The 72089-nt window shown below is 43.2% G+C and overlaps 1 protein-coding gene across 1 annotated transcript; it reads right to left on the bottom strand.

The window, feature by feature from the left end:
- Positions 1-16772: 16772 nt before the first annotated feature.
- adamts18 (ADAM metallopeptidase with thrombospondin type 1 motif, 18) lies at positions 16773-59255 on the bottom strand (the record flags this gene model as incomplete). The annotated part of the gene is made up of 23 exons (XM_083665481.1): positions 16773-16891; positions 17115-17322; positions 18124-18363; positions 19702-19896; positions 21139-21343; positions 25586-25712; positions 26102-26222; positions 30649-30893; positions 32157-32280; positions 32655-32785; positions 34662-34834; positions 40217-40365; positions 40936-41031; positions 42198-42351; positions 42611-42748; positions 43679-43784; positions 44643-44802; positions 45058-45141; positions 45461-45660; positions 46307-46592; positions 57764-58083; positions 58969-59047; positions 59154-59255. 23 exons carry the CDS (start codon positions 59253-59255, stop codon positions 16773-16775), a joined length of 3762 nt encoding a protein of 1253 aa, XP_083521607.1.
- Positions 59256-72089: the final 12834 nt, after the last annotated feature.

Below are 72089 nucleotides of genomic sequence, written 5' to 3'. Positions count from 1 at the left end.
AGGGATAGTGTCTAGCTGGTCTCAGCTGCAGCAGTGTGTCCCAGTGGTAGAAGTGGACTAGAAAGGTCAGAGAAACTGAGAGAGTGGGGAACAGTCAGACTCTAAAGGTCTGTAGGCATGTTCAGGATGTCGCTCAAAAATATGTGTGAGTGTTTGTGTGGGCATGGGTGTGTGGGTGTGCAGAGTATTTTTGTATCTACAACAATAATCATATGTAGGGGAAGACCTAACACTGTTGAAAACTATATGGTGGCTTTCTGGAATCATGAATTTCATGCTGTCATACATGTTGAGACTTGGGGATCAATTTGCCCATGTCTCTGTGGGAGAGATAGCTGTGATCACTGATAGAAGCCTGTTTGATACCATTCCTCATTCAATGTCATGCATTAAAATGAGCCTGTCCTCTGATTTCTACCTCCAACAGCATCCACTGGTGCATCTAACTGCCACTATCTCTCAATACCTATCTGCTCCATGAGGAATCCCAATAAGTCAATACAGCCTCATCTCTCTTTGTCTAACTACACATACCCACACTGCTCATTCTAACACAACCAAGGGACATCACCCAGCCTTTTCTCTCTCTCTCTCTCTCTCTCTCTCTCTCTCTCTCTTTAGGCAGCAAGGTCCTCCTCAGTGGGTGGTGCTCCTTCTGTGACAAACAGCGGTGTGACAGCCTGTGTCACATGGTGGACAAGTGGCTGATGGGAACTCGGCGGTGGGCGATAAACCCTGTCAATCTCTCATGCCTCTCTCTACACACACACACACACACACACACACACACAGGCAGCCTGGCCATTAACATTTCACAAAATGCACCGAGCACATTGATTATGAGCACCCCACAGCTGGTTAGTCAGATAATCCCACAGGCCTCCTGGCCATGCCAGCCTCCCATTCTCCACACGCCTCTTATTAATGCTTTATTTTTAACATTCCCCATGTAGCCAGTGGGGGACACTATAAGGATGAGAGGTGGGAGGTCTCTGGCGAAGTCAGGGGAGGTAAAAGGTTATTTGGTGCGACAGGGAATACACCCACCCATATGGTGGCTCTAGTGGCTTTGACTATCCTGCCTCTACCCCCCTGATGTGCTTCACCTCCCTGCTGACTCGTACTCAAGGCCCCCTTTTAATATTTACAGAGGGATACACAGAGTGAGGACAGGAGAGGAGAATAGAGAAGCGGTTTGAGAGAGAGAGAGAGAAAAAGAAAAATGTTTTCTTCCATCATGCCTCTACCACTGATAGTTGGTATTTAAGGAGGTGAGTCTTTCTGAGATTGCTTTTTTGCAGCATGGTGTGGCGTGGCTGTGAGAGTGCTTACCGACAGAGCCAGCCTATCTGGGGTGGGTGGTTGAGGGGGTGTGGGGGGCCGCCATGATGCAACAAGAGGCTCACCAATTAGGAGGCTCCCCTACGGCCACCCGGTGTCCTGGCCGCCATCGCCGCGTCTAATGCTTCTTCATTCCTCTCCTTCAGATGCCACTTCCTGTCGTCGGCCCAATACCCCCTTCATGCAGATTTAACCCATGCTGTGCAGAACCATGACAACATTAGTTTCCTGATGGTCTCTCTCCACAATAAATAAAGCCCCCCCCCCTCTCTATCTCTCTGTTACTATCCCCCAGCTGTGCAAATTGATGCCTGTCCTGTCAAATTATTTGAAAAAGAAAACACGGTCTCTTTCACCAAATAAAGCTGTAGGGAGAGGAGTAAAGCATATCTCTGTTTTTTCATGTGTTTTAATGTGGAACAATACGACTTATCTGTCAGCTTTCTTGTTACGCCTCTGTTTTCCTTTGACAAAATGAGTAAACACATCAAAAGGAGACACTCCGCTCATCATGTCATTATTCTGTTTGTCACAAACTCGACAGAATGAGCTTATTTTTACTACTAATTCTGGTCCTGTGTAGCCTAGCCTACTCCTCTCTCCACAGAATTGGGCCCCCTCAAAGAGTAATATTGTTTTCATTTTGAAGTATCTGTTTGGATTTACACCAAGTAATACTCTCAAATTGAATATCTGTCCTTCTGAAACAAAGGAAAATACTGAAGAAGTTATCAACAACATTATTAAAGAAAGGAACTTATGAAGACAATGCTGGATATCACAGATTTTCACACTTGTTTACAACTGATGATAGATTATGACAAGTGGATACCAAAATTAGGGCAAGAGTGTTTCATACAGGGGCAGATTACTGCATTAGCAGTGTCAGTTTGAGGTGAGTATTGATAAGTCTTTGTCCGTCATTAAACATTAAAGGGACACTTTACTGTCTTTTAACCTCATATTCATTATCTCTAGCACCATACCAGTCTACATTTGTGAAAACTGTGATGTTCTACGTTCTATAGTAAAAAGCTAAGAGAAAACGTCTAGAGGACATTACCCTTATGATGTCATTGGGGATTAAGATTTTTAGAAACTACAAGTTAACAGCCAGGCAGAGGGTGTTCATGGCTGTCATTTTGGAAAAACACTTTAAAAATAAGAATTACTACCAATGACATAATAGGGGGTAATTTCCTTCCAGAATCATAGTTTTCACATTCAGTATGTAGACACTGGTATGGTGCTGGAGATAATTAATATGAGGTTTCAAAATGGTGGTGTCCCTTTAATATTGGACTGGGTGAATGCCTCACTGGTCTGTATTAAGGTGAGTGGGCTGGATATAGTGAGGCTGGATGTATGCACTGGGTTGGTCAAGACAGGCCCCAATCGATCAGTTGCAGAACGAGGGTTTCTAGCATAACTAAAAAATATATAATTTTCTTGTACGACCACAAAGCATGTTTCAAACAATGTTTTTGTTTTACATTGTAAGTATTGTTTTGTTGAGAAAAACATGAATCTTGCTTTGTAAAGGCTAATTCATAGAGAGTATCTGTCATGCGAGAGATATTTTTTAAAATAGCATATTGAAATGGATGAGAGTAAACACATGGACCACCTGCCCCAGTTGAATCATGTGTTTCCATTATCATGGTATGTGCTATGTGCAATTGATTGAGTCAGGGCCAGAAAGTCAAGACGTCATAGACATCCTATTGTGCTACCTAAAACGAGTGGGTCAATTGCAACCAAAATTCTAAATGGGATGACCATAAACTGGCCTCTTGTTAATTCAGATACAGTTGTGAAAGAGATTATCCTAATTGCAACCAAGATTCTCCCTGAGACTAGAGCGCTAGACTTGTCAATTAGTATACACCTGGGGCTCATCTTCTTATTAGATAATCCAATTGCTCCCAAACATTTGCTGTTGTGACATGCCCCCTCCAGAGGACACAGTTGAAAAAATCCTTTGTCCTTTTTCACAACTATTTAATTGGATACAAATTACAATTCAAGATAATTATGATAATGATTTACTTTCTCAGTCATTGAAAATAAAAATAAATATTTCAGATTTTTGCTCTGCAATTTCAATTCACTTAATATTAACAAAATTGAAAATTAACCTGCGATTCTCTTTTGGCCGTAACTTTAACCTACTTTATTGCAGTGAATTGTCGTAATTTATGGCCTAGCCTATGTTATATCATGTAGCTATCAATTTGTGAATTAAATGAGGTATCATGACTGAGTTAATCATAACCTATTTATTTTTGTCGAGTCTTATAATTTCATGAGAGACACCTGATTGTGACACAGTACATTTTTCAAGTCGATTTCATTCCACATCTGAGAAAAAAGACACCATATTATTAATACCATTCCTACCTCCAAACATTTTACAATAATGTGTAGCCATTTGATTGAGGTTGACCAACGATGGGTCTATGTTAGACTATTATTCATTCATTCATCTTATTTAATCTAGAAATGATTTCAGAAGTGAGAAACAATTACAACCTATTCTTTAATTATCGGAGATGTTAATGATCACCATTCATAAATAGAAGATCAAACAGCACTGTCATTGTATCAGCCACATGCACATGTAAATAGTAAGATAGTGGTAAACAGTTCTGTTCCCTCACACAAGCACATTACTGTCTCCACCAAATCTGTCTACAACAGCTATGACAATGCCAGCAAAATGTATATAACCAAGACTTTTTTTCTGCTGAGTTTCAGCTAATTTATTGGCTAACATTTGGATGACACAAAGCTAGCTAGATATCCTGTACTAGCATTTTTTTGCTGTTTAGACACATATCATCAAATAATCAGATCTGTATCGTATATGTGAGAAAATATAAGTCATATTTGACCTGCCGTGCGAACGTAGCCTTTGTGGTTTCTGATAGTTGATCATTTAGATGTCTGTGGGGTAGAGAACCTCAGACATGATGTCTAGTTCATTCAACTTTAGACGGGTGCACTCTTTGTGGTTTCTGATAGGTTGGTAATTCAGATGGGCGGGGGTAGAGAGCCTCAGACATGATGTTTTCCACCATCTGCTATGAAAGCAAATTTACATGGGATCTCTAGCACACTAGTTGTTCCCCAGCAAAATTGGTGCAGCTTTTTTCTTACAAGTTAATTCAATTTTACACGCAGCTAATGGTCATCACCTGTTGTTCTACCTGCGATCTCCTGCCTCCCTGGATTAACTAACCAGATGTAAGCACTCAGCTAATTGGCAAGTCAGCTTGTTTGGTAGCAATTGACCCAGTGCACAAGGGAGGTTGTGTATCGTTGTCCTTTCCCCAGAATGACATGTTGTACGCAAAGTCTCCACTGTTGATGTTAACTGGTGTTCTGGCTAAACCACACAGGGTTTGTGAGCACATATAGAAATGTGTATTGTTTTCATATTCCCAGCAATCATACAGTACCAGTCCTGGTGAAAACACCCATACACTTTACCCTGCTGCCTTTTTATTCTGATCTTCCTTCCTTCCCTCCCTCCTTTCTTTCGTTCCTTTCTTTCTCTCCTCGTCTCTCCTCCTCCCACTATCTCTCTCTGGAGCCCCCAGTGACAGCTGTAAAGGCTTGTATCAAGGTGTTGACCTCCACTGCCCCCCCTCTTCTCCATTTGCTGCTGAAGTCCATCACCTCTCTCTCTCTCTCTCTCTAGCCCTCTTTCAGACACGGCCCCTATCTGCAGCTGATCCTCGGCAGCTGATAACAATGTCTTTTATCTACGGGTTACCAGCACAAAGGGACCCCGGCATTGATCAAATGCCAGCCAGCTGATGAGTCCTCAACAGACAGCATTTTTACGCCCTGCGACACAGCCTGGGGGAGGAGGGAGGGAGGGGGAGGGGGAGGGGTGTTAAACGTGTGTGGAAAACACAACGCATGATCTTAAAGGGGTGTAACACACGACTCCCTAAACCACAGGTGTCAAACTCATTCCACGGAGGGCCGAGTGCCAGCAGGCTTTTGGTTTTTCCTTTCAATTAAGACCTTGTCAACCAGGTGAGGGGAGTTCCATACTAATTAGTGACCTTAATTCATCAATCAAGTAGATGGGAAGAGCAAAAACCTGTAGACACTCGGCCCTCCATGGAATGAGTTTGACACCTGTGCCCTAAACTATACCTGCAAGAACTGTGCTACAGCAAGGGCATACACTCACCGGCCACTTTATTAGGTACACCTGTTCAACTGCTCGTTAACGCAAATATCTAATCAGCCAATCACATGGCAGCAACTCAATGCATTTAGGCATGTAGACATGGTCAAGACGACCTGCTGAAGTTCAAACCGAGCATCAGAATGGGGAAGAATGGTGACTTTGAACATGGCATGGTTGTTGGTGCCAGGCGGGCTGGTCTGAGTATTTCAGAAACTGCTGATCTACTGGGATTTTCACGCACAACCATCTCTAGGGTTTACAGAGAATGGTCCAAAAAAGAGAAAATATCCAGTGAGTGGCAGTTCTCTGGGCGAAAATGCCTTGTTGATGCCAGAGGTCAGAGGAGAATGGCCAGACTGGTTCAAGATGATAGAAGGGCAACAGTAACTCAAATAATCACTTGTTACAACCAAGGTATGCAGAAGACCATCTCTGACACGTCGAACCTTGAAGCAGATGGGCTACAGCAGCAGAAGATCACACCGGGTGCCACTCCTGTCAGCTAAGAACAGGAAACTGAGGCTACAATTCGCACGGGCTCACCAAAATTGGACAATAGAAGATTGGAAAAATGTTGCCTGGTCTGATGAGTCTCGATTTCTGCTGCGACATTCAGATGGTAGGGTCAGAATTTGTAAACAACATGAAAGCATGGATCCATCCTGCCTTGTATCAACGGTTCAGGCTGGTGGTGGTGGTGTAATGGTGTTGGGGATATTTTCTTGGCCCACTTTGGGCCCCTTAGTACCAATTGAGCATTGGTTAAACACCACAGCCTACCTGAGTATTGTTGCTGACCATGTCCATCCCTTTATGACCACAGTGTACCCATCTTCTGATGGCTACTTCCAGCAGGATAACGCGCCATGTCACAAGGTTCAAATCATCTCAAACTGGTTTCTTGAACATGACAATGAGTTCACTGTACTCCAATGGCCTCCACAGTCACCAGATCTCAATCCAATAGAGCACCTTTGGGATGTGGTGGAACGGGAGATTCGCATCATGGATGTGCAGCCGACAAATCTGCAGCAACTGCGTGATGCTGTCATGTCAATATGGACCAAAATCTCTGAGGAATGTTTCCAGCACCTTGTTGAATCTATGCCACAAACAATGAAGGCAGTTCTGAAGGCAAAAGGGGGTCCAACCCGGTACTAGCAAGTTGTACCTAATAAAGTGGCCGGTGAGTGTATAACAACATATTATAATAGCTAATGTAGGACAACAATTTATTACCTATACCTGCAAAAACTGCACTAAAGCTAAAACATACAAGTTGAATTGAGTCCACCAAGGATAATAATAAAAAAGTAAATTAAAAAAAAGCACAGTCGATGGGACAACATCATCTCAGTCACTGAAATTGGTCTATAACCAAGTGGCCAAAAATAATTCCTTAATGGAAAATAATCTCTCTCATATCCATTCACTGTTTGCAACAATGAATTCAAGTGATAAAGCAAAGAAAGTGGCTGGAAATGTGTTTATTTGGTTTTACTACAAAGCATTAAGTTTGGTGCAAATCCAGCACATGCAATGCGGTTTCTGTGCCATCTCTTGTGTGAAGAATAGTGGTAGCTGCATCAAGTTATGGGTATGTTTGTCACCGGCAGGGACTGAGGAGTTTGTCAGGATTAAGAGAAAATTGTGAAATTTGCTGAGTTGGTAGTGACATCCTAATCCACATAGTGTGTAATTGATTTCTATGGAAATCAGAGACCCTACATTTTTGCATTTTAACTAATTTTAACAGTGTCATAGCAAAGGGTCTGAATGCTTATGTACATAAGGTATTTCTCTATTTAAATTATAATACATTTACTGAAATTTCAAAAAATGTATTTTCGCTTTGTCATTCTGAGGTATTGTGTGTGGATTGATGGCAAATTATTTTAATTTAATCCATTTTAAATTGAGTCTATAACACAACAAAATGTGGAAAAAGTGAAGGGGTCTGAATACTTTCCGAAGGCACTGTATCAGACAAATCATACATTATCATTCTGTAGAACTTGAAGTCAGATTCAAAACCGCTGCTTCTACCAACCACAGAGATACAGTATATCATCGTCTGTACCATTGTAGTCTCTGTCTGGGCTTCTATTGTTGTCTGATATAAGCTGACATGTTGAAGAAGCTGTGGGTTAATACCATCCATTCCGATATGGTCCCATCAATTGAGCTATTAGGACCAGGACTAGTCTACGTCAGGCTTTGATGTACTGCCATGGTTACGTCTGCAGAACCACATGGGACTTGTTTTTCCCCACCTTTCATGTGCATATGTTAGCTTTCGTATGATGGTGATGATTGTGTGTGTGTGTGTGTGTGTTCACACTATGTCTCAGTCTATGTTAACACACATATACACACACATACCGTCTGGCTACCACCTCTTGCTGTAGAGATGCCTTTGACATGAATTAGAGCTCAGCAATAAATCGCAAACCCACCCCAACCGGAGGGATCTTCGATGAATGAGACCCATCCCTTGTGGTCTACCGTGCAGTCTAAATCAACGTTCCTTCCCCCCTGACTCTACCCTCTCTCTCTCTCAGCACTCATGCTTCTTTGTGTTCCTTGCTGACCTTCCTAAGGAAAAGGCATAAATAACATATGTGGAAGGGTTGCAGTGACCACCAGTGCTCTTGGGTATTCAGTGATCAAGAATGCTGCCAGAATAGCAAGCACTCTTCCATCTCCCACCACAGCACAAGTGGCTCTTTGGGACTTTATATAAAAAGCTCAATGGTGCTTTCGGTCTCTGTACCCACGTGGAGAGAGTGAACAGGCACATTAACATCCCAACCCCCTTTAAAATGCCTGTACTGAGATCTGGGATTAGGAAATGGTGTCATTTTTGTACCTGCATGTCTAACCAACTACAGGTAATGGTTTGTCATGGTAATACATATTTTGTGTACGAGATCATCAAATGTGATCACACTTATATAAATTGGACTGAGAAATGAGAGTTTCTGTTTTCATCCCCTTATGAAAATGATAAAAAATGCCCACAAATGACTGGAGAAGTTGCAGACATACATACAGTGCAGTACATCAGTGCCACTGCAGTTCTCCTCTCTCTCGTCTTGTCGGAGGCAGCGGGAATATATTGGCACAATAAAGTAACACTTCTCCGTCTTTACCGTTGTATCGGTTGAATAACTAATCTGTATCTCCTGCTGATTTCAAAACTCTAAACTCTAAATAGCTTCTTTTGGGGGGCCTTGGTGCCTCGCAATCACTCCACAACAGCATGCAGAAGTCATGTAATTAAGCTCCAGCATCCCCAGTGTAGCCGATCCAGGGAATGGGATTCTAATTCTCCACTAATTGAGGCCATCGCAGGGGGAGAGGCAAAGGTATCGCCTGCACTCCTTGAGGGTCGGCGGGCTGCTGAGAGAGAAGATTACAGGATAGCTGGCTCTCCACAGCACAGTCAGACCTGCCTCCTTCCCACTGACACACACACACACACACACACACACACACACACACACACACACACACACACACATTAACCCCCCGCCACCCCAAGGTCTAATTTTAAAACCTGAGCCCCCTCCCAAAAAAAACAACAATCCATCCATATTGGGTTATTACTGTAATAGAGAATGTTAATGATTGTTTTTTCTTTCTTTGTTTTCCTGTGAGGAGGAGGAGGAGAGGGAGCAGGTGGGCTTGATTGATCTGCTTCATTTGTGCAGATATCTATTGTAATTGTTACCGTTGTTGACAGCTGTTCCGTGCAATGGTAAAACGCTAGGGCACGGAGAAAGAGAGGGGAGAGAGAGAGAGAGAGCGAGAGCTGGAGGCGCCTGTCGATGCTATTCCTAATAAAAGAAGCCATTTGTAAATGTGATTTATTTATTCTGTAGTTATTAGAGGTGTGTATGCTGTATTTGCTTTGCGTTTTCTTGCGGAGCCGACGGGGGCCGCATTGGCAAGCCGCACATCAGGATTGCTATCTCAGTTCTTTCAGTGACAGTTGTTTTGTGTGTAATAATGACGGCGCTTTACGTGATGTGGCTGCAATACTTGGCCGCTTTCATGCTCACTTTACCAAAGGCAATGTGTAAAGAATAGACTGTGAGGCGCTGTTGCCGACCACCGTCACAGACGCGCATCTCTCTCTCTTTTTAGCCCCATTTCAGTGACAAATCTGACAGCTCTGAAGCCAACAGAGATCCAGGTAGTTTGGCTGCATGCTTCTGCTGTTGTCTCAGGAGTTGTCTTGAGTTATACCTGTCTATCACACGTCCGCATGAGAGATCCTCTGAGACTGCACATAAAAATAGCTCCCACTCAGAGTGCTGCAAAGCATCTCTGTCAATGTTTCTGAATGCAGTCTGACAAGGCAAGCGGGTTTCATGAATGCTATGCTCAGAAAATATGGCCTTGTTCTGTAGGCATACAAGACATTGTTTTGAGTGTGGAGGCTGTGAAAGGATAGGTACTGCTTATGAGAGAAAAAGGCTCATAATGTGCCCTGCACAAAATAGTGAGAAAGCTTGATCAATAGCCTCATACATCAACCTAGAAGACTGAAGAAGAAGATTCACAATGTGTGTTTCATTCCACAGTTGAGCATGCAATACATGTTGCCAACATGCGGTTGTCTTTGAAACTGTGTTTCTTGTGTAAGTGCTTTTGCTTGCTTGTCCTTGTTTGAAATACTGGCCCCCTTTGATTTATTGAGGTTTCTAACCTTGGCCAATTACATACAAATGCACTCTGTGTTTTTGCTCTGATGCCGGTGGAGAGCACCTTGGCGGTGCAAAACAACACTTTGTTGCTTTGTTAGCAAAATCTGTAATAGTTCTGACCTTGTGTGATTCTTTTTTTGTGTGCTAATATTTCCCCTTGATTATTTGGAATTCAGTTTTGCCCTTAGCGTGTGGGAAAGTGTTCCATTTACCACTGGCACACAAAAATGCTGCATTTTCCCTATTCATGGGGGTATCACTAGGGACAAGGATGGGCTCACTGATTTGGTTTGCAATTGACTCAAATGTATTAGGAATGCGTATCAGTGGAATCACACAATAGCAGTTGTACTATACAGATTCTTCTCAGAAGTAGGCCGACCATAAATAAAATATGACCTGCATGTCTAACCAACTACAGGTAATGGTTTGTCATGGTAATACATATTTTGTGGACGAGATCATCAAATGTGATCACACTTATATAAATTGGACTGAGAAATGAGAGTTTCTGTTTTCATCCCCTTATGAAAATGATGAAAATGCCCACAAATGACTGGAGAAGTTGCAGACATACATACAGACTCTTGTCGGAGGCAGCAGGAATATATTGGCAGTAGATAGTCTATGCAAAAGATTATTCAAATGCTGCCCATGACAGGTATATCAATGATATGGCACACAAGGTTTCACAGACGTGTGTCAGAAATGCCTTTGGTAACATTTGACATTTGAACTTTTTGATTCCCAGCTTGTCATAAAAGCTAGAATATTAATGATTTGCTTATCCAATATGAATATCAATTGTTCTTAAAACATTTATAGTTTATCTCTGTTTTATGTTTTCATAATTTGTGTAGACAATGCATGTTACCCCTGTTGAGGGCAATGGTTTTCTGACAAGGAGTGACGGGACTTTGTGTTAATAGTTTTTTGGCAAGCATTGCCCCCTGGTGGATGAACAAGTAATAACCCATAAATGTGCATTCAGGACAGAAGTCCTTCCTTCCTACCTCAACCCACTATTATTGTCTGTACATTTCAACTCTATCCTAACATAGGAACGACATGTACCTAACAGTCAGATTCCATGCTGTGACACTAAAACATCCAGTGCATGATTGTGAACGGCCTGTCTCTGACCTGTATTTGCCCAGAGAACAATGTATGGGAGGTGGTGGCAGCGCTGTAGGTGACCCTAGTGTTTGTATTACTATGTAAAACAAATTGATGTCCTCCAAAGCAATGCATCTCTGGGGAGGAAGGTGGGGCACTATCTTAAGAAAATGGATCTGCTCGCAACATTACATTGATTAATTCAAAGGTGTCAGAAGGAAGGTCTTCGGATTGCCTTTGGTCCTTAAGGTAATACATTATGACAATTTAAGAGTCATGCAATTCTGCTGTATGGCCTTGGAGCAAAGAGGGAAGAGAGAGAGAGAGAGAGAGAGAGCAAGATAATTTGTGTGTGTGAGAGGGAGAGAGAGGGGGGGGCATGGGAGAAAGAGAGAAATAGATTGAATAGAGTGTGAATAGGAAATAGAGTGTGAGAAAGAGTGTGTGTGTATGTGTGTGTGTGAGAGAGAGAGAGAGAGAGAGGGACAGGGACAGACTCCTTTGCTGTTACTTTGCCACTGTTTCCTGTGCTCAAGGTCAGAGCAGTGCTGGCTGCAGCTGGTGTCTACGGGGATGTGGATTGTAATCAATTCCAACATTTCAAGGGGAAAATGATGAGAACGAGTCGCTCAAAGGAAGATGGATGAGAGAACGCCGCCACAAACACACAGATCAATAATATTCATAACCCAAAGGACAAAAATAAATACAAGTTTTATTCTATGAGCCTCAATGGGAATGTGGAGGAACGTGACCATTAATTCCTTTTCCTTTTGGCAATTACGAAATTATTTAGAGCAGAGAGAAAATGAGGGGAACACAGAGAAATGTGCTGTTTGTGTATACAAACATAAAGGCATGCCTACGGACACATTTGGTTGATCAGTTGTATCAGTTACAAATGAGATTCAACTAAATGTTAGGAAGGGGTCACTGTGTATCCAGATGATATCACAGGAAAACACGTTTTCCTTGGTGCAGTGGTGCAACAATATAGTAATGTAACAACACAGACACACACATACAGTATCAGTTTTTTCGAAGATGTCAGCTATGCATGGATGGAAGAGTTAACAAGAATCTTCCTCTTAGATAAATATTACAGAACTGACTTAGCCTATATATGTGCTGACACTACCACCTTCAGCTGATGGCTGATACTGTATATAGCCTCGTCTGTGTGTGCTCTATGCAGTCAGCCACATGCTTTAATACCACTGGATTCCCCTTAGAGAGCAGTGAAGCGTAGGTGGCTCAACTAATCCACCTATCCCCCCCCCCCCCCCCCCCCCCCCCCAGGATAGTGTTTCAGACATGGGGGTTAATGCCACAAGTCAAACCCCAACAAAGTGTGTGTAGGGGGGGGTGGGGGGGGTGCGGGGTAGAATGGGAGAAGGAGTTCTAAATCAGTCAATGTGATGGAAACATAAAAGCAGGGGGAGGAGGGGGGGTGGGGTTTGAGGAGCTGTCAGTCCCTTTGAGGTGATAATCTGAGAGTTATTTTGCCGGTGACAAATGGGGCAATGGAAGCTGCCATCTTTACATTACAGAGAAAAGGCCAACTTCACCTGACAGCAACAAATTAGGCTTTTGCCCAGGCTCCAGCGCAATCACACACATCTAAACCCTTCTGACGCCTTAATCCTCCTAAAATAACCCCACTGTGAATATCAGACAGACTCCACATACAGCGTCTGAGAGATAGAGATAGAGAGAATATGTGTTGTCCTGTGTGCTTGCGCACGCACGTCTGTGTGTGTGTGTGTGTGTGTGTGTGTGTGTGTGTGTGTGTGTGTGTGTGTGCATTCTCAGTGAACTCTCTCTGACATGGTGCAGGTGATGGGAGAGGTGGCACTGAAATATGACAGTTCTCACTTCGGCTGAGGTCTGCCCTTAGTCTGAGCTCTGGGAGAAATAGAGAGATCACTCTCACACAGAAAGCAGGCGCTCACGGACAGAGCTCTGTAAAAATGTGATTAGAGGGACTGTCAGAAGTAAAGAACACTCCAAAGGTTCACTGCACAGGGAGGAGTGCACAAATGACTGAGTTGTAGAGTAGAGTGTCTGGCTGTAGGGTTGTAGAGTGCGGAGGGTGAGAGTTACAACTCTGCCTTAGAGTTGGTCAGATGTCAACTGGTGTTTCACTCCCTTAAAAGAGCATATTGTAGGAAGAGCTCATGAAGGAAAGACAATGAAGGGGGGAAAAGGAAGGAAACCATACTTTAGTCTTTCAGCTTTCAACAAAACCGACAAACATAAGCAAACCCATGTTCATGTTGACAGAGCATAATGAGAACATTGAGTACCATAATGTTTGGTTCCAAAGTCCCCCTAAAAGGTTTCACCGTCTTGAGTGTATTTCTTGAACTGGAGTGCATAATGACAAAAAGAATAATTTCATTGTACTATGTAACAGTGACAGGTGGTGTGTATATAAGTTAGTGTTGTTTGGTAGGTTGTGTGTTCAAAGGGGATAGCAGGAGGCAGGTAGTCACGGCTGGTTGAAACACAGGGGAGTCGTTCCACACTGTAAATAAAAAAAAGCAATTATGCACAGGTCCGGGTTGAGCTATAAATCCTATTAAGAAACTGAGAGAAGAATACCCCTCCCCCCACCACCACCATCATCGGTACCCTTAAATCTGCAGCCAAATGGCTGCCTTGAGTCCTGATCCACTCTTGTTCATAATTCAACTTGTCATGGCTCCCTCTCAGTGGGGTAGTAAGCGTGCAGTCAGTGTGGAAATGATGGGGAGATTCCCGCCGCCTTGATTCATGTTTGATTGAGAGAGACGTGTTGATTAAAGCACAATCATCTCACCCGTGGTGTGTGTGTGTGTGTGTGTGTGTGTGTGTGTGTGTGTGTGTGTGTGTGTATGTGTATGTGTGCGCGCGTGTGCGAGAGAGAGAGTATAGGCATCAGCAGCAGAAGACAGAGGTGGAAGGGGGGATACATCTTGACAATAGCTTTATTATAAAACTTTTGAGAAAAAAACATATTAAATATTACACTGATCATGCGCTATAATACAAGTAGTATATAATAGCTCATCTCCCCGACCAATAATGTTCTGTTATCTCAGATCCAATGACATGGTAAATAAATTACACTTTTCCTGTCTTTACCAAGGGTGACAAGACAATACAGAATAAAATAAATGTACAGGACATTATGAAGATGAAGAAGAGAAATAATAAAAGGCATATGTAGACACAAAAACCTAAATATTACTCCAACTCCCATGGTACTGACAGCTGTCTCCTCAGTCAGACCAGACCAGAGCCTAGCCCAGGCCAGCCCAGCCCAGCCCGGCATTGTTACTACTCAGAAATGCCACTTCACACTCATATGGCAGAGGGCACTATGACAAGCTAAGAGCAGAGCTCTCTATCTGCAATCTCTCACATTTCATTCATACTTGACTGAAGTCTTCCTTCCCTCCCATGTCGCCCAGACAGAGGAAGAGTGTAGGGCTTTGTACAATCTTTTCAGCAGTTATGTAGAAAACTGATAAGTTCTCTCTCTCTCTCTCTCTAACTTCCCAACTAGGGGCTGTATTTTCAGCCGGTGCAAAACGGATGCAAGTTCAAATGCAGGCGTATTAACAATTTGTGGTACCCGTTAAAATAGACCACTCGATCTGTCTCTCTGTATGAGGCCCAGTCAGAGACACATCATTAGGGTTGAGGGGTGGAGGAGGCGTGAGAGCAACACCCTACACTCTAGCCAGTCTCTTCCTGTCTCTCTCCCTGGCGTGAGGACATACGACTATGGAAGTGTGTCACCCCCCGGTGTCTAGTCCTAGTGGCTTTAGTGCATAATGGGACTGACTGGAATGTGACGAGGTATTCCATATAGCAATGACTGATACTTAACATAAGGTGGGGGTCATAGGTTCGGGGATGGAGGGTGGGGAGGTGGGGGTTGCTGACATTTTCCAAACAAACCCGAGCTGAGCTGGGCCGCTGTGAGAGATCAGGGGTAGGTAGAGTAAACTGTCTGAAGTATGCAGACCCCCCCCCGGCTAACAGTCTGATCCCATAGTAACATGCTCTGTGGATAATTAGCAATCCTGAAGAAGAAGAAAAGAGCAAGTTGACACAACCCCAACACCACCCCCTCCCACCCACCTCCATAACACTGGTGCCTCCAACTCTCTCCCACCATCTCACACCACATCTCCCACCTGGCTATACAAGGGGGTTACACATCTCCAACAGCCCGCTCTCCCCATCTACCCCTAACCTCACAACCTCTTTAACTAGCCTGCAGGCATTGATTTTCATTAATAAGTGGAAGTGGATGAGAGATCCTCTGTGGGTTGCTGAGCGCTAGTTAATGATTTGGCATTGTAAATCTCCTCCACATTAGCTGACCTGGGTTCAGTGCTGCCTACCGGCCAGACAGACAGAGAAAGGAGGATGCTCCCTCATAATGGATGATGGATGGGGGTAAGAAATAACACATTGTCATAGCTAACAGTCATAATTGCACCCGGGAAATATTCACAAGACATTTGGAGCATACTGTATACACTACAATGAGGAAATAGAAAAAAACACACATTTTACAATATGAGCAAACAAAAATAGTTTTTTTTTTCATACACAGATAGGCATGTATGCACAACGTTGATATGTATGGAATGCACACGTGGAATGCACAATTTCCGCATAACACAATAAAGCACCGATAATGAAACATGGAAGACAGAGGAACCACGTAGGATAAGTGCATATGGGAGTTGTAATCGACTTTAAATGTATTTTAAAGTTTTACACTTACAGTACATACAACAGAACCAAAAGAGTCTGTTGCGATATTGTGATATACGTATATAACCGGGACATGTAAAACATTTGTTACACATAGATAACAAAGCCAGCTGTACATCTGACAAATGCAAAATCATACAAAAGCTGTAATAATTTAAAAAGTAGTCTGAAACCAGGTTCCTTTTGATGTACAAAATACTGTATATGAGAGCTCAAATACAAATATTCTTCAAGCTCGCTTGATGGCTTGGAGTTGGATGTTGATATCAGAAGACAAACATATATTTACATATACGTATGTTGTGTATGTGTGTTGTTACTGTACTTCCAGTTAAGAGACAATGATGCTTTGGCAGATGAGCATAAAAGTTTGTACCCACATTGCCTTCTTTAGTACAAATTCACCAGAAATATAGAGATTATTGTCTTCTGTTTGTCTAATCGCTGTTAGTCAAGTACTTCAGGAGAAAAAAAAAGTCGGCGCCCCTCAAGTCTCTTGTGCATTATGGCCCGAATCTACTTCGAACCACGGCGTCCTTAGAGGTGTAGCCCACTTATGTACTGTAATTTCCCTCAGGAACATGCAGCCAGGGGCTCATGGGAAATTGAGTCCTCTAGCCTTATTGCTTTTTGCCTGAGCAGGACTTGCAGCACTGCTGTCCGTAGAACTTGTGGTTGCACACACCATGCTGGGGGACCAGGTGACACCAGCTGAAGAAGTCCACACAGGACTGGTCATCTGATGGAGAGAGGATTCAGGGGAATATTGTTAAGACATAAACTCAAACATACAGTAAACAGAAAGAACTTTATTATAGTGTATATTTTCTAGTAGAAGCATTCCTGTTGATCTGAGGATTGGAATTTAATGATTCAATTCAATGATCCAATCCTCACAATTGCTCCATGTTTCCCCTCGGATAGGCTAGGTCAATCAGGAACTGCAGATGAGTTTAGTTTACCTTTGATAGTTGAACCAGGACCAGGACCGGGACCAGGACCAGCAGCTGGAGGTGGGGCAGGGACAGGTGCAGGTGCAGGGCAGAATTGGGTGTTGCAGGCACGGGAGGTGACAGGTCTCTGATGGGGTAAGCATCCAGAGGCAGGACGTCCCTGACGTAGACACTGGATAGAACGGCTCTGCACCCCTCCCCCACAGGACACAGAACACTGAGGAAGGCAAATGGTGGGGAAGAGGGGGGCGAGAGGGAGTACGATAGACCGAGAGAGAAGTGGGAGAGAGAGAGATTGAAGATAAAACACATCAAGAATACACACACCATCTCCTTAGCCTCAAGCCTTGTCAAGGGGGAAAGACAGACAGTCTACATGCATAGCAACATCACAGAGCCCTGATCAAGGGTAGTCAGATGTCAAATGCTAAGAGGTTGCCTTCATAGACATATACATTATGCATACACATGAATACCACCCCCATTTAGCTAAACAACAGAGAGAGGACAAATGGTACACTAAACTGAATCCACATCCATTCAAACATATATATATATATATATATATATATATGCCATATCCCTGTTGTGTGTGAGAGGACCATATTGTATGTCAAATACTTTCAAATACACTTGATTTAGTTTGCCTGGTATGCTAGAAGCAATGACATCCCAAAAGTGCAAAAAACTCCAAGCTTAACCAAGCACACCTCAAATAGCTTCAAGTAGTTGACATACAGTATTGGTCCTCAAAAGGTAATGCTGCACTGCATTGCAGAGTATTAACTAAATATAAAGAAATTAGTAATATTTTCTTCACTACTGTCAAAATCATGTAATTGCACGTTCAGGGACAAAGGATTGCTTATGAACTTGGTGCAACACAGCACTGTAGTGTCACCTTATAGCAAGATTTATATTTTTATTTTTTACATTTTGAAGACCTATACTGTATGCATTAGCTCCAGGTGTGTAAGTGAGAGGACAGAGGGTAGTAGTAGGTGGAGGGTGGTCCTACCTGCTGCCAGGGGGAGGAGTACCAGCCTAAGACTACTGCGCTGGCCGTCCTGCCTGGGGGTGCGGGGGGGTGAAGGTCAGGGCATGGCCCCCTGTTGCAGGATTGATGGAGGTCCACTGAGGGTTTGGGCAGGTTCCTGCACCTCCTCATGGGGAACTCCACGTACTCCATCCCTTGAGAGTCCCTCTCCCCACAACGTAGCTCTCTCCTCCATACACCAGACCCACAGGACGTAGAACACTGCAGGAAGGGGTACAGAAGACGTCATTAGGCCTGATTCCAATTGGATCCCTAGCCCCTAATCCCTTAGTCTCTAACCATCTGTATCAGGTACAGTACTGTAATGCGGTACATCTGAAAAGAATGAATCAAGCTTTCGAGAAGCACAAGAAGGGAGTAAAACATCTTCCAGAAAGAGTCTTCTAGAGACAGATCACGAGTTTGGGTAGGTGGAGTTCAGAATGAAATGGAGGAATCAGAGGAGGAGGCTCAGAGGAATAATTTGGATTTCCTGGGCGTGCACATCCCTCCTGTCTATAGGACACAGATGCCAATAGCTGAGCAGACGGTTAGCCGGGAGCATATGTTATTTGTGGGAGGCAACACATCTGACTTGGGAGATCACTACTCCTTAGATTCTTAGAAAAAGCTTGTCCCTGTGGGTGCCTTTGAAGAACTATTTGATGCCATGAAGCTGCACAGAGAGGGTTCCACATGGCACCAAAGAGGGTTTTTCAAAGGCTTCTCCAACAGGGAGAAGGCCTTAGAACACTTTATGGTTCGAGGTAGTAGCGTAAGAGTGTAGAGTAGACACTTGTGTAGATCTTAAAGGATTGGATAGGTACAGTATAATCAAGATGGCGAGACTGCCAGCTAGCTTATCAGAGCGCAAGGTAAAGCTACAACTATATTGCTTATACCTTCTTATTATACCAGATCTCAACAAATGCATAGGAGGTAGAGGCTATGCTAGGGGTTGATTTGGGATTCAGGGTTGGGAGAGGAAAGTATTGTGTGACAAGAAAATCTAGGAACATTAAGAGTCCCTCAGAGGAAAAAAACAGCTCAACTTGTCCCTTGGGGAGCGAGCATCACAAGGTCACCCTGCATCTATTTCCATGGCAACGGCACTCAAGTGCTAAACGAACAAAACCATTGTCTGTTGTAGTCATAGATTTGGTATTCAAATATATGACTGTTTGTTCTGATGTATTGTTGTTCTGGTGAGGATACACAGCATTAGTATTGAGTGCGTGCGTGCGTGCATGCGTGCGTGAGTGCATGTCACAAATGCTTTTCTGTCTTGATAGCTTCATGTCTATGGTCTAAGCCTACTCTGATCTTTGAATTTCTTTCTTAAACCATGGGTGTGTACGAGGTTATAGTAAGTACAGTATATGACCAGGTCTCCTTGAAAAAAATCAATGGTAGCATGGAAATGTTGTGTCAAGCTTGGTTAGCATTTTTTTGAAAAGGAACTAAAACAACTGAATCACAAAAGAAGTGTCAAGTCAAGTGTGAGTGTGTGTGCTTGTACCAAGCTGTGTTTGCGAGCTGTGGGTGTGTTTGCGTCCCTACCTCGCCCCATGGGGTCGTGACCCACTGCAGCCGGTCATTCTTGGGACAGCGCCGCATGACACAGGTCTCCTGCCCCTTGAGTCTGTGGTGTGGCTTACACATGCTGTCTGGCACTACCACTGCTTTGGCACCTGGGTCTGTGCTCCTGCAGAACACGCTACGCTTCCTCATGCCACGCCCACATGTCTTGGAACACTGCAAGAAGCCAAAGAGAAGTAGGGAGTAAACTTAGTGTGAACTCAGGAGGGACAATCTACAGTAAGTGTGTGTGTGTGTGTGTGTGTGTGTGTATGTGTGTGTGTGTGCGTGTAACACGCTAAGTACTCCCTAGTGAAGGATGCAGCCAATAAGAGGCAGTAAAGTGCAGTCCATCTCATGCTGCCCTGGGTCAAAATAGTAGGTGAAATACTTTAAAATACTTAATGTGCACTTGTTTTGATTCTTGACTTACTGGATGTGCAGGCTTTGCACTTTTGAGATTATTCCACTGGTTCTATTGTACCAGGCAACTGAATCAAGCACAATTGAAGTATTTGATAGTATTTCACAAATCACACTGTAGTTAGGTATGTAAAGTTATGTTAAAGATATGAAAAGACCTTGAATTTAAGTAGTTCAATGTAATGCACATACTGTAGACCCTTAATTAAGGAGAAATGTTCTTCCAAGTATCTGTAGTAGCAGTGACAGACAGGCCTTTACAGTGAGATAGAAAGAGCAGGTGTAGATCCTTGTCACCACTGACTAAGATAGATGACACTGTCAAATTCCATGACTATGTATCACAGCCTCTATCAACATGGCCATAGCAGGCATTCTGAAAAAAATCGATTTAGAGCATTTCGATTTTGTGACATTTTTATCTGAGTGTTTTCAGACATTCATGAATTCATTACTGTCTCTGTACTATTTTAAGGCCAGTGATCTTGCATTTAACCATTTGTCCAGCAGAGGGCAGAGGAGTGTTTTCCTTACCATCTGGCCACCATAGATGTTTGCATAATTTCACTGGAAGGTAATATATCAAAATGCCTCTTCCTTCATGAGACATTAGATTAATATTGTTTAATGTTTTTACTTTCGCCATATACAAGTATATCTATAGTGCCTAAGATTAAAGTACATGATGCCAGTTTCCCAAATGTCAGTGCTTTGGCGAAAGCTTTCTCCTATAACCTGCCCAGGTATGTGAGATGAAGGTATATGGATGTTTACATACATGAGTGTGCGTATCCACAGGGACTACAGATGAAAATGTGCCTGCTGGCTAAATCTGGACATTTACATATAGTTTTTTTGATTATTGTGAATTAGCCCTGTCACACAAATTGGATAAAATAAGTATAGTGAAGTCCATAATAGTGTGTCTGTACATGAATGTGTGTCTGCCAGAAATGTGTTTTCTGCTAGGAGTGTGTGCCAAGTTGTGTGACCCACCTGTGACCAGGCTCCAGTGCTCCACTCGGGTGGGCATGCCTGAGTGTGGCAGGGCTGCACCTGGGCAGGGGCGATGACAGGGCACAAAGAGTGGACCACCACCTCATCCCTCTGGTAGGTGACCTTACGCATGCAGCGAAAATGACGCGTCTGCTGCCCTCCCCCACAGGAACGACTGCAGGGACCCCACTCTCCAGTCGTCCAGCTTTGGAGAGAAATGGAGAGAAGTGAGTCACACAGTGTATCATTGTTAACAAGAACTCCTTGAAAGAAATACTTACGTTTTAAAATAGCCTCAGTGTAGAATAAAGTAGTGATGTGATAAGAGGTATGATCTGCACTGCACACACACACACACACACACACACACACACACACGCACACACACATACACACTCCACTCTGCACAGTCAGCAAGAACCTTCTCAGTAATCGGATGATCCAGCTGTATACTTTGATCTCCTAACCTCTGTCATCAGCATGTCAGCCACATGAAAGAGATGCCTAATCAAGGCTAGGAACCACAGATTTCCTAAATCTGTATGATTTATTTTGGGTCTAAATACACCCACCACCATCTCAGGATGGACATATATGTACACACACACACCACACACACATGCATGCACGCACACACACACACACACACACACACACACTCTGCACATCTGCACATGTCTCTAATAGCAACATCTGACAAAGCACACTCAGAATCTAAACATAACACAGACAAGGCTTCAGTAGGTTTCCAGTGCACTGCTCCCACCACACAGTACGTGACCAACATGAACTAATTAGCACACACACACACACACAGACACACAGACACACACACATACACACACACACAGACACACACAGACACACAGACACACGCACACACACACACACACACACACACACACACACACACCTAATCAGATTGCCATATCTCATCTTCATCTAAACCCCAAACCTCCCCTACGCCCAAACTCTCTTCTCCTCTGCCCTGGTCTGGTCTGGTCTAGAGGAGGGGCAGGACTCTGTCTACACGCTCAGCCTCTTCACTAGATGTGGCATTCTGGTATCTCTGAATCATTCTTAGCCTCTGATGAAAGCAGCCTTTTAAAATAGAGCCTGTGTCTTGGCATTTGGGCACAGGGAGATTACTGCAAATGACTGCTCTGACAACCGCACAGTCAGACAGACGGACAACCGACTAGCCAGAGTTTTGAGACTCTGGTGCCGCCCAACCACTCCCACTGCCCTTCTTTCCAACCTGCAGTGCAAAAAGAGGCTTTCATTTCCCTTCAAACCGATGGACAAATGAGGGAGAAGGCTAAACTGCAATTTGGAGATGAGAAACACGACCCGTCTAGAAGCAAAGCACCGGTTTGGATTTCTCCTGTTTTTTTTTCTTTCACTGCCATATAAATAACAGTATGTCATTGGAAGAGAGACTGAACTAGCTACTGTGCTTCACTGCAAACCAATGTTGGCTTGGCTGTAATTTGGATTTCTGGAATCTTCCAATAACTCGCATATTTCCAGCCATGCACTTAAAAAGACAATTTTTTTAGGGGGTATTGAGAAACTTTGGATGTCCTCACATTCCCAGTAGTGGTTGAATTTAGGTGCCATAATGTTCAACCTGAACAGTACTGCAACGGGACTTAAAATAGAAAGCCATTAGTGAAAAGCTCTAATTCAGAGATGTCTATACAGATATTCTGGGAAAAGTGATTCTCATGCAAACATTTGCTAATCTAATCAGCAGTGCAATAACTTGCATAGCATCCAACAGCACCTCAGATTAAAACTTAAAGTTAGATTCTAGCCACTAGTCTAAAGAGCTGCATCTCTGAGCTGGTCCTGTAGTAGCCAGTGAAAGAGAGACAGAGACTGAGAGAGCAGCATCACTGCAAAACTCTTTAAGGCATTAACATTTATCTTTCCGGTGACATTCTGGGCTGGCAGATAGAGTTGGCTGCTACCGGGTCTGCTGGCATTTGATCTTACCGCACAGAAGCCTGTGACAGGCAAGTGTGCTACCTCTGACCAGGGCTGGGGGTATAGGGCTATGGCTGGGGGTATGGGGATGTGGATGGGGATGGGGATGGGGCTAGTGCCGAGGCTGGGGCTGAGGCTAAGGCTAAGGCTGGAGGACTGGGGCTGGGGCTGGGGCTAAGGCTGGGGCTGGGACTGAGGCTAAAGCTAGAGGACTATGGCTGTGGCTGCAGATGGAAGACTGAGGCTGGGAAGACTTGGGAAGTTGAGGCTGAGTATTCAGAGGATGTGCTGGGGCTGGAGATGGAAGACTGAGGCCGTGGATTCCTGGCTGGCTAGACTGATCGGGCCCCCTGGGGATTCCGAATCTCTCTTCATAGTAAAACATGGACAAACCTGTCAGCACTGCAAGATATTTGCTTCAAAGATAAGCAAGGGTCTTTCTTACCCCTCACCCCCTCCCTCTCTTTCCTGTTTTTGGAAGCATGCCCATAAATTTTTGGGAGCATTTGTAAAGGCCTCTATTTTTTTCCTTGCCTTACTTTTCTTTTTTAACATTCATAGATCCAAACACTTAATCAGTTGAGAAACAGGGGGCAAACTATTCCAGGATTCTGTTCGGCTACCAATGATAGAGAACTCTTTTCTTGACTTTATGTTGGTAATGTCATTCACCTGGTCGACACTGGGAGAAGGTCATTAGTAATCTGGCCATTTCAACCTTTATCTCCCTAAATAAGAGATATAGTATGACCCAGATTCCTGGGAAGAAAATCCCTCACAAATGGTGGGAACCTCTAAAAAAAAAAAGGTTTGACTGTGTTACTTTGGCTAGGTTTTTAAGCCTCACAGACGGGGTAGCACACTTATAGTGCAAGACAGTAGCACCCATGATGGAGCTGCCTGTGGAAATGGCAGAAGCAACATTCCATAGATAAAGTCAGCTTTTGTTCAGCCTCTGAGCTATATTACCCGAGTGCTTGTTTCCCGGACCCAGATAAAGGCTAGTTCTAGATTTCGAAATGATGTTCTTTCAATGACACACTGTTATCTGACAATTTGTCAAGATTTGGATGGGGGGAGACCAATCTGTATATTATTATTTTTTTACTTACAGTACTTACTGACAGTCACATGGTCCTGTTTTCCCCATACCCCCACATACACAGAGGATGCCACACACGCACACACACACACACACACACACACACACACACACACACACACACACACACACGCTTTCACTCAGACATACTGTACTGTTAAGGCGTGGGACTTCAGACAGCAGACAACAACAAGGAAAAGATGACAGGCAGGCGGCTGAGGAAAAGAGAGAGGTTTGTCATCTCTTTGTCAGAGTGCCTGGGCCTCTCAGAGCCTCCATTGCCTTCACAGGGCTGTCCCTTTGAAGCGGGAGACTCGTAAATCAATCTATCCCATAGGGACCTGGATGGATGGCCACAGGGGCAGAGCTCAATGTGAGGTACATCCAACATCCAGATGATCCAGTGTGTTTCCACTGTCAAGTCAAATGCTCGGTGACTGACACAAATGTTACCCCCCACATTTTGGTTGATCACAACGGTGATCAACCAAAATGTCTGGATTCATGGTGACCATTTTAAGTGTGTGGAAATGATCTAACTGGCCTGTCATGGCAGTTATGGCTTGCATGAGGCCTTATGATGTTCCATTCATAATGTTATTATGTCTTTCTAGGTGGCAAACTAACTCAAAATGGCTGATAATAAGTCATGATCACGTCACCATGGTATGGAGCCGCATATGCTTATCACAAGTCTTATAATGCCTCATAGAGATACAACTCAATCTATCTCTATGCAATGCCTTATTACCACATCATAATGCATTACTGTATACCTATCTTAAGTATAGTTGACTATTAGTCTAATCAGTGCGAGCGGCAGACAGCTTTCAGACAGGCAGGCATTGTGAGAGGAGAGGAGAGAGAGAGCGAGTGGGGTGGCTCTCCTCTCGTCTGGGCCAAGGAGCTGTGGCTTTGAGCAGGGAGCCAGGGCTGAGGAATACCAGGCCTGGGCCTGGGCCTAGCCCTGTCTGGAGGGCATGCTAATCCTGTTTGGTTTGGGACACGGAGGCAGAGGAGGAGACTAGAGGGGAGGCTGAGTGGTTCCTGCCCACAGCAAAGAGACCACACCAGCATCCCCAGACTGAGCCGCCACAGCAGAGAGAGTCCAGAGAGAGAGAGAGAGAGAGAGACCAGAGCGAGAGAGACCAGAGACAGACCAGAGAGAGAGAGAGAGAGACCAGAGATAGAGGAGAGACAGAGACCAGAGGGAGGCCAGAGAGAGAGAGGGAGAAAGAGAGAGAGAGAGAGAGAATGTAACAACAGCACAGGAGCATGGCTCAGGGCTGGGGTATGTGTGTGTGTGTGTGTGGCCATGGATTTTTGACACACAAACACACACGCATTCAGACTTACAAAGCTGGGCAGGGCTGTGTGTTGCATAGGTGAGACCCCAGCACTGGTCGGGTCTGAAGGTTGCATAGAGTTGAGTTTACTTGGGTCCGCTGGTCTTGCAAACAGATGGCTTTTGTTGAGATCCGACCTGAGAGAGAGATAGAAAGAGAGAAAGTTGTCAGTTTTCTATAGCCACTGAAAAGGTTGTACAAAGCCTGTCTAGGCACCACGGGAGGGCAGGAAGACTTCAGTCAAGTATGACTGAAACCATGACAGAACCGAGTGCAGATCCAGATCTCTGCTCTTATCTTGTCATAGTGCCGTCTGTCTGCTGTTGCGTACCCCATTGGGACTGAATGAATAGAGGAAGTGGGCCACTGATCTAGACACACATGTAAAACATCCACACACACACAAATACACACACACACACAGATGCAGACAGACACACGCACATGCACACACACACACACACACACACACACACACACAGTCTCTCTCTTGGTCATCCATCAGCCTGCATTGGACTGGGCTCACCTCCAGCACATGGGGCTGAGCAGTCAGAGCGTACCATCCCCCAGGTGTAGTTGGGCTTCCTCTCGCTGCGGGGCAAGGTGTACTCCCACACCACACCCGGGTTCTTCCCCTGCAGCAGGATCTGAGGAACAGGGAGGAATGGTATGACAGTCAAGTTGTGTGTTGGATCGATCTCAGCACCTCTACCAGTGTGGTTCAGACCTTTTTCAAAATAGTGTGTGAAATTTCCAAAATGCTTGAAGTGTGCATGTGCATTTAGTTCACTTAATTCATGGGGCGAGTGTTGCACTTGGCAAATCTAATCATGTGCACCTAATTCGTTTTTCAAATAATATTTTGGTTTGGTGTGGTTAGAAGCCATTCTCCTCCATCTCAGAATAGACATGTCTAGGGCTACACTGTCCCATGCAACAACACATTGAAAAGTAATCTGTGATCACCCGGGAAAACAAAAACAAGTGCTGGACAGAGGCAGGAGACTAGGGACCACAAGAATTCACACCAACTGGCAGACACCAATGGCATATCGACAATGGCTATGGTGTGTGGTGTGGTGTGGTGTGTGTGTGTGTGTGTGTGTGTGTGTGTGTGTGTGTGTGTGTGTGTTTATATAAGGGCTTCAGTGAGAGGTGGGTGGCCATTGTAAGGGTCTGATAGACACAGCTTTGTGATTGAACCGAAAAGGAAACACAAGTGACCGCTTGGCAGGCCTAGATCTTGGGTCACGGAGCACAGGCTGGGGTTGCCACTAATGGAGTGGAAAAACCCTCTCAAAATGAATACCCGGCTTTGTTCGCTTTAGACTTGGCCCAAACTGGCAACCGTACTTTTCAGGGTCACATTCAAAACTGCCAAAATGAGGGGTTTGTTGACAGTGCAGCACAGCTAGTAACAACGAATGCACAGATATGGGCATGAATTCAAAATGAGAAGTTATTAACTTATTTCTAAGTCATTCTGTCTCTTATCAAACTCTTACTTTCTTCTCAAATCTCTAGTTTGTGCATGTCAATCGTTTACAAAGTAAATAGACCGAACATGCTGTAATTTACAGTGATTTACAGTATTGTACCCTGTCTACTTCCGTAGAGGTTCATAGTTTTTACCACACCAGTGTGCTAAGAGCCTCAGCCCTCAGAGAGAAATGTGGTGTATCCCTATTGTAGTCACAATAGACAGAGTGAATGTGTATTACATATGGAGAAGACATCTGCTAGGCCAGATTAAGTGGTCAGCATAAAGATAAACTGTGCTGTGATCAGATTAGACGACTGAAAGGTACAGTATCTTATTACACTGTATATCTATCCCAAGGGCATGGTCAGTGATATGAACATTTATGTGCATCTAGATTTTGAAATGTAACCTTAAAAAAGGTTAGCAAAGCATGACACATAGGCTCATGTTCTATCTTGTTCAGGGCCCAAGCACACCATCAAATTGCTTTAGTGTGTGCGTGCGTGCGTGCGTGCGTGCGTGCGTGCGTGCGTGCGTGCGTGCGTGCATGCGTTTGTGTGACAGCAACAGTTATGTCTGCTGCTTTAGGCAATATCATCATTGAGATAAGGTAATAAATCCATAACACAGAACACTACGTTGTCCAAGGGGTATATTCATATCACTCTTCCACTCATCAAGTAAAGGGGGAAAGGATGATGAATTACACTGTGGCAGACATGGTTACAAATCTCCCAGCATCACCTGCTGCCTGTACCCACAATTCTGTGCTCTGGACTGGCGTGACCCCACCGAACACTACCACAAAAATGTCAATTCCGGAAATAATCCCTATCCGGTTTCCAGCAAGACCCCTAGAGCTCACCATATGTTATGTCTCGTTTCTCTCTCCCTCTCTCCCTCTCTCTCTTTACCTCTCTTCCCTCTCTCTCTCTATTATTCTCTAACTGATTACCCAGACCGTGTCAAAGTTTACCCTCGCACTCTTCCACATTTGTTTTTTTTAAATTGTTTCTAGCTGAGTCAGTCCACTTGGAGCGATCAGTGGTTATTCCTCAGTTTTCCAGGATTCAACAAAATCCTTTCTCTTCTGTTGCCTTTTTAATTTGGAACATGTTTAAGACTCCCTGCCCTGACCCAAGCTTCTGAGATCTATAAAGTTCAATTGCAGCATTCTTAATCTTTTAATCTCCCCCCCCCCCCCCCCTCTCTCTCTCTCTCTCTCTCTCTCTCTCTCTCTCTCTCTCTTCTTTTTGTAATTACAGAGCATACTTAAAGAGATTAATGCCATCTCATCTGCAGATCAGCGACCGGCCACTGCTGACCCTCCTTGTGACACATGATTCTAAGGCAACATTGGAGTGGCAATGTCGGTGCAACATGCACACTCTTAACACATTAAGAATGTAGCTTTTTAAAAGACAGTATAAATATGTGGGATGTAAAACAATCACTTCAGATTCATTAACAGATGTTACTAAGGCATTATAAGAAGGCCATATGTGCTTACATATATATATGTGTATATATATATATATATATATATATATATATATATATATATATATATATATATATATGCAATAATATATTGTATCTGTGTTACCCCATATTATTACCACATATTTCTATATTCTAAATATATGTCAAGATGGCCAAATCTTTCCCTGCTAAAATGACTAAAAGGCATTCCAGAATCTTCACTATGGCATTTCTTGTGTATTTATAGGCTATCGTCCCTGTTTCAACTTCGCTTTTCAGTTCACTGGTAGCCGGAAGGCTCTGTTGAAACTAGCTTTTACTTGATTTTCACCATGGCTGTGGTTGGATTGCAAACATAACTCTCCAAATTCACCTGGTTTCCCCATCTGTTTCCGAGACAGTTCTAAAAAGGTATAAACATTTTTTTAAAAATTAAAAAAAACTCTGTTTACTGTTTACATAGCTATGGTTTACTTTATTAGGAATACCTGTACACATTCTCATGGTGGAGGTGGTGTCATGGTGTGGGGAATGTTTTCTTGACACACTTTGGGCCTGTTAATACTAATCAAACATTGCTTGAATGCCACAGCCTATTTGAGTATTGTTGCTGACCATGTGCATCCCTTCATGGCCACAATTTACCCATCTTCTAATGGCTACTTCCAGCATGATAATGCACCATGTCACAAAGCAAAAGTCGTCTCAAACTGGTTTCATGAACATGACAATGAGTTCAGTGTTCTTCAGTGGCCTTCCCAGTCACCAGATCTGAATCCAATAGAACACCTTTGGGATGTGGTAGAACGGGAGATTCACAGCTTGAAAGTGCACCTGAAAAATCTGCAGGAATTGCATGATGCAATCATGTCATCCTGGACCAGAATCTCAAAGGATTGTTTCCAACATCTTGTGGAATCAATGCTACAAAGAAGTGAGGCTGTTTTGAGAGCAAAGGGAGGCCCTACCCAGTATTAGTATAGTGTTCCTAATTAAGTGTTTGGTGAGTGTATATAGAATATATGCCATGTAGCTGATGCTTTTATCCAAAGTGACTTACAGTACAGTGAGTGCATACACATTTTGTATATATCCCAGCGGGACCATATAGAAATTCTACAAACAGCCTTGAGAGTCACTTATCAATAGCATTTGCTTTTAATCGACTATCTGAGCAAAATGTTTATTTCTATTCTTCTTCTTTTCCAACCTCACTTGCAGTGATTTGTGACAAGCGATGACTAGCCAGAGCTTCAACACTTTGGTTTTTGGGAGACACAAGTAATAAACATTCTGAGATGTGCATCTAATTTAAATTAGGATTCTCCATTTGGAGGCTTAATCTGGGTCTGGGAAACAAACCCATATGTCTATATCCTTAAAGGCATATTTTAAATGGAGCCTAATTTATATTAGAGAATACTGTAGTGTATTACAGTAGGACATACCAGAGGACCTGTAGAGAATAAAGACAGGGACAAGCCTGTGAACAAGTGAGGTGTACATTTTTATATGGATGATGAACATGACGGCATGATAGTCCATTTAACCTAATTGACCACTTCTCTCTCTCTCTCTCTCTCTCTCTCTCTCTCTCTCTCACACACACACTCTCTGTCGACCCCTGCTTTGAGGCGCTCGACACCTCTCCCTGCCACTCTGTTAAAGTTAAAACCGCTGGTCTGGTTTCAGATAAACCCACGCGGTATGTGCAGAATTATATATTTTTTTCAACACAAAGTGCACAGATCTGGAAGTTCAAAGCGGCACGGCGAGCTGTTTGAACCTCCAAACCTCTCGATTATGGAGATGAAAGCCCCCCGACAGCATCGGAACCAGGACAAATTAATCCTGAACAGTAGCGTTACTCCCATCTGCTCTACCCATTCGCTGTTGTTGTCGTCGGGGGGGTTTTTCTTCTTTTCTTTTTTTTTTTCTCCTGCCTACCCCGGCGGACCCAACCAGCACCCCCAGGCCTTGTGTTTTCATCTGAGCGAACGCCCCGGCCCGGAGCTCTTGCCAGGACCCTGTCACGGCTAATTCTCTAACGGACATCAGGGCAAACGGGGAAGGGGGGTGGGGAGGAGGGACGGATGGGGCGAGCTTACTTCAAAGACCAGGGTCTCATTAGTGGGACCGGCCGCATACAGGCTCTCTGGGCGGTTGAAAGAGCGCTGATAGTCAAACACCGTTCCACCGAAGTGGAACTTTCCAGGCCAGTCCACTGTCCAGTCCCCTGTCAGGTAGTACTTCCTCTTCAGGGTGCGCGCTGCCAGGTAGCTGGTGGAGATCTCCATTTCCTGAACTCGGATGCTGCGCGCCCCCACCGGTATGGTGACCATGGGGTAGTACTCTGGAAAAGGGAGAGAGAGCTAATTTACCCTCTGAAGTCGTCTCAACAAATTAGGCTTACTGTCTCGCACACTGAACTGAAACACACTCTGTCTTTTATGATCATTATAAAACTGATCTTTGAAATCCAGGATTTTTTATCACTGTAATCTTGTAGTTCATTGTAAAAACCAGGAAAGGTTTTCAGCTGGATGGTGTAGTGACAGTCTACTTTATGCTTCAGTAATCTGCTTTTGGTCTTGATGAGAACCCTCCCCAACTGCAAGGCAGAATAAATACGGAAATATACATGGGATGGGATGATCTGTTGCCTTTTTGGGCTTATAACATACAGGTTGTGTTTAGTAAATCCACTGTAATGAGTATTTCCATAAGTTTGATTATTTTTCAAAATCTTCAACTCTAATAAAACAGCTCTCTGACGCTCTGCAACATATGACTTCCTTCGGCATGCTGCCACATACATCCATGTATAACACACACACACACACACACACACACACACACACACACACACACACAGCCTGTGGTCTGGAAAAGTTGCTTGTACAGTATGAGTACAGTTTTGTGGAGGAAGGGCCTGTCTCCCCTACAGTGGCATCTGCTAGAGAATTCACCCTGTCATGTTCAGTTATCTCTGCTCCTGTAAAGCCGCGCCAGAACTGCCCCATTCTACCAAAGAGCTTCCAGCAGGGTCTTCTGTCTGAGCAGCACGACAACAGGAGGGTCCAACCCTTTTGTGCCTGGCCCCGGGCCCTCACCCGTCTCTCTCTTTCTGTCTATCCTTTTCTCTCTCTCTCTCTATTTCTCTCTCAGGTCGGATCTCAACAAAAGCCATCTGTTTGCAAGACCAGCGGACCCAAGTAAACTCAACTCTATGCAACCCTCAGACTCGACCAGTGCTGGGCTCTCACCTATGCAACACAGCCCTGCCCAGCTTAGTAAGTTTGAATGCATGTGTGTGTGTGTTTGCTGTGTATTCTATCTCTCTCTCTCTTTCTCCCCTGCCTCCCTCTCTCTCTCCTCTTTCTCTCTCCTCTCTCTCTCTCTGTCTCTCTCTCTGTCTCTCTCTTTCACACACACACACACACACACACACACACACACACACACACACACACACACACACACTAATAATTGATAGCCCTACTTGGTGAGCCTCAGAGGTAAGCAATGTCATTTTACTACACATCTCCCACAGAATTCTGAATTCCCTGCCCCAGTACAGTGACCAGTCACCAGCCAGTCTTCCCATTTGCCATACCATTAGCCCGATGCTGGAGGGTGTATTGGCCCTTGTAGAACTTGCATGTAGAGTTGTCCCCTTTACATACTCCACAAGCATCCAGAGTGGCCTTGGAGCCCAACATCTGGTCACAACCCACCGGCTGTAGAAGGGGAACAAAGGAACTTTATAACACTTTATGAGGCTATTTAACTTCATAAGAGGTGTACTTATCAATATTATGTATCATTACCAGTGTATACTGAAATGTTAAGGCTACTGTTCATACTGAAGCTATCATTTCCCATTTTCTAAAAGTAGAAAAAGGAAAGTAACTTCAAATAATCGTGCTCTGCATATCATAGACATTGATGTCTATTGGATTAATTCTAGATGCATTGGTGCTACAATATCAATGCTTTATATGGCGTTATACGCCTTTCACTTTGTAAAATGTGTTTCAAGTAAAGTGTTAGCATGTCATACTGATACTGTATGTTTACCTGTTTTTTTTTAGTCAACAAATCTGTACTGTACCTCACATGCTCCGTCAATGCACACATCCCCTTTGTGATCTGAGCAGGAGGTCCCATCCTTGACTTTGCTGGACATGGCGAAAAAGAAATCAAAGTCCTCAGCGATGCAGTACAGCTTGCAGATGTCCTCGTCTACAAGGGACACGAAGAAGATGCAACATGTGCTGTTGTACAAGAGGTATGTGTTGTTCATGTGAAGTAAATTCCATTGAGAGTGTGTATCCAATAGCCTCTGTCTCTGCCCGTCAGTAACGTGCTCTATGTTATAATGTAGGCCAGAGCACTGGCACATAGCACAGCCAAATATTATAGCCAATTGTTAATATACGTCTGTTATAAAGAGAATAATCTGTGTTCAACAGTGTTAACGTTGTATGTCCACTGCAAAGCTGGTTGTACAGTGATTAAGTCACTTGATACTCTGGGGTACAGTACTGACACTCTGGGGTACATGAGAGACCTGACAAGCTGTTACAAATGGGCCCATAAAACAGGGAATGCACAAGGGCAGGATCTCTACAGATTTCACACAGAGCTCAAGACATGGGCCAAAAAATGTCTAGTATGGACTATATTATGCTACAGTATGCAACACAGACATATGCAGCCTGTGTCCCATTTCTCTACCCTTTTCCTCAAGTATGCACTTGTGCACTTTCCAACATGGATGGGTATGGATTGGTATAAGAGTCCATGCTAAGACCAATCCTATGCTTTGAAGTCAACATGGACCCTGAAAACAACAGGATCTGGTGCTTATAGCCCAGTTACCCAGGGGTAAGTGCCTTTACCTTCGGGGACCTCGGCTTGTCCTCAGAAAGTGTGCCAAGGCCAGACACCCTATGATGACACTGGGGGGCTCAAGTGAGCCTCTGGGACTGTCCCTCCACAAAGACATCATTTGAATACTAAAAAGCCTTTATGGGCACAATTCAACACAGACCATCCCAACACAGGACACATAAAATAAAACCCCAAAAGTCAAGACAAGAAGAGTGAAGAGAAAGAGAGAGAGAGAGAGAGAGAGAGAGAGAGAGAGAGAGAGAGAGAGAGAGAGAGAGAGAGAGAGAGAGAAAGAGAGAGAGAGAGAGAGAGAGAGAGAGAGAGACGTGTGGAACCTCTCTACAATCAGCCTTTGATAAGCGGAGGTGAATGTTGGCCTCAGGCCCCCAGGAGGCTTCTCAGGATCTGCTCCCTGCATCGCCATTAATCAGCATCTTTCAGAGTAGTGGGGTGACAGCCAAAACTCTCTCTCTGTCTGTCTGTCTCTCTCTCTAACTCTCTCCTTTCTTCCCCTTCCTTTCTCTAAATCTCTATTGTACACACTCTCTCACACACACACACACACACACACACACACACACACACACACACACACACACACACAGAGGTAAAAACCCACCCTGAGGGCTTCCTCTATAATCTATTCCTTCTCCCTGAGTGAGAGCAGGTGGCAACATGTCTCCCATGTATATTAGACAAACAGGTTATTCACAGCACTCCCAGCAAATAGTAGAGTGATACGCTAATACTGATTAACTTTAGACATATTTTTGGCTCCAGCCTTCATATTAGTGAACATGGTTTGTCACAAAAGCAAATAAGGCTTTAGAAGACATTTTATAAAACAAACTTGTTTTTGCCAAATGAGACGCAAAATATGTGAGCCTTGCAAGTATAAGCAAGACAAAAAACGTTTCTCAGATTAATCTGCAATGTTAATTAAACATGCTATTTATGAGCTTGTGCTACGTAAACTCTGAAGTTTTTTATTGCATTACTTTTGATTTATAAAGTCACTCTCACACTTTGGAATTTCCTATAAAAGTTAATGTTGGGATGAGGTTTGACTGGTGGTGATGCACTGCACCATACAACAAACACAGACACACACACAGACACACACACACACACACACACACACACACACACACACCTAATTCTCCTAATTCAACATCAACCCTGTTCCTAATTACTGAGCGAGCCATAGTGTAAATAGCTCCCATACCTTCCACTTTTGTATAAGGCTTCCATTTGTAGTACCAGCCCCTGAAGGGTTTGCTGTTGTACTCCGCGCACTGCTGGGCACGGAAGTCCACTCCGTTGGGTTGGCATGGCTTGGTGTTACACAGCTGGTTGAGGCGACTGGAGCCCTGGCAGAACCTCCCGTTGTGCTGTGGCCTTTAGGGTAAAACAACCAACCATTAACACGTGGGTAGAGAGGGAGGAAGAGAGACTTAACTAGATAGGTATGTGGCTACCTCCTTGAGGGGAGACATGAGGAGAATGGAATAAAGGTGTTAATTCAACCTTAGTTCAACATAAGACACTTTTTTTCAAAGGCACTCTTAATACTTTATGTGAAATTGATATCAAGTGCAATTCCTGCCCGCCACATGCATCAGGCAAGCTTAATCAGACGCACTTTCCCACATATTATTTTGAGCCAGGTCTGCATCCCAGCAACACCCGTTACCCACTCACAGAGGGGCTTGAGAACGAGGAGACAGTCTAGCGCGAGATCCTATCATGAAAAGAGCAACCACAGGTATCCCTCACACATGAAGAGAAAAGAACTGTGTTCTCAGGAGGAACTCATGCTGCAGCCCTAGTGTGAGTCTAAAAAGCAAAGTCTGAGTGGTTGTTTAAAGGGGAACACAGCACTTCTTGGGCATGCTTCCACTGCCGCCTAACTTCAGAGCAAATGATTCTCTACGCTAGGCTCTTCCTGCTGGAGCACTGCCAGGAGGGAGGGAGGGAGGGAGGGAGGGAGGGAGTGTGTGTGTGTGTGTGTGCGTGTGTGAGTGTGTGAGCGTACATGCGTGTGTGTGTGTGTGTGCGTGCATGCGTGTGTGATTGCATGACAAATAAAGTTAACTTCCACAATTCACTACAAAATCATGAAGTCCTTGCAAGATGTAGCCTACATTAGTAGATGGTTCAGCTTAAGTAGTCATCAAAATAGATACAACACTTGTGACATGTTCTGCAACTCTCCAACTTTCCGGGGCAATTGCTCTGTCACCTAGCATTTTCCAGTTCAGCAGCACCTTGAGTGCATTGTCCAAAAACAGACAATTTGCTGCTAAATGCTGAACCTGAACCATGATTGCGCTGTTAAATAAATCAGGCGTATAACTGATTCGCACAGAAGGTATGCAGTTAAGGTTTGTCTACTGTTGTTATTGCCTGAATGTGCTTGACAGCACGTCATCTGCCACCAATAGGCCAAAATACAGATAGGAGATTAGATCAACAAAAATGGCCCGCATTATTTTTAAATATTGGAAACCAAAAGACTACATTATTTTTTACAGCGCATTGACAGTCAAATTCATTGTCATTTTAAAAATTCTAACATTGCCAGTGTGAGGATATTTTCATGTTGTCGGGATCAATAGGCTAAGTATGCTTCATTTAATCTTTTTACCTGTGCTGTGCTTCATCACACCATTAAAAACAATGTAAAAGTAAATGGATAAAATGTCAATAGTGCTCAAAGTTAACTATGCAAATTGTAAAATTAGAATACATTGGATGTAGTCTTGACAGCAAAGCACAAAGCCTACAACTCTGAGAGGTGCAACCCCAATTTACTCTGAGCATCTAGACCCGGTCCAACAGGTTCCCGAACAGCTTCTACCTGGCAGGGCATTAGACTGCCCAATTGACTCCCCCCCCCTGATATATTACAATGTAATACTGTATATCATGTAATATATTATTTAAAAATAACATTCACAAAGAAAATCACGGAAGTTAGACATTATGGTGAAATCAATGCACATTTTCAAAAATTATAATAATTCTGTACCTCTGTTGGGTTTAGACGGCATGACTATGCTAAGCTAGCTCTTAGAGCAATAGCCCCTCCATGAGTAAGCTAATGCAACAATGCCACAAGACAGTAGATTACTCATACCTCTCATTCCCATCAAGCCACACACACACAAAAAATTTACTTGAGATATTTACTTTGCTCAGTACCTAAATATCCATATTATAACAGGTCAGGCCTCCCCTCATCAGGTGGGAAAATATCCTTGTAGTCTTGCAAAGTGTGGTGACATCTCAAACAGTCTCATGCTTTTTCTCAAAACAGATAAGGATCTGTATAAAGCTCCTGTTTGCCTGGTGCATCTCTTTTTTGCTGAGTGATCAAGGCCTGAGCCTCCAGTATGATCCTATTAGGACTTAAGCATGAAAACGTATCAACCCATATGTTAGAGTGCTTACTAGGGCAGCAGGTGAGCAAACATTCTTTTGACCAGGTTCAAGCACTGCTTGTTTACTCCAGGATGAGGAGAATATATAGTATGTGTGTCCTTTACATAGGAGGACGTGCTAAATATGTATGTCATGTTGTTTCGGTGCACGCACACACACACACGCATCTGTAACATTGTTGGCACAAAATGAATTTCTATCAACCATTGTTGACGTAAAGTATGAAATGAATTACATTGAATTAATATTGGAATTAATATAAATTGAAGGATGGATTGGAAAGTTGACCAGTCATTTACATAGAGGTATACTAAACTAGAAAAGTCATAAAGGTATACTGAACTAGCAAAGTTTAGGTATGTTGTTATTCCCCTTTTTTATTTGCTCTCTCAACATACCTCTGTACCTGCAGATTCCCTGGAGGATGTTAAATCTGCCCGACGACAGCAATGAGTCCAAACTTTAGTGGGTTGGATGTCATCCTGTCTGTCTAGTCGTCTTTAATCACCTGCTTCTTCCCCTCCCCTCAACCTCCTACTCCCTATCCTCCACAGAATGACGACCAATGCACAGCGACCCTCTCCCATGCTCTTTATCCATACCTCTGTCAACACAAGGGACTACCACCAAAGCTCTGGCCTTCCTTCCTCCCCTGCACCAGTAATCCCACCTGAATCAAAGGCCGTCCTTGATCCTACTCCCACTTGATCCCCAACCCCCCCCCCCAGTGAGCCCCCATCCTGACCTCTCAGGACCAGAGCAGACCTCCCCTTAGCCAGAAGAGGCTAGAGATTAACCCTGGCCTCTGCAACCTGATAACATCACAGGCTGCACACGTTGCCAATTACTGCTGGGGTTTCACCCTCATAAACCATAATTTACGAGCCCATCAAGAGCTGAAAAACAGAAATCTTATCATCTTCCGTGCTGTTCCCAAGTTTTTGTTTGTGTGACCATCTCTTTGCTTTAAAATGCAGTCACTATTAAAAAGCTAATGGTTTGAGATTATACAGCAGGATATGTTAACTTCTTTGAACTGGCTGGAGATTAAATGCATTCATAGAGGGAGTGAAAGGGAGTGGGATTAGATTTGAGAGGGTTAATTGATGACATCTTCTCCATTTACAACACCTGTAACACTGTTTGCATCTGGAGTATATTGAATTCTGAGTTTTTCAAATAGTATAATTCCAGGGGTTTTCACCGGGAGGGGACTATTTAATCTGACAGACAGACAGGTACATAGGTCTATTGTGTCAAAGTAGAGAGAGTAAAGTGTGTGTGTGTGGGGGGGGTGCTGACAGCCAAAACAAGTAGGCAGATTGAGGGTAATCCACGTTCAGAACCTCAGATTAGAGCCAGAGGGGCACTGCCAAAACAATGACAGATTGCTTAAAAACCACACACTCCGTTTCTCATGGATAGTTCAGACCTAAAACGTGACTCAATGAGGACAAAATCAGATCCGGTGGTCCAAAAAGGAAGACACTCTGTTCTTAGGAGAGATTTAATTCGCAACATCAACCCAGATTTAGCGGCTGTTGCTACTACTGTACAAAGGCCACTCTACTGCCAAAAACAATTATTAACGAGACTCTTAAACCTGGATTATACCTTCACATAGCTCTGTGTCGTCTGCTATTTACACTGTATAATGTGCATCAAATGAGGGGCTTTCTGTCTTATAGGGCTCTCATTCTGCCCCTTTGATCCTTCAAAAGGAAACAGGAGGACAGCGCAACTTCAATGTCAACTCACAACACATATGACATGCTGTCTGTACTGTATGTGCAGATTGTATTTTTCGACTCTGCAGTGCACAGTTCCATCCAATAATGTTCTGTTTAATATTGATTTGAGGTACAAGCTTGGAGGCTATACGCCATTAACCAAAAAGAGGAATGAGCCACATAGTTTCCACTCAAGGACAGCGACAGCATAGGGACACCTGTCTATGAAGGTAACTCTATCCTGCTCATGCACCGTCGATGGATCCTCAGTCAACCTGCTGCTGCTGTGATGGGTAGGAAACACCTGGACTTACACTATCTAACACATGAGTGCATGCAGACACACGCATGCACATACGCATGCACATACGCACGCACACATGCACACACACATGCACACACACACACACACACACACACATAGTACACAACTGCCATGGAAATAATACGCCATTACATATCTTCAGTCGGTTGATGAGTCTTGGATGTTATCCAAAAGGAATGATCCTTTCCTGCAGGTCATAAATCTGAAAGCAAGCCTGAGGCTCAGGTATCTAAGCCACCTGTACATCAATATTGGCCCTGTTATTGTTTTGTCCTTCTCTGAAGTAGTAAAGCCCTACTAAAGCATACAAACCTGCCTTCAGAGTGGCTCTTAATCTCTCATTAATACAGGAGTCAAAGGTCACATGCAATCTTGCCCCTCTTGAGCTTTCCCTTCAATTTCACTAGTAGTAGCAGTTGACAAACAACATGCAAAGCATGCAATCATTATACTATGGTTAAAGGCCCACGCCAGCCAGTTTGCTTCCTGGCTCTTCTTGTAAAAAATCCTCAAGGAACGGAGGCACCGGGTGGTGACGTTAGTCATTCACGGAGCTATTTGGGAAAGTAACGGCAGATATAGCGAGGAGCAATTTTCAATAAAATGTGTTGTGTGTGTGTGTGTGTGTGTTCACTCACTAATCACTCTACCTCGGCAGTGATTGAGTGAACACATTAAGAGCTTTGTGTTACCTGGGGAAGAGTACTGAAGCGTGCTGGAGGGCAAGTAATGAAGCACTCTACTCGCTGTGAGCTGTGCACGTTAAACTGGCACAATAGACCTATAAGTTGGCCTGTTGTCGACTCGCTACCTGACAGATGATAGTGTTTAACAGGCTGACAGCTCACTGGCGCTTAGGTGGTAGTGTGTGTGCGTGCGTGCGTGCGTGCGTGCGTGCGTGCGTGCGTGCGTGCGTGCGTGCGTGCGTGCGTGCCTGCGTGCGTGCGTGCGTGCATGTGTGTGTGCGTGTGTGTGTTTGGAGGCTCTGAGATCCATGTTTACTTAGTTGAACCCAGCCCTATTTACACAGCAACACACGGTGTGTTGGGTCTTGCATGTGGAGGAGGCTAACGGTTGTTTAACAAGCTACAGTAAAGATCATTGTGTTGCTCTCTTCAACTGTATGTATACTAGTGTAAAGAGAGAGCTGAGTCAGCTCCTAAATCAGCAGTGAAGCTGTCAGAGCCTACCTGACCCTCTACGGTATTCAGAGAGTACAGTACTCTCTTTAGTATGTCCCATAGCTGGGAGGAGATGAGGTGTTGACTGATGGGACAGTACCTGGGGCTGTTGCAGGATCGCTCCCTGTACATCACCCCTCCCCCACAGGTCCTGGAACAATCCGACCACTCAGACCAACCGGACCACTGACCATGGACAGCCCTGGGGCCGTGGTCACCATACTTCACACACTGGCCCCTCCGACACCACTATGGAGAGGGAGAGAGTGGGTAGAGGGGGTAGAGAGAGAGGATGAGAGAGAGAGAGAGAGAGAGAGAGAGAGAGAGAGAGAGAGAGAGAGAGAGAGAGAGAGAGGGAGTGTATGAAAAAGTGGAGTATCAGTGGTGGGATCTTTGGCTTAGCCTAGCCCTGAGGTTCCTGGTTTGGGTGATTGCCCAGCACCACACCTGGAGGACTCGGCCTATCTGAGCCAAACCACACACTCACCCACATCACCACCTTTCTCTCTCTCTCTCTCTCTCTCTCTCTCACTATCATCTTTCACAGCGGAAAAATAATAGAAGCCTTGTGTCCTTACAGGACATTTAACAATGCACAAAATGCTCCCGCAGGTGTGTGTGTGTGTGTGTGTGTGTGTGTGTGTGTGTGTGTGTGTGTGTGTGTGTGTGACTGTATGTACATCTTTATCTATGTGTCTGTTTGAAAGTGTGTTTCACTGAGTAATAATGAAGATAGAGGGAAACCTCTGTGTCCTTCCAAATCAATGCGAGATATGGTAAACAGTGAGACATTGCTGTGGTAAAAAGTGAGACACTCACCATATCTAGCCCACAGCTGGTCCCCTCAGCAGCAGGCATGAACTTGGTTTCACACCTATGCCCGGTCCGGTGGCACCATAGTGACTTACAGATGTCCTGCAGAGCCAAAAACCCAGCAAGTCAGCCAAAGATCCACCCCGCTTCATCACACACAAACACCACCAACACCCCACCGCCATAGCTACCCACTAAACAAAAAACTTGTCAAAACAAATCATTGTATTGCCTAAATGAAACAGCCTATTATTGTATCTTTTATTTCCTTCCCACAATGCAACGGTAAGTAGGGGGAGATGAGGGGTTGTGTGCCAGGCGATGGATCTGTGCCACGCTGGCGTGATGCCCAACTGCATCTGGCAGACAGAGAGGGGGTTCTGACAGAACCCGTCTCCCTGCGGTAATCTAGCGGTGCAGACTGGGCTAGTGTGCCATGGCCGTACGAGCGCACGGCTAATTAGGTGTCCTCCGTGCTGTGCGAAAAATTTGTACAGAATCCCAACAGGGACAAAAAACACAAAAAAACACAAACACCACAAATCCTTGTTAATTAACATGTAGGTTCACCCCTGATAGAGGTACCAGCTTAGGAGAGGGATTCAGAATCAGGACTGGGTTCAGGAGAAAACAAAAGAGGTATGGGAAGGATATACAATGAACCGAGCTACACGATGAGAACTAATCCTGCAGATGGACTCTGGGTGTGTTGATTTCCCTAGACAGGCTCCTTTTTTAGACCTCCATCCTTATTCATAGGTGATTTGCATGTGAATACATGTCTTGTTGAATGTATGTATAGTAGAGGCTTATTGAGGCCCACTCCCTTAGCGTGTGTTGTGTTCAGGGGAGGCTACACTCCAGGATTGGTTTGAATACTGTAATGGGAGGTTAAATACTGATGTTTTGGATGTAGAATGGATGGTCCTACAAAGATAATGTAGATTGAACAACTGATTTTATTACCTCATAAATCCAATAACCCACTAAAGGTTCTGTTTCAATAGTCATTCCATGAGAAAATCAAACAAACATTTTGGATTTTCCTGAAATTCAGTACACACAAACAAACATCCTTCCTCTAAAGGACCTTCAGATGGATTTAATTTCAGGATAATCGAATTCTACACAAAATAACCCATACGATACATGAAATACGATACTAAACGGTTTTATCACGTTGTATTGTATTGTATTGTATTGGATTGGATTGGATTGGATTGGATCGTTAGGGCAGTTAGATTCCCTCTCAGTATCAGGCAGCCTACCTTGACAAAGTCCAGGTTGCAGAGTTTGGCCTTGGAGCCAAACTGCCACTTGCACTGTGTGTCAGCATCATAGAGCTGTCCAGGTAACTGCTCAGGGTATTTATACTGTCCTATCTGCCTGGGCTCATCCACCAGACAAGATGCCTGGGCTGTTCTGTGGAATATAACAAACAAAACACTGAACATTTAAACGGGGACCTGGCAATGAAGAGGTTCTGAAACACATAAATAAGTTATATGTGAACCACATTACACAAGTTGTATGAATCAAATCCATACATTACACTATGTAAACTAATCTATACCGAACCACATTATAAAAAGCCTGGAAGATAACCAAATACATTTCAAGAGAAATTCAAATACATTTATAGTAATCTCAAACATGTTCTACTCTTGTCCACTGGGCTTACCCGAGGAAGCGGCTGAGGTACTGGCGACTGCAGGTGGACCAGGAGAAGACACCGTTGTTTCCTGCCAGGGTTGGAGACATGATGTTCCCCTCCGCTTTACGACAGGGATTACCTTCTCCATCATGGATCATCCCAAAACTGGAGAGAGAGAGAGAGAGAGAAATAAATCAAGTTTTACTAAGAGACATCATTACGGTAATGCCTATTCTGAGGACAGGTCAGGCCTCCCCTCATCAGGTGGAAAAATATCCTTGTAGTCTTCCAACATTGTCTTTCTATTAATTTTCAAGCTCAATGAAGTGTGGTGACATCTCAAACAGTCTCATGCTTTGTCTCAAAACAGATGTGTGTGTGTGTGTGTGTGTGTGTGTGTGTGTGTGTGTGTGTGTTGACACAACAGAAGAGCACTTGGCTCTACCCCCCTACGATACATTGGCTGAGGTTCACCAGTCTGTAAAGTGTGTGACATGCTGTATGTTTTCAAATTATCCTCAATTTGTCAATGATTAATGTTTTTTGGCCCGGATGAGGATTTTTCATCAGAACAATGGTGTATATTCTGGGAATGGGTCAGACATCCTTACATGTTACCAGCTTGGCGTGTCTTTTAGGAACAGGTTCTTTCCAGTTGATGTTGAGAGGGTGCCAAGCAGACGAAGGAGGGTTTTTTTTGGGAGGGGGGGTTTATGACATAAAATCTCAAATGTCAAATGTATAAACTGTCTTATCTCGATGGAAACGACTTGTAAACACAAATACAATACCACCAGCGCCGATGGTAGTGCATATTGTCAAAGAGCAAATGAAGTAGTGTGCTATAGCTTAATATTATTGTTCCAATGTGTGGGCTATTCCTGTCTTCAAAATGGATCTTTCTTTCATTTAGCTCAGTCTATTGAAGGTGCAGTATCAAATCACAACTCAGCAACTATAGCTAAATGACTTGTATGAAATTATGATTCTCACAACAAGTTCTCCTAACAGTCTGTTTTCCTCCATTTGAAAGGAGGGTTGCTGGCTAGGCTAATGCTAGAAGGAAGGATGATGATGGGTATATGCTGTACATACTTGTGTCCTGATTCATGGGCAATGGTGAAAGCTAAGCCCAGCCCGGTGTCCTCATTGATAGTGCAGCTCCGGTATTTACTACACATCCCACTGATGGGAGCAAAACCTGCACAGGGAGGAAGAGAGAGAGAGAGAGAGAGAGAGAGAGAGAGAGAGAGAGATTAAGAGGTAGGGGAGATATCAGAAAACCATCAGAAGGTTGGCCATAGGCAGTGTAAAAAAAATAAAATATATTATTTCTCAGAAATGCTAATCCTGCTAAGGGAGAGTGAGCCATGGCTGCTGTTTCACGGCAGTACACTAAATGCAGTCTTTACTGTTTAAATGGTCCACAGAGAGCTTGAAGGCCATTCATTGAGTTACAAAGAGCATACTCACACACTAAGGCTCCCCCTCCCTTTATAGTGCATCCCAAAGCACCACAAGTATGGAGCTTGTGGTTGGAGCTTGGAGCTTTTGTGATGAATTCATTACAGTTGGTTGGTGCTAAGGTTTGAAGTGATCTGACAATGCTCAGTGTGTGTGTGTGTGTGTGTGTGTGTGTGTGTGTGTGTGTGTGTGTGTGTGTGCGTGTGCGTGTGCGTGTGTGTGTGTGTGTGAGTGTGCATGCGCATGCAAGTGTGGATGTGTGCATGCGTGTATGCATATGTGTGCAGACGCAAGAGATGGGATTTTCTCCACCTAAAGTCCCCTGCTCGGGGGCAGAGCAGACATGATCCCTCATATGTGTGCAGACGCAGGAGATGGGATTTTCTCCAGGTGAAGTCCCCTGCTCGGGGGCAGAGCAGACATGATCCCTCCCACCCTTACCCTTACCCCTAACCTTAACCGTGACCCTAACTCAATATTCACCCTCATAAGTTTTGAAGATATAGCCCTATTTGTCTTTTGCAGCATGGCCTTCTAGTGACTACCACTACCCTGGTGGGTGAGGTGGCCATGTGGTAGCCAAGTGAAACCTTACCCAGGGTGTCACAGGGCTCGTTCTTCCAAGAGCAGATGTCCAGGCCGGTCAGAAGGACCGCGTGGTCGTGGCGTTTTCCGTTCTTGCCTATCAGCCCTGACTGCCACTGACAAAAGCTGTTGAGGGACTGGTCAGCATGGTGGTTGATGGACAGACCCAGCTGGAGATGAGAAGGAGAGAGAGAGAGAGAGAGAGAGAGAGAGAGCAAGAGGAAGGAAAGGATAGATATTGTTTCGGTATAAGTATAGGTAGGTATCGGTATACTAAAGCTAGACTAAAGCACACATTTGTCATTCTGCATTGAGGATGTCTTTTAGTTCAGGAGTAGGCCCAATTGTTGTCCAATTTAGAAACTGTCCCTTAGTGTTGGGGTAGGCTGTGCTTATATTGTCAATCTCAGTTCAATGTCACTCACTGGGTCCTGCTCCAGGAGAAGGAGGCTGACCACCACAATGTTGATGTCCGTTCCTATGGTGCCGTCTTTGAAAAGGCTGGAGACCTAAGACAAAATTAAACCCACATTACCAGAGTATGAGATACATATTTAACCTGCTGGTTAAGATTAAAAAATTAGTGATGATTAAAAGATTAGTGATGACCTAATGTACAACACATCACTGTTACACTGTATACGCAGTAGGGTTTAAGTTTAGGTCAAAAGCTAGTCATGTAGCGATGACTGTTGGCAGGTGCCCCTCCTTTGCCCTGCTCACCCTGTTCATAACAGACCATACCATGTTCATAATAGTTCATAGGATGTTCATAGCCATTCACATTATGTTCATAACAGTTCATAACATGTTTAGAACAGTTCATACCATGTTCATGACAGTGAGGACGTAGGTGGTGACGTTCTCTCTCCCATGTTTCTCCAGCATCTTCCTGTCCGCCACCACCAGTGTCTCCACATTCAGACCCCCCACTTTGTTTGGTGGGATGGGCGATCGCTTCACCCTCCCTGGGAGCTCAAACTCATCAGGCATGATGAGTCGATCTTCAGCAGGGGGCTTGGGAGTGTCTACAGGTAGAGGAAGGGGGGGGGGGGACAGCGAGACAGAAAAAGAGAGAGAGGGGGTGGGGAACAGCAAAAGAGAGAGAGAGAGGTACTTTGGATGAGGCTCACATGACTGACCCTCCCTTTTCCTGGACTTTTTCCCTGATAAGAGCACTGGCAAAGCGTTGAAAGACCAGGAAATATTCACTCTGCATGCTGCTTCCTGGTATTCATTACAATAAAGGCCCTGTGGTTCTATCTCTGAGCATTGTTTTCAAAATTCATCCATTACATTCAAAACAATACATTGAGCTGTGGAGCATTTTCCACAGTGAAACACTTTATATTGTATCTTGTACCTGTAATAAAACTCATATCATGTCAAGTCCTGGACTAAAGACTAATGTACTTCCTGTTCCAGGAGTAGGCTTAAAATGTGTAGGCTCCAAGAAACTGCTCCAATATGTATAAAAAAAAAGAAAACCCATGTTTTTTCTGGTTCATAAGTATAACAGAATAATTTAGATGTTCTTTACATACAGTATTTGTGATTAAGAGGAATCAACATCTAGCTACCACTGTTCTGCACACACTCATGTGGTGTGTCTCATGTGATTTCCTTATGTGAGCAGACCAAGGATAAAAGCAAGAAGGAAGATCCCTTACATACATTGCTTGCGGCGTCCACAGAAGTGTTGTCTCTGCAGCTTCCCGTGCTGGTATTCATGATGATGTTGGTGGTGATGCGGATGGTGTTGCAGGTATGGGTTGCCAGGTCTGGAGCTGTAGTTGCCAGATTGGGGGCTGCTGCCACCATGGACTATGTGTTCAGCTGAGCGTTTGTAGACAACGTGCGGGTGGTGTCCAGGAGGGGTGCTATAGTTGTGCTCCATGGCCATGTGCTGGGGGAGAGGGGCAATGAAGTACTCCTCCGATGACAGCCGGATCAGACCTGACTGGAGAGTAAAGATCACAGATCAGACCAAACTGAAGAGCACAGATCACAGGTCAGACCTGACTAGAGAGCATACTATATATCACTGACCAGACATGACTAAATAGCGATGATCACATATCAGATCAGCGCACAGACACTATCAGCATTAAACGTTTCAGACCTAATAGATAAATGTGGACAAACCTCTGATCAGGACCAAATAAAGCAGACTAGCTTGCATTTATAAAAGGTGCATTTAGGAACGATTTGGCAGTAGTTGTCAGCTCAGGCCTGAAAATCACATATCAAACCGGACACAGATACGGACAAGGCAGAGATATGTCAGCAAGGTGGTGTGTCCACAGGTCAAACTGCAACTGGAATGTAACATATGCGAGCACGATGATAACATAGGCTATCAGAGCTATGCTGGGGCAGCTGCTCTCGCTAGGAATGGATTCCTAACCAAAAGGGGTACAGGGTTCACAGTCCCTCCAGCACCACCACTTACTACCTCTCAGACAGCACCATAAAAAAACAGCTGTGCAAAATGCAAGCAGAGGCAGTCGCCATGGATACAGCTGTCAAAAATGGGAAACAGTGCATTGCTGAACATAGCTGGTTATGAATTTCAGTGTGGAGCTTTGTACATAACTTCAGTGTGGAGCTTTGTACGTAGTGGCTTAAATCATTGAAGGTTGTCCTATAGACCCATGCTAATATGGCTGAAGAGCAAGGCTGGATTATGGACCGGGCCAGTGCCTCCAAGCCTCAAGCCGCGCGCGGTGCGTGGCCCAAGACTTCCAAAGGAAGTTGAACGCCAGGGCCCTCAGTGTGCACAGCGCAAGCAGACCACTAGGCCCCTGGGTGCTTATAGCGTGAGCTAACCACTAGGACCCCCCAGACCCCTCAGCGCTTACAATGCGAGGGCCCCCAGACCCCTTGGTGTTTAAAACGTGAGCTGACCAGAGGGATCTGGGGGCAGCGCTTACAATGTGAGGCCTCTCGGTGCTTAAAGCATGAGCTGACCGCTAGGGCCCCATAGATGCAGATCTCATGCAGCAACTTGATGGGGAACGTAAATACTGGAGGGACATTTTGAAAAGAGTTGTAGCAGTGATCAAGTTCTTGGGTGAAAGAGGACTTGCATTTAGGGGAGATGACGAATGGTTTGGGTCAACCCATAACGATAATTTCCTTGGCTTCCTAGAATTGCTATCACAATTTGATCCATTCTTAGCTGAACATATTAAAAAGTTTGGCGGAAAATCTTCAGCGAAAGAGGAAACGCAAAACATTTGCAGATGAGAGCTCAGAGCCAGGTGTGACACTTGAGGAAGGGAGAAGTTCAAAATAGAAACATTTTATGTGGTCATTGATAAGCTAGTGGCATGCCTTGAACATCGCTTGGACACTTACAACTCAACTTCTTTGGAGTTCTGTTTATGTCAGATCAGGTGTCTAACAATGATGTCACAGTGGAAAAGGTAAATGCACTCTCTGCTGCATATCCATCAGACCTGGACATAAACTTTGCCAACAAACTCATCCAATTCAAGTCTTTCATGTCTGACTCTGAGGGTGAGAGGTGGCCAACTAAATTGCTTGAGACGATGCAGGCACTTAATCTGCAGTCAGTGTTCCCCAATGTTTTTGTGGCACTTTTTCTAACTTTGCCAGTGACAAACTGCCAGGGTGAGCGGACATTTTCCCTTTTAGGCAGAATAAAAATGTTGCTGTGGAGTAGCATGTGCCAAACACGTCTCAGCTCATTGTCACTTATGTCACTAGAATCAGACCTTGTCAGACAGCTAGATGTTGACAATCTAGTGGATGATTTTGCAAGGAGGGACGCAAGAAAGACACCAATATAGGAAAGCACGGGGGGGGGGGGGGGGGGTTCTAAAAGAAAAAACCTGAAGGGATAAAAAAAAAAAAAGAATCAACAGACCTCAACCACATACTACTCTTTAACCAAACAGCTCTTCATGTGAATCATTTCGATACACTCTGAGGAAAGGAATAAAGTGTTGAAAAAAGTGAAGAAAAAAAAAGAGGAAAAGAGGAGTTGAGCCAGCCTCTCAGAGGCGGCCTGTAAAAACACATACTGTAGAGGAGAGTGGCTATTAATCTACAAGCAACAAGTGTGGTTATGTTATCAGAGCTAGCACTGCAGGGGACTAAATCAATCTGATTAGCCAAAATAAACAAGATACAGCGGTATCCCCCTCACATGATAAAGGAGGACTTCCCTTCCTCTGTAGAGAGATAGCCTCTCTACAGAACTCTATCAACTATCATTTCAAGGGGCAATCTGGGATAGGTACATCAATTTTTGCACTTTTACATTAATGATATATAGCCATTGATTCTAGAAGAATATGACTTCAGAAGAAGAAGATGCTTCATGAGCTAGTTCAACTGTCTTATCCCATCAGAAATCCATTGTTAGTAAACAATGTAATTGTAAACAAATACTTTATAGCGGAGACCACTTTGTTATTGTTTTAATCACAGATTGCACCTTTAAACCAACCGCTGATTGAAAATATCTCTTTGATATTGTGCATTTGTGTTGTGCATGCGTGCATGTGTGTGTATGTGTGTGTGTGTGTGTGTGTGTGTGTGTGTGTGTGTGTGTGTGTGTGTGTGTGTGTGTGTGTATGTGGTTCTGGTCAAAAATAAAAACTGTTTATTATAAATTGAGTTATAACTCTACATTAAGTGTGATGCCAAAGATCACACACAACTAAACGTGAGAACATTATCACGTTTTGTCATGGTAAGGCACTGAACTACTGTATCACCTCAAAATGCAGAGTTCGAATTTGATTGACTCACCAGTTAAATTTCTGTCTAGGGAATCTGCAACAGTATTAGATCCAAGGTTTACATTTGGCAATTGTGGCAGTATACATCTGTGAGCTACTGATACAGTACACCACTCCAAATAATAAAACATCAACTGTACAATTTGTATTAATATTGTTACATGATTACATATACACAGGAGATACTTTTATGGTATTTCGTTACAGTTTTAGCTTTTAAAAGATAGATAGGATCTGTTTTATTGACATCCTAATTTTTAACAGCCAAACAGCTTTAGCTATGCATATGGGTTTGGATGGAACATCAATTTAGAAACATTGTCTGTATCCAAGGGTTGTTGAAGATTTTGCCCAGTAATGGAGCATTTCTCTGTCTGTGCAATGTGTCATCACACAGTAGCATTAAGTGCAGTTTATTCCGCCCTATCTGCAAGCTGGCAGGCAGGCAGACAGACAGACAGACAGACAGACAGACAGACAGACAGACAGACAGGCAAGCAGGCAAGCAGGCAGGCAGGCAGGCAGGCAGACAGACAGACAGACAGACAGTCAGACAGACAGACAGACAGACAGACAGACAGATTGGAGATTTACTTTCTGGGCTGCATTTTGAATCATGTAAGAAGTTTCAGTAGCCATCACAGAACAAATTGTAGCCCACTTTCTTCTCAATTTGACACATGCAAATGCAGGCATGCATAGTAATAATCTATCTATGGTCTGAGAGGTCATTCCATTTTGGTTTGTCTATCTCATTTCTTTTCCTCCTCGGTTGAGCAAGCCTTAGCCTTGCACTCTCTGACCACTGTCTGTGATCGTAGACTATAGACTTAGAGTGTGCTGAACTTTACACATTCCGTCTGGCCATGATGGAATGCCTTCTAATCTCCACCCCCCCACCCCTGCACCCTTCACCTCCATACTCCACCCTCCAACACCACTAACTCTCCAAATCCAGCCCCAAATAGCTGTGCATTCAGCCATCGAAGCCCCCCACCCACACCCAACACCACCCCTCTGACCACTCCCTCTGTGTCACCCCAACCCCCAGCCCCCATCCCACCTTAGCCATCCCCTACATCCCCCCATCCACATTTTAGTCCACAGACTAGCAGGTGGCAAAGTATACACTGGGTCAGCCCACAAAGAGTGCAGGGGAGCCATGCAGAAGAAGCCCAGATTCCCGTGTTGTGAAAACAAGTTGGCGAGCCGTGGCAGACTGCCCACAGCCAACACAGGCATCCGCTCCCACCAGTGCCGCTGCCCCGCCACTGGACAGCGAGACAGGGACACGGATAGGGACAGGGGGGAGAAAAGGGATTGTGACTGTTCCGATCCACCACAACACCGCTATCACTACTGGTCAATTCCTAGCCTGATAGTAATGAGAAGTAATGACTTCAGTGACTGTGTGTGTGTGTGTGTGTGTGTGTGTGTGTGTGTGTGTGTGTGTGTGTGTGTGTGTGTGTGTGTGTGTAATCCACACTGTGTAATTGATTCCTATGCAAATCAGAGACCCTATAAAAACAAAGATATTAATTCCAAAATTACATGAACTATTATCCTTGCATTAAGATGGGCTCAAATCAACTTATTGAGTGATTTGCTGATGACATTTTTGCATTTTAGCTAATTTTAAGAGTATTTGCGGATTTAAATTTGAATAAATGTACTGAAATTTCTAAAAACCTGTTTTCGCTTTGTCATTCTGGGGTATTGTGCATGGATTGATGGCAAATTCTTTTAATTTAATCAATTTTAAATTGAGTCTATAACACAACAAAATGTGGAAAAAGTGAAGGGGTCTGAATACTTTCCGAAGGCACTGTATCTAACAACATCTCCCAGCAGTAAGCATATGGAGGTGCCTATATGCTTGATAATGGGAGGAAATTGGTTCCATCTGTTTGGATGTGATGTGTCTCTGACTGTCTGTAAGAGTTCTGAGAATCGTAGAACTACAGGATATAATGGAAAAGCAGAAGATCAGAAGAGCAATAATTAAACACATGCATTCAAGACACTTCAGAAATGTAGTGCCAGTAACATTATTAGATTGATTCGAAAGACCTATAGAAAAATATGCTCATCAAAAGATCTCCTTTCAAGCAATTAATTCAGCCAGAAATAGGCTTAGGCTTACAATTGCCTTTCAGTATTGAAGACAAAATCGTCTCACTGAAATGTACAGAAATGTCATCGATATTGCCTAAATTACAAATGTACTGTTTTATTTCCTGACAACTATCGTTTCAAATAGTGCTATATGATTTAGATACATGTTAATATATACATACAGTATTACATACACATGACTAAATGTTGGTCATGAAAGAATATGCAGTATAATCTGAAAAGTGCTTGAGATGTATAGAGTTTCATAGGGAGTAAAGGGAAGAACTTGACACCAGGTCCTCTCCTCAGATGTCAGGAAGCTGACATATTGATGTAGGGCAGACCTCTAGTTATCTCCTCAAATGAATACTTGTAAGAGTTACCCAGATTAGAGGGAGATATCCTCTGTTAAAGACCAGTTTATTTTCTTCTCAAACATACACACATGCACACACACACGCACGCACGCAGACACACAAACACATTCTCAGTGCACATGACACGTTTTCTCAGGGTCGACAGTTTTCCGACCCGTCTTCTGCATGCTAGGGATTAGCTAATACACAAATGCTCTAAGAGGTCTTTCCTATGGAAGCTTCAACCACATCATCTTTCATGTGGTTTATTGAAAACTACACAACTATACACATTTCAACCATGCATGTCTACATACAGTGCACAGGGAAACAATTTATTGCCTGTTTCTTAGGATCTGTGGGGAGAAAAACGTAATTAGCTTGTCTTTGTGTAAACTGTAGCTGCTTTTAAGGCTCCCAACCATGATATTATATTCTAAATTAGTAAGTGCTTACATGCTGTTAAAGGCTGGGTAGAGACCTGTGAGAAAGCCAAAGCCAGTGATTATAAAGCTCTAAAACACATCTGCATTCCAGCTCAGCAGTGTGTGTTGTGACCACAGTGTCGTTGAGGGCAAGGCGAAGCATCGTCCTATTCACATTACTGCTATAGTTTCTGTCAGCTATGGTAAAATAGACAGGCATAACTGACTTTGATGTAAATACAATGCAGCCTGTTGCTGTGTGGGAGTATAGCTCTCTCTCTGTCAACCTCTCAAAAGCGTCTCTAACATTTTGGGTCATCTTACTTTGTTGTAATACATACTAAAAATATCCTGGCATTTGCTATCACTGATGAAATGAGCCCTGCGAACCAATAATGATTTGATTTACACAGCTATAGCCTGGGGCATTCCACAGGATCTGTGGCGTCACTAATTGTCTCTAAAGAGCCTAGACACCCACTGAGCACCCTTTTCTGTCTCCCAACAAAGCAGAGGTGGGCCTGGAAACGCAACAGCTAATGATGTGATACGGCCCTTTATCAGCTGGATCCAATGGGCACAGCCCTACTTGTCTTCCTGTGGACAGTTGTGGCCGAGCAACTCCCACCAAGCCAATAGCCCTCTGATAGTGGATGATTAGCCTAGCTACAGTACTCTGCAGGTGACAGAATTGGGAAGTCCATTATTTCCAGCTTTCAATCACTCCCTAATTCACCAGAGGAGGTGAGAGAAATATAGAGATAGGGAGGATTGAATAGGAAATAAAGATGGAGGGAAACAATTCTATATAAGCTGTGAGGATGAACATTTTTTTGTGATCAAAGAAGTGATCTTTGCATGATGCTGTGTTCATGTGAAGCCAACACCTTTACAGTTCCCACTATCTTTCAAGCCAGTTTCTCAATGCTTCTTACTCACTGGGCAAACTGTTCACAAAGCAGCCAACAAGTTGGAATCGCGTATAACAGAACATTGCATGCATACAAAGAGGGTTATGCTGCTGCATCTACTGTGCTGCTGACACAATAAGGTCAAATAATATGTATGGGTTCTCCTCAGCAAAGTGATGACCACTTCAACACTCCTCATTTGTCTTGTGTGAGAAAGCCGTGCATGGTGCCTCTGACAGGAGGAGAATGGTGAAACCCAAGGCCCCCCTCTCCTGCTGGCATAGCAGTGGGCACTACATCACTGTCAACGCCCAGACCACCAGGGAATCGCCCCTTGGCAGCTCTCGTAACGCCACCGGTTCAACTCTTATGTGGCATAACAGGGTATGAGTTATGAGAGGCGAGAGGGAGACATTGTAACTACAGAGGGGCCGACAGACTTTCCAATTTGTCTCTACCTCTGAAAGTGGACAAGTACAGATGGGAAAAGCGCTACTTGAGAATCCCTCATGCTTGTCATCTCCTAGTCCTTCCCTTCCATCCAATGGAATCCTGTGGGTAGCTTGAAGCCCATGGGACACTGAGCAGTAAGTGTCGGGGTTGTGGTTTTCAACACAGGTGGTCACTGCTGGGGTGTCTTGGTCCCTGGGAATGTGGTGCATATGAGTACTGGTGTAACCAAACTCCACGGTGGGTGAGGGAAACCAGATTAAACCACAACCATGTCTGTATGTATGAGAGGATAAAACATGATGACAGAGGATAAAAAAAACTCTCTTCTATAGAGAGTTCAGCAACCATGCTGTTTAGTTTGTCAGGCCTGAACCATACTCTCCAGCGAAAAGTTCACACAGGGAAAATCAGTAATGGCCACTGCTTAAACCTATCCCTCAATCGATGTTTATTTAATTTAGCAGATTCCTAAAAACCACAATACATTGGTAGATCATCAACTAAGTCATGTTGTGATGATGAGATCATTTACTGCCAGGTATAGGGCTGGGTAAAAGCTTCATCAAACATGTACAATGTTTTAGACAATAATGCAACTGCACCTGGTAGATGACCAATACCACTCCCTGGGAAACGAATATGCGTCTTTTTCACACAGTGGAAGGCCCAATTATTCACACCTTGTTACGACAGACATATCTTTCTGGTGATAGATTTTCTCTCCTCAGAAGAGTCTAAATGAGTATAACTGCTGCTGAATAGTATTCCACACGTTAGGGTGTCAACGACAGCAATCAGACCCTGTGTTGAATAAACAGCCTGCTTTGAGGTGGCAGGGAGCAAGCTGGGAAATCAGAGAGAGAGAGACACACACGCGGGGAGGTGTGTGTTTTCACACTTGCACACTCGTACCTGGGGCGTCAATAAAAAGACCCCTTCTACACATCCAAGTACACTCAATTTACCCTCCTAATTAAATCCACTGTAGAATCAACTCAACAGGCACTGTGGGAAGAGTTTCCAGCCAGCCCTCTCAGATGCATTTGTACAAGATCGAGAAACAACAACAAAACAAAACATATATTCTCTACATGTAACAGATACACATTGTTACGTGAATCAATCAATTCATTTTCACCACCATTCAGAATAGTTTTGTTATTTTCTGAAACCTAGAAAACACTTCTCTGTATATCCATCAATTCTAAATGTAGCTGTGCTAGCTTGATGTCAATTGACCCCTGCCCCCTGCCATCACGAGAGAACGTCCTGCATTACCTAATAACCCAGTTAACACTGACCGGAACTTATCTGAATATCTGCCTTGTCATTGGTTATCTCTCTATATGAACACAGAACCCTCATAAAGTGTGGTTGTAAGTTTACAGAGGGACGAGTCAAATGTGGCCGTCTCGGGGGCTTGGGAAAGGTCATGGTCATGTTTGACACGCTCAACAGAGAGTCAGAATCTGCTGAAGGGCCAATCAAAATGTCTAAACAATACTGGCCGGTTGGTCCACAAACCAGTGCACCCACTGTCTAATGAGATAATAAAGTACATATAAATTGAGTTTTCAGAGAGGAATGCATCTAAGCCTATTGGTGGTGGAGGTCTGAGACATTTCTGGGACCAGTTTTTCTCAAACATTGTATTCATATCAAAATGATCCTGTCATATGTTCAGTTCTGAATTCCCAATTCAGATTCAGAACTTCCTGCCAAATTCTAATGATACCAAATCATATGCTAAAATGAAGTTTATATGATCCCATGACATTTGGTTGATACAATTATTGTCTTTCAATGTATTTTAATATGAAGGATGAACAGGATCATATGGAGGAATGGAATTGAAAATAAGGGGGGGTTTGGACTGGCCCTGTCACCCAGCATAGGGATCACTGATCTGGGAAGGACAGAAAGATACTCTATTTATCTCTCCCTGTATTCACCAATGAATGGAGAGCAGCTCTGAACTTTCTGTACACAAAGACTGAGACAAGCTTGACCCTGACAGAGGGAGTGAGGTCAACCTTTCTGACCTCTGGACAAGAGAATGTCTACAACTCCTCTAATGTACAACCAGAAACAGCTCTAGCTTTAAAAAAAAAAAGAAAAAAAAAAAGCTGATGTCTTTGAAGTTGTTTGATGACGTCCTTCGAAATGCAGTAGATACACAACAGAAGTACAGTACGTGTCCTTATGAGGAGTGCAATTAAAAAACACCATTTTTAATTATTCAGGATTTACAGTGCAAATCCCCTATCCCTGCTCTTAATACGGACTCCGCCTGTTTTTAATTTAACAACAGAATCCCTCTTCCATCTGCTGTGGCATGATTCTGTCAAACAGTAGTTAAGAAGACTGTAGGCCAGGGCAGAGGGGCTCTTGTCCATATTCACCACTTCTTTGAGTCTGTCTGTGTGTGCCAGCGATCGGGACCAAAACGCTCACAAAGACAGCCTCCATCGGCCCATTAAAGGCCATAGAAAGAGTGGCCAATCGGCCATCCTAACCTCCGAAAGCGCCACTCCAAAACTCTGAATTAACATTCTTCTTCCAGCACAAAAACCCTTCTCACCCAAACAGACTGCCAGTTATCCTCTATGGTTTCCAGGCAAAACCGGGGATCAGGGAGGATGAATGGGTCCTCATTTGTACTTAATCCAAAGCTCCTCGTCAAGGGGAGATGACATGTGGGGTTAAAGTCCTCGCCACGACACATACTCTTTCAGTTGCAGACAGATAGGGACCTTCTTTCCGGTACATTTATTTTCTTTTTCCTTCTTTTTTTATAGTTGAATGTACAAAACATATGCCTTTTACTGTTCTAGGACCCCTTCTATCTTAAATCTAAGAAGTATGAAGACATTGAACAAAACGACTAAGTGAATCGCTGATGATGGCCCTCGGGTCATGGTTGAAAAAAAAATAAAAAGAAAAGGGAAAATGGGGTGGGGAGAAAATAGATCAAAGGGTACTTCCAGTCTATTCAAATGCAATTGCTCCCAAATCACATTGTGTTCTTGCACCGTTTTTAAAGAATGGGTCACTGCTGCTTTATTGTGGAGAAGCTACTACTAATGAAAGGGACAATACAAAGATTAGCAGTGCCAGCCAGGCGGCTGAAACTTCACCCTTGGTTTAATTGCACTGAACAAGGGGAGATTGGGGAAGCAGGGCAAACAAGGGAGAAAGGAGAAGAGGGAGCAATGGAAGGAGGTAGAGGCTATTGGCCAAAATAAATGGTATGGTTTTATGGAGGCGTTAGTGTGTCTGGGGTTGGGCATATGATCTGTCTGTCTGTGTGTGTGTGTGTGTGTGTGTGTGTGTGTGTGTGTGTGTGTGTGTGTGTCTGCCTCAGGAAGGAAGTCATGAGAGAGGCACTATAAGCCCAGGTACTTTAAAAACAGAACTGTCTCCTCTCACTCTTAGAGCTCTCTCTCTCTCTCTCTCTCTCTCTCTCTCTCTCTCTCTCTCTCTCTCTCTCTCTCTCTCTCTCACACACACACACACACACACACACACACACACACACACACTTACTTACTACTTACTAATGGCTTATATCTAATACAATAAAGCAGGTGTGGATGGTAAATTGTGTAACGCAAAGTACAATCATGAGAGCTTCCCCCTAAAGGACATTTTCACAATGTTTAAACTGTAAAAAAAACCCAGCTCAATCAGGTGTTCCCTGATACAAAGATCAAGCGTAATACATTGAAAAATGAAACCGATACCTTAGAAGAATTATATCATATTGCCTTATGTCAAGTTATCATTTGTGATTGTCTGCTTTCATAAAAGAGGTATCAAGAGTCTGTAAAAATTACCAGGGCTTGGTATCGCCCATATTCAGTTTTCCAGTTATAGACAGGCACAGAGCCATCATATACATCAGATGTACAGTATGGCTCTGGTCAGGCATATTCAAAGACACAACAGTGTCTAAATGTATGACAGTGCATGCTGATGGGGATAGTGCGCATACAGTACCAATGTAAGCAAGCACCCATGCACCCACAATGCAGTACTAAGAGATCACACAATCAGAGGTTTATTTACCAACGACTATCTGGAGGGGGCAGACACTTACCAGGCCGGAGCACGTCGATATGGCTGCAGAAGATGCTGTATGGTTGCGTATAAATCCCTGATACAAACAGTCCTGAACAGTTGGCTCCTGGGTCATAGTGGTGATGCCATCCGCACCCATTGTCTGTACGGTGAAGCCTTCAGCTACCAACATGGAGGGCCGCAGGTCCAGGTGCATGTCCCTCCCGAAGGCCGAGAGTCTGTAGTGGACAGGACCCCCCATGGAGGGAAGGGACCTCCTACTGCGCCCCCGCCTCATCACATCGTGGGACACATACCCACCCCGAGCATCCACCTCGATGGGTGTCGCAAACACGTAATCTGGGGAAGAACATTAGAGAAGTTCATGAGCATCAAACATACCCATAATACATACAGCAGAATACATGTAAATGTATTCTGCTCTGTGCATGCTAACATGCTAAATGAATAAACTGTTATTAATATTGTAGTATGTGATGGTCTTACAGTAAGTTGGGCAATGTGTTTCCTGTGTAAACATAGTGGAGAGTAAACAGTCAGGAGTGTGATTAACATTCTGTCTATCAATGCTAGTCTTCAGAATAAATTCCCTCTAGTCTTTGATCTGATCACAGTATAATTGAAGCACTATAAGGTCTCTGTGACCACATGAGGATAAACTGACTTTCATGTAGTAAGAGTTCATGTAAGAGTGTTTCAAACGGAATTCCATGTTTCAGAGACAATAGTTTTAAGCGTATTCCAATGTAATCTTTTAATCAAATAAGCATTTATTCAATAAGAACCTGAAGACACATAACTTGGAAACAGTATGACACGCCACGTAATGGGAACGCCTAGAAACAAATCCAGATTTGTTTTTGTCCCATCCGCTCTCCTACTGGTAAATCAAAGTATGTATAAATCATCTACACTCGCTCCCGTCGCCATCTGCTCGAGGAGGAAACTGCCGCTGCTGCAGGGAATCCCTCTCCACCGGCAAATATGCGCGCGTGGCTAGAGAGAGGAGAGGCGGTCTGCGACAGGAGGTGTGCGCGATAGGCATACCTGATTAATTCTACGCAAAGCAAACACACCAATAAGTGATACTTTTCTAACGTATTATCCCCACATCAGTGTAACAATAAATGCTTCATTATTATTACAATGTGAAAAGTGACCGTTTTTGTCTCAGGTCAAGAAAGAAATGATTACAAAAAAACCGTCCCGGTTCGAGATACTAACCGTGATTGAGTCCGTTGGTGTCGCTGGAAAAAGTGGCCGATACAGAGTAAATGGAATGTGAGCAGTAAATATGCAGCGTCTGCAAAACGACAAGTAGCAACAAGTTAATGGCACAGTGAGCGCGAGAGGGGATGCAAAGTTATTGGAATAAAAGAAAGAATCTCTGAGTTGAAATTGTCACCTGCCTTTAATATGTTCCAGGACAACAGAGTGGATAACAGCTTGATTGACGTGCAGCTGACAAGTGGGATAGGCAAAGTCCATATCAAAAGGAAAAGGCAATCCATGTTGGCAAGCAAGTACCTCCTCTGTTACCTCATAAAAAACAGCAAAACTAATAACCTGCGGCAGCGCATAATGCAATTGTCCGACATTGCTAATTGCTTTATGTGCCTTTTACGTTTGTTCCATTGGTTTCCGCCGGCTCGATCGGTCTGTGGACGCAGAGCTGCAGCGCACTCATGCGTTTTGCTGAAACAGGTAGAGAGCAGATCGACGGAGTGCTGCTGACTGTGCTCTGTTCGTAGTGAACAGTGACAGTGAGCTCGTGCAGACAGAGAAACAGCAGGGGAATCCGCGGCGGATGGGGGAACGTGGCCAATCAGCAAAGAGCATCATCCACCCTGACTGTGCGCGCTGCTTCATTCCGTGGGTCAGTTTGGTGGTAGGGGAATTCTAACCCCTACAGTTATCATGGTTTTTGAATGAATATTGCTGCTCACTTTAACCAGAGTATTAATAGGCTATTTGTACACATGTTTTCAAAGTGAAAATGAGATTCTATTGTCTGTGATTGTAGGATGCAGCCCTCCTTGGATGGATCTTTGGATGAGAGGTGGAGAAGAAATTAATCGTTGGCTGTTTTAAGAAACCTTTCTATGTCAGTACTGTCATTCACACACATTTGCATGAATCAACAAAAGTAACGTTGGTTCACACTTGGAGTTAGTTACTGTATTGGTGGTACCACCCAAATGTCTCTTGTAATTCAATAGACTTCAAGGTCATCACTCTACATTTCAGTTGAAATAGATGCCACATCCCAGCTGATTGGCTTTCACCGAAGAGCCTCACTTACCACTTGACCAGCTAACTGTAAGTGAAAAGATTGGTAACAGTTTTCTTAAAGCCAACAGGTATAATGCATGACCATTATGAGCATGTTATAATAATGTATGGGCTTGTATAATATGCAATTATCAGAGTCATAATATGTTGTGTCTTTATGTATTTTTCAACTGACAATTGGCTAACAATAATAACTCAGGAATAACTCAGAATCTTTCTGGCTCATTGTTATAAGATTGTTATAATGTGTTTCTCATGGTGTAGTCAAGGCTGCCTGAAGCCACAGTGCTCTGACCGCTTGGAGTGCACAGACACCTCAGCTGTATCCAACACCTCTCTCACTACACAAACTTTCTCACTTTGCCACAGCAAGCCCATAGACCTTCTGCCATGTCTAGGAGCTGACAAGGGACAGCTGTGGACACTTCCCAAGGGTCACATCCACCAACTGGTGTAATGGAAGTGATTAATAGTCTACCATGAGACCTGATTTGACTTACTATTCATTAGTTTGTTTATTTCTTTCCAAATACGGTATAGACCTTGTTTTCCATAAAGTTGTGTAGTGTACGTAGTAGTGTAGTGTATGTTTGGCATTATTATATTGTATGATTCATATTAAACGAAACTGTTCACTTATTAGCCAAACAAAAAACTAAATATTTATGATATAAGTAATCTTCTTGTCAAATTAGAGTCAGGCCAGGACTAAAATGCATGCTGTTGTTCTCACCTTATTTCATTTCCAAACAGCTAGTGAGAGCGTGTTTGGAATGTAAAGGTCATGAACTATGCTTATGTTGAGTAATTGTCTGAGACCTGATGACTTGTATTAACTCATAGAGCTAATGACTAGGCATATGAGTGTACAAACACCAGTGTGAAGACGACCATCACTTCTTGATGAACAGGACTGTTCAGGATACCCTGATTGATCGCAATGTGTGGTATCCTAACTCGAGATCTGCATAACTCATCATTGTGCAAGTTCCCATTGACATCAATGTAAGGTTTACATAATGTCTGAGTTATGCGTGCGGATCTCAAGTTAGGATTCCACCTAATGTGAGGATATTGTTTTTCTCATTACACTAAGTTGCCCCTATACCTGTGTGGTAACACTGTAGTTACCCTAGTAAGGATAAAATAAGGACTGTTCCTTATTTAACTTGAGACACACAAACCACTTAACCACCTATACCATGCAATTACCCAATTAATACATTGTTACAGCGTTACTACACAGTTACAGGGGCAACATTCATGTAAAGCACAACATCATATTTGCGCTTAGGAAGCAGTGTTATATTATGCAGCGTTCTTTGTCTTGGGGAACTCCCTTGAAGGTCAATGTGGTAATTTGCTGAACTCAATAAAGCTCACATTGGTGTTGTTTCAGTCCTATCAGCCACAGCCCTCCAATTGAGCCCACCCCAACTGAGCCCACCCCATAACTTAGATTGCAAGGAGGAAGGAGGGCAGGAAAGTAGATTTTGTTTTCGCTACCATGCGGTTGTTTACCAGATGGTTCTTGTTTACCAATATTGCTCTTTCTTCTCTCTATTTAAACTGAGTCCTGACAATACGGGATAGAACAGCCACAGAGGGCTCCAAACTAAACAGTACCACCACAGCACCACACCACAGTGATGACAGATGAGTTTATATACGGTATGCTAAACCGACTGTCCAAAAAGTCCAGAATATCAAGAGGTTCTCCCACCCAAGACTCTCTGTCCATTGTAGCTTGTCAGACAGCTCAGTTGTTTGCTTCATGAATGTCATACAATATATCACTTGACAGATACACACAACTAGGGATACACCAGGATATAACATCTGATAAGACACGTGATTAGTGATCTTACACACTGTGAAGCGTGAATACGTTTTTTTTAATCACTTGCTGTCTTTTCAATATGTGATCCTTCTTCTGTGGTATCCACCGGAGTTACCTCAAAGTTTGTGTTGTCAACTTCCATAAAGAGTTATTGAATTCTGTTTTTAATCAAAGTATTTACTCAATAATGAAATGCTCAGTGAAGTCATCACCAAACAGTAACATTTATAGACGTTTAGCGCTTTCCCCCCCTTCTCTTTATTTTTGTGTTCTGTTTGTTTTTCTTTTGTTTGCTTGTTGTGCAGCAGTGCCTTTTCCAGAGACAGCTCCAGTTCAGATTCATGTGCCAACATCCGCAAACGGCTCCCTGTATCTGCTCTTCATTTAAGGGCCCACATTACCTTGTAATTTCATTGCTGGTCATATCGGCAAGGGTTTTTGGGGTGTATTTGTGCTATTTCTCCCTGGACTATTTCAGGCAATGTTAGAGGTTTCCACTGTGGCAGCCATATGTTTGCCTGTCACTCAATGCTCGTCCTGATCTTCCATGAACTAGCAGAAAAGGCCCTGGTTCATCTGAAGAACATGGAAGCATATACAACATTGTGCAGATATTTTCCTACTTTTCATTTACTATTTTTGTATCCAGCATCTGCAAAAAAAAGTTCATTATTAACTGACCACTAAGTGGAGTCAACCATTGTACTTGTCAGTACCGTAGAAAGTAGAGAGGTGCAAGTTGCTGAATAACCGGGATAAGGACTTAAAAAGTGTATTGGTGTATCAACTGGAGTGAAGATATCTGGTCAATCACAGAAATTAGATTTTAGAGTGAACTATACCTTTAAGTTAGTGCCTCCCTGGGTATGGGTCTTGGGGTCATGAATCAGACGATGTTTGTTTGTTGGTTAGTTGGTTGGTTGGTTGGTTGGTTGGTTAATTGGTTGGTTGGTTTATTAGTTAATTAGTTAGTTATTTCGTATTTGGGGAGGGGAATGGGGGAACGACGGAGAAAGGAGAAGAGGGAGCAATGGAAGGAGGTAGAGGCTATTGGCCAAAATAAATGGTATGGTTTTATGGAGGCGTTAGTGTGTCTGGGGTTGGGCATATGATCTGTCTGTCTGTGTGTGTGTGTATGTGTGTGTGTGTGTGTATTTGGTTCTGTATGTTAGAGCCCAAACAGTCTGGGGGGCTGTGTAATTGCCTCTCTAGACTGACCTGTTAACCCTTTATCCCATGCGAGCATCTCAGCTACAGTATCTGCCATCATCTCAGAGCTCAGCTTCAGGGTCATAATGGCTGTTGAGGAGGACCCGTGTCTGACTCTTATCTGATCTAAATCTAAAGGTTCAAATGTTTTAGGGTAGATGAGTATGACCTTTCTTATGTGAAATGGTAATATTAATGATTTGGAAAGATGAGCCTAGCTGCACAAATGTGCTGTAATGTTTTTTGAGCTGTTCATTTCCTTTCCTCCACTGCACATACAGTACTTACAGAGTCAGATCGCTTATGGTACTTCTGGAAAAAAAGGTACACCAGTAAGTTGCTAATTAAAAATCGGAATTAATTCAATTGAAAACAATTTGTAATGACAGTAAGTAAGGATACGTAAGTACAGATACATATCAAACAATATCATTGAATGAAATTACTCATACGCTTATCAATATCTAGGTGCTCTTTATCAAGTCTATCCCCTCCCCACTTAACTGACCTAAAACAAACCAAGTTGATTGACCAGTTTTACATTCTTGACAAAATGATCCTGAATGATCCACAACTGGAATCAAGCTGGTTGACACAAAAGGCAGGTGTTTTCTGTTTGTGCTGTATGAAGTTTTTGATTTCTCCCAAAAACTTGTCCCAATCACAACCAAACAAGTTGCAATATAGTGCATACACTAGTTCATCTCAACAAAAGTTTGTTAACACAAAACCCTTTTGCTCAGAAGTAGAGAGAGCAAGTTTTATGTACAGACAGTATGTGGTGGGATTTCCCCCCGTCATCCATTGATCTTGAAGCAATTACGGGAGAGATAGAATGCCCATTTCCTTTAGATCAGCAATTGTATTTTTTCCATCTTTTATAACATCAAATGTAACTGTTTTGTGTGTATTTGACATGTTTTACTTAGTAGTTTGTCTCATAGCAAATACCATAACTGACTGAACCAAAATAACATTTACTTGACAATGGAGTAAATCATGTCATGATATTTTTATTCTTTTTTTCTTTTCTTTTTGAGTCAAACAATACAAACATCTACTCAAACTTAGATTAAAAAAGTTGCTGTTTATACATCCCCTGTTGATTTGATTGAGTTAGTGAGAACAATGCCAATCAGATTTTTCTGACACATTTGGGTTCCAAGCCTCTTAAACATACTTAAGATGATGCAATCAGAAAGCATAGCATTTGGCCCAGATCCAAACCATCTGGGTTTCTTTGGTAAGAGGCACAAGAGGTGGAACATAAAGAGGGATCAGGCTCCAGACGATACCTGTACTAATGCAGCACTGTTGGTGGGCCTAAGGCCCTGGGGGGTTGGGGGTTTGGTGGCCAAGCCAACTCTCAAGTATACTGCCTCTCATCTCACACTTTCACACTTTCACACACACACACACACACACACACACACACACACACACACACACACACACACACACACACACACACACACACACACACACACAGACTCAAACCAGCGGAAGTCTAGCCATATTCTATAAGTATTCACTGCAGTCAAGCACGATACAAATCAGCCGACAGTCCCTCTCTGATAACAGTACTATTTATGCACAAAATGTAGTCATGATAGCACAGTGCATGGTAGTGGACTTGAACTAACACAGCAATGTCCCATGTGTTATATCTATTTACAGAATAGAGGCCTTCCTCACAATTTATGTCCATTTGTACTGCCCATTTCACCTTTATGGTGCCCTATAAACCCATCAGAAGTGTAATCTATACCTCTGTAGATAAAGCCATATCTGGCTGGATTAAGCCATCTTTGATCACAGACTGGAGGAGTGCCCTGTCTGTCAAATTCTACTGACTAACATTACATAACTAAACATTACTCACATCCATCCAACAAGCATCCTCTCGAAAGACCTGGGCAGCCCAGGCTCCAAGTCAAAACTCACCATGGTCAGATAATTCAGATAGGCATAAGACGTCTTGGGGTGCTGTAGCCCAATAATAATACAACTTATTATAGAAAACGCCAGCGATGAGGCTCCATCCATGTAGATATACTGTATATCGATAACACAGAGAGATAAACCATACTAGATTTACAAGCAAGTATTTTCTTCATTGCTACATGGTGTGGTGACAGGGAGAGATTGTGTAATGTGTAATCAATAGCAGTAACAACCTACACAATAGACCTCTCATGCTCTTCCCAGAGGTTTATGATGCTCTCTTTCTGTTAAATGAGTTGTTTGAATAGGGCTACACTGCTTACTCAAATTGGTTAAACTGCATTTTGATGCTTTGGTTAATAGGGTTTGAGTTTCATCTCTCAAGTGAGTCATACATTGCAGCCAATGTGTTTTTCAAAACATGTAGGTAAAGTAAAGGTTTAGAGGTTTGAAAGGCTGTATTCTTGTTGATTTGGGGTCGGGTTTGAAAATACTGATAGAACCACTTCAGTTCTGACTAAGAATTGATGTGTTACGGAACCTACATCCATTCATTTATGGATGCCAATTAGGGGGAGAACCATTTAGTGTGTGTGTGTGTTGTGTGTGACAGGAATGGTACAACGCGTTTGTACAAGGCCCTTCCTTCTTCATTCATCATCCATCTTTCCAACTTCATTCATAGGATTATTTTTCTTGTTTTTATTAAGAGGAGATTGCTAAATAATGCCCATCTATAAACTTAATTTATATGACAGCCCAGCCAAAGGCACTGTGGTACATATGAATTCTGTTTGATACAATACATTGCCTGTAACAATTACAGTTTTTCTCAATTGCTAAGACATGCTTAATGAAACTGGGATCCACTTGATCTTCATCATCCCTTCCTTAGCACAGCAGAAGTCTTCTCTTGTAAATGTGTTAACACTTGTTCATTGGTTTCACATATTTTTCACACCCTTTTTCAAAACAGTTAACACAGATCTCAGAAAGACCCAAAACTCTATTTGATTAACTGTGTTAAACAAAAGGAAAACATCTATTCACAGCTGATAGAAATAACTTAATAGCATAATTATGAATCTCTAATGCACCTGTGTGAAACTCCTTTGCACATCTCGTCAATCAGCAATCAGTCCATATCCATCTAGAAAAGATGCCACCTCTGTGTTGCTAGCATGGATCAAAGAGGCCAAAGGCACGTAAGGAGAGTAAGAGGCCATGGCAGAGGGGCCAGAGGAAGAGGAGTTGCGTGGTGGAGGAGCCGTAGCAAGAGGAGAAAATAGAAAATGAAATTCAGCTAACAATTATTGACTGTCATCAGTTATGGCTTATCCTTTAGAGAGGCTGGACAAAGGGTCCAGCCCATTCTAAGTCGGAGCACTGTGGCATCTATTGTCAGACCTTTTCTGAATGAGAATAGGTGTCACAATGTTACTGTAAACCACTGTTTATTTCAGCTTTACTGTATTGCCCTGTTGGCAGAATAAACTATAATGGCTGTAGACCAGTGAAGAGAAAAGAGTTCGGTACACAGGTAGGCAATTAGTAGGGAGGCAGATATAAAAAAAGGGGTAGGCAAAGCAGGGTATGGTACACGGGTAGTCAGTCTAATCCAACAGGGAATAGGCAATAAAAAAAAAACAGGTAGACAAGAAATCCCTAAGAAAATCGCTGGGAGGTTTTGACACTAAGGCACAAAGACGAACTGGCAACAAGACAGGGGAGACACACAGACTAAATACACAGGGAATGATGATGAGGAACAGGTGAATCCAATCAAGGCGGGGTAGATGATCACACAGGCGGGAAACACACAAGGGCAGGTAGAGTGTCTGGAACAAGAGATAAGGTGAGAGACACAAAAATAAAAAAATAAAAATTAATAACATGAAACAAAGACAAACAAACTAATGAACAAGACGAGACGTAACACAAACTGTGTCTACAGTAATGCAGTTGTTTCATCAATCCCATTTATGTGACTGTCATAATGTCAATTTTGACATGCTTTTTGCATTTACTATAGAATCCACAGACTACCACACACTGGTGGCAGAGGAAAGACCTTTAGTGCTGAACAGGAGGCTGCCATTGAAGATATGGTCGTGGCAAACAATGCCATTAGACTACGTGAAATCTAGGCAGCAGTAATTGCAGATCAGGGAGCATTTAGAAATATCAACAGCGTGAGTTTGGCTACTATTGATCAAGTCCTTACACAAAACCATGTCTGAATGAAGCAGCTGTACAGAGTTCCATTCCAAAGAAACTCTGACATTGTGAAGGAGGCAAGACTCCAGTATGTGCAGGTAAGGATTTTTATTGTAATGCCTTGTCATACCATACAGTTACATGCAACTGGAATAATTTGCTTTATGAATTTGTTTTTTTCTTAGAGAATAATGGAGCTTGAAGCTGAAGGGGCACATCACATATTCATTTATGTGGATGAAGCCAGCTTCAATCTCTCTAAAGTGAGGAGACGCAGGAGGAACATCATTGGGCAGAGGGCCACTGTTACAGTGCCAGGTCAGAGGGGCGCCAATATCACCATTTCTGCTGCCATCTCCAATGATGGTGTCCTTTGCCACATACCAACTATCGCCCCATACAATACAGAACGCCTCATCACATTTCTTGATGCACTGAATGAAAGACTGGTTCCACCTGAAGAGAGATGGCTGTTGAGGCCTGGCATGACTCTGTATGTCATCATTTGGGACAATGTTGCCTTCCACCACTCTCGCCTTGTGAATGAATGGTTTGCTGTATGATGATGCAATTCCTCCCTGCATACTCTCCTTTTCTGAACCCAATTAAGGGATTCTTCTCTGCTTGGAGATGGAAGGTATATGATTACTGGCCATATGACCAGATGTCCCTCCTGGAGGCAATGAATGCTGGTTGCCTGGTAAAAGGTGCAGAGGACTGCCAGGGATGGATACGCCATGCAAGGAGGTTTTTCCCTTGGTGCATTGCAAGGGAAAACATCCAATGCGATGTTGATGAGAACCTGTGGCATAATGTCAGGAACGAATGGACTAAATGTGAAGTTCTGAGTATTTCAGCTCTTTATTTTTTTGGGGGGATATTTCCACCCATAAGTTTCCTATGGTTGTTTTTATGTTTATTTTATTTAACAGTATTCAGCATTTCTGAGTTTGAAAAGTGTGGAAAAAATAACATGGAAGAATCTGATGCAGTACAATAAAAAATTGTTTCTGAGTATTTCAGATTTTGGGTGAAATTCTTAATTGGTTCTTTAGTGAAGAAAGAATGCAGCACAAAAGCTGTACCATAATGAATGTCTGAATTTGTCTAGTCTAGGTGCTTACTGTAGGTCTTACATGTCAACGATAGTTCATGGGCACGGAAAGACCTGCACACAAGAATAAAATGAATGAAGAAAACTTTCTTAGAAAATGTCTTTTTTACAGTATTTCAACAGGGCATCTAAAAAAAGTGTAAAAGGTGCAGAGTGCAACAGAGATTGCTATCTCTAGTAAAATCAACTTTGGAGAAAAAAATACAATTCATGCTGTGATATGCTTACTTGCCTTTTTTGGCACATACTATAACTATGTAAAGTATCAACAAATGGCACAGGCATATTGCACAAATTAAGGTTGAACCAGTTCATATTGATAGCTGTATTTTGTATTTTGTTGTCCATTGTGTAATGATTGATTGAAAGAATATATTAATTTGACCACAAGCTGTGTTGTTTGATGGAAATATTTGCTTTTGTTGCATGTTTTTAATGTTTTGTGAGTGTTAGAACATTTTGCAAATAAAATTGGTCATTTTGGCCAGTCAGCTTTTGTTTCAGCCTGTGTGTTAATTGTTTTGAAAATGTGGAGAAATGTGTTTAAGCAAATGAGAAAAACTGTAACATCTTTTAACTTCTTCTCAACAGGCTTAGTGCTTCAACACTATTTTTGGTCACCCTTTAAAATAGTGCACTTTTCATACCTTAAAATAAATAGAAAATAGAACTAGGTGCACAGTAAGTTCAATGCCCTTTCTCTGTATACGTAGCAGTGATTGTTATATGTTAAGAGAGAGAGAGTGGTTTGAGGACAGAAGGAGGACATGTCCTCAGTTGATTGCCCATCATGTTAGAGGTTTACATTGAAGGCATGTCATGATCTTCATTGCTTATCCTGACATAGACATACAGTAATTGACATACCATGATGGCATTTGCATGGCACTGAAACAGAAAGTTACTTCCAATACCCTTGGGCCTACTACAGCTGAGATCCCCTCGAATGCCACACACACACACACACACACACACACACACACACACACACACACACACACGCACACACACACACACACACACACACAAACACACAAACACACACACACACACACACACACACACACACACACACACACATACACACACACACACACACACACACACACACACACCATTCTCCATTTCACCACATTCTCCATTTCACCACTGTGTGTGTGTGCGTGTGTGTGCGTGTGTGTGCGTGTGTGTGTGTGTGTGTGTGTGTGTGTGTGTGTGTGTTTGTGCTTGTGTGTGCTTGTGTGTGCAAGTGTACAATATGTAGATGCACTATCCAAATAGAATGTTGCTGTAATCTTCTCTGAGGTCTTTTTTGGTGAAGTGAAAAACACAGTAGGTCCTTTTTGTAGTTGCACAGTGTCTCACTGTCAGAAAATGGTCAATGATGCAAAGATCCCATCCACTTCTTCCTAAGCTAAAACTGTGGCAGGAACAACTACATGAGCAGTCTTGCAGGCACTCCCTTTCCACCATACAAACCAGATCTATGAATAGGATTTAATATAAACCGCATACAGATTAACCACAAGGGAACAATACAGGTACCTAAGATGAAAAGCCTAACCACTGCTGATGGTTGAGTATTCTCTATGAGGAAACCCCTAAATAAATACACCAGCATAGTCCATGAAGTTATAACGGTACTTAAAGTATAAATGTTTAAGTTTGATTTGATATTGATATGTGCCATGTGAAAACATAAGAGGGAATGTCCCAAAAAGATGGACGCAGATAACAGAAGACATTAGGCTGTGCACAGTCGATACCAAGAAGCCACCAGAGGTAAATACAGTTAGCCATTCAAGTTCAAGTTTTTCTTTTTTTAAAGAGGAAGTTGGCAGGGGCATGGTTATGCAAGCAGCTCCAATTACCCATCACACAATAGGAGTTTATGACCTTTTTTTTTTTTTTTTGGTCTAGCACCTTTTTTTATTTGTGAATGGGAGAGGCATTACCTCATTGGGACTTCAACAGAATGACAGAACGTTGTTTGTGGCTGCCACATGGCGCCCCGGCAATCTGAGATATCCCTTTAATGGTTTGGGTGGGACAAAGACAGGTCGGCGTCAGGTGGCGGGTTATAAAAAAAGCTCAGGTCAGCATTATTGAACTCCTACTGTGTTTAGTATCTTGATGCTTTGTTTGCTTTTATTTTCCCTTAAATGGGTGGAGTACCTCTCTCAGGTGAAATGTTTGTCTCAATTACACAACAAAAGCCTTTGGCATATGTCCAGTGTTGTGTTTCTCATTATTCAACATTGTCATGCTCTAAGGCTCCACTCATCTCCTTGGTCTCCGGTCAGATCTAATTTAGTCCATTGCAAAACCATGTTGGACCTAAAATTCATCAGTCATAATTTTTCTTCTTTTTTTTATTTAGTATTTAAATGGAGCCTTAGCTCATAATCTATCCTATGTTATCAGCGGGACTTTGCTCATACATTGCAGGCCTTGCAAGTCACATCAGACCAGCCTCTATAGATAGACTCAGAGATGGGATGAGATTGTATGGTTTTTACAGTGAAGAAAAGCAAACAGGAAGCTTCCTATCCCTCACTGTTAACAGCACTGCACACAGAAGTACCCTTCAGGGCCAGACCACAATCCGCCACTATATTTGTGATACCATCAATTATGCTCCAGACATTTAAATTGGTTTACTTTGTTTCTGATGTTGTTTTTTCGTACTTTCTCATTGTTGATGTAGAGAAGGATAAGGCTAGATGTCCTTGGCATGTACAGTAAAATGGAGAGATTAGTGTAAGGTAAAGGTGGAGGTAAAGTGGAGGACATGAAAAAAGTAGAGATTGGTGTAGGTGATAAAGGGTTAGGGTTAGGGTTCGAGTATGGTAAATGATAAATAGGATTCCCCTCTCAACCCAGCTAGCCATTTGAGAAACAATCAGCAGAGTAAATCAGACACTGTATTTTACCCTGCCGTTGACCGGATCTGCTCCCCTCCCTGCACTAAGTCATGGCATTTTACTGCTGCCCCTCAAAACATCAACCTAGTAGACACTGTGGATTAGTAATCCAGGGCATAAAATGTTACCATAGAAATCCATTCTGACAGACACATATGACATATCACACACACACATACACACACACACACACCATCAAAGCTTTCTAAATACCTTTTATCAGTCTCTCACTCTTGCTTTGTGTAGAATTGCATATGAAGATTGCTGGGCATGTGAATTCATCAAAAATTTCAATTACCAGGGAAGCTTTGATGAAAATGAACGGATTCAAATGGAATATTTGTCAGGGATTACCAAAGTTTGGGTGTCTGCCTCGTAAGAGGATAAAATATGCATTGTTTTGGGTGGACTGGCTGTCACTCATTTGTGCAACTGAGACAAGTCCTCAAAAAGACTGCAACAAAGAAATTAGAATTTAATAATGTATCTTATTGATTTGCCGTTGCCCATTCTGCTGCCTTCATTTATCTTTACAGAGGATAAAACACTGAATGTATGATAACTTTTAATCTCGCGTTAATAGCATTTGGACCATCTTTAATTTACTGTTTCAACATGTGTTTCTCAGATCACATTCAATGAGAGTTGCATTAATAGTAATGCCATTCCCAGATTGATAAATTCACTCTTTTATCCCATGGTACATTCCAGTATTCCATATGCTGTTCACGTCTGTATCATGATCTTGTTTGAACCAAGTCAAAAAGTAAGAGAGAGAAACAGGGTTAACCACACACACACACAC

Source organism: Argentina silus, assembly GCF_951799395.1.
Source record: "Argentina silus genome assembly, chromosome: 2".
Classification (NCBI taxonomy): domain Eukaryota; kingdom Metazoa; phylum Chordata; class Actinopteri; order Argentiniformes; family Argentinidae; genus Argentina; species Argentina silus.
This window is presented reverse-complemented; position numbering and strand designations above follow the sequence as displayed.